The following is a 65,481-nucleotide window of genomic DNA, read 5'->3' as shown; positions in this document are numbered from 1 at the left end:
AGCTCCCTGGCCGGGTTGTCCCCTGGGTAGGTGCCCCTCGGACATGCGTTGCCCGGGCTTCAGCCCAGCCCTGTGCCCCAATGACCCTCGAACAGCCTCAAAAGGCCAGTCCCCTGCAGCTGCTCACAGTGGCCAGTCGAGGACTGGGGACCTGCGGGACCGTTGGGCAACCCATCCTGGGCTTTCTGGGGTCTCTGGTGTGGGGGCTCTGGTGTTGTGGGGTGGGCCTGGCTGTGCTGGGCCGGGTGTACAGTGGTGTCCGGGCAGTGTGCCATAGCGGTGCTGCTCTCTAATGGCCATGAGGAGGACACGTCTCTCTGTCACCCGAAGCAGGCCATGGAAGAATGCCAGGCATCTCTCCCTCCCCATAGGCGTGGGATCTTGCAGAAGTGGCCGCAGTCCCACGGCCCCCCATGAGCCTGGAGCAGCAGCATTGAGAGAGCCCCTCCAAAGCAGATCCTCCTGCCCTTCCCCTGCTCCGTACTGCACACAGGGTGACTGTGTGCATGTCCCTTGCTCTGTGCCTCAGTTTCCCCACTCTGCACTCCACCTCTTCTTCCCTGGGGCAGCTCAGGGCTCTGGTCACTGATGGTCGATTTGCTCCTGAACATGCTGAGGGTTTTGCAGGAGTACTCCTAGACCCGTGCTTCACAGTGCATCCCCTGTGGGGGGAATTAACCCCCTTCTGCTGCAGGAGAGCTGAGCAAACCTGCCTGCAGGGAGCAAGAATACAAGCCGGATCTGTCTGCTTTTTTTTCTCGGGTTTCCAGCTCTTGCAGAGGAAATACGTGCAAACCCACCACCCGGCAGCAAACGCGCTCCAGCAGCAGGCAGGGAGGCTGCTGCCCCTCGGGGGAACGCTGCCTGGTTCCACCAGGGCCCCAGGGCTCTCCCCGGGGCGTGGGCGCGTCACGGGGCAGTGCCGGTTTTCCGATGGAAGCCTCAGCTCGGGGCTGCTGGGAGCTCCCCGGGGCAGAGCTGAGTCATGTCTGGAGGTAGCTCGTGGGTTGAGGCACCCAGGGGTGCAGGGAGGCCACAGGGGACCTGTCCGAGGGGGGGGGGTGTGGGGTGGCGTGGCAGGCCGACCTATGTGGGTCTTGCCCCGGGGTCCCCTGCAGAGGCAGAGTGGACCAGCAAAGGGCCAAGAGCTGCAGGCTCTGCTCCTGCTCCCTGCTGGCTCCAGGCAGGGTCTTGGGCTGGGTTTGGGGGCATGGACAGACCCCACAACCCATGTCCCACCAGGGCTGAGACACCTTCTCTCCAAGAGGGATGGAGCCCGGGAGCAGCCACCCCTCCACCTGCAGCTCGAGTCCACGATGATGCAGAGCATCGCAGTTAGGGGTTCTCCCATCATCGAGCTGGGGTGGTGGGAGAAAGCATGTTTCAACATCAACAACCTGCCCAGCGTGGGGAAGGGGAGGCTCTGGGGCAATCTCCCGGCTGCCTGCAGCTGTTTAGGTGGAATTACAGGAAAAGAGAGCCAGGGTCTTTGGGGAGGTGTACAGTGAAACCAGGACAGGCACCCGGTGCGAGTTGCATCAAGGGAAATTCCGTTTACATACTAGGAAATTTTTTTCCCCTGTGAGAATGGTAAAATATTACAGAAACCCAGAGAGGCTGTGGGGTCTCTGTCCTCCACAATACCCAGACCTGGCCTGGCCCCAGCCTGGTCCCCTGCGAGGTCCCCCCATCCTAACAGGTGCAGGGGAGCTCTCCAGGATGGAGGTGACAGCCCTGACCCCCTCAGGAGCAGGGTTTTGCCCTCCCTCAGCACTCTCGCTCAGTGAGCTCCTGCAAAGCACAGGGCTGCAGCTGTCGAGGAGGAGGAGAGAGAAGGTGGCTGGTCCCTGGGACGAGCTGGGGAAGGAAGCACCAGCTCCAGCACCAGCACTAGCAGAGGCCAAACCGCCCCAGGGCCTGGCGGGGGATCTTGCAAAGCTGCCTGGATGGAGAGATAAAAAGACCCGGATCCCTCTGGATTGAGGAAGCACTTGGATCTGGGGTGGTATGTAAAATGCCAGTGCTGGAAGGTACCCCCTGGGAGGCACGATCCGGCTCACGGAGACTCAGGAAGCCCTTTGAAATCTCCTGCAACAGTACTCTTGGCTCAGCTGCTGCCCTGGACCGAGGGGAGTGGAGGAGGCTTTGCCCCAAGCAGGGTGTTAGCAGGCTCTGGCCCGTGGGTGCCAGCTCGGTGCTGCGTGGCTGTGTCCAGGGGACCCCGGGAGGTCGGTAACTCTCACCCCCCCCAGGCCAGTGCACTGCCGGCACCTCCCTTCCAGCAAGGGCTCGAATGGCCGTTTCCTGTGTCCCACCCCAGCAGCCAGGGCTCAGCCGGCCCCGCTCTCCTCCCTGTCCTGTCCCATCCCTGCTGCCCAGGAGAAATCCCTGGTGCAGGGTTCGTTGCTGCGGCATTTGCTGCACAGCGCGAGGTGCCAGCATCCCATGAGGCAATAACCTCGTGAGGCAATGCCCACAGCAGGCTGGGGGCAGGTCCTGCTGCCAGAAACCCTACCCCTCTGCTGGGGTTTGTGGGGCTGGGAGACACCCGAGCAGGGTGCCCGGGAAGTGGGTGATGGGCTTGCACCAAGGGGAGCACCGGCTTCCCCGCTGGGGGCTGGAGCGTCCCTGAGCTGAGATGCAAGAGCAGCACCCGAGGTGCCAGTTTTGAGCCATGAGCAAGGGGTGAAATCAAGGAAGGAAACTCCTGAAGCCTGGTGCCTTCTCAAACTCATCAGGAAAGCATGAGTAGCCCAGGGAAACCTGGAACAACCCAGTGCTGTTATTAGTGATGGCTGAGCTTGCCAGGCCTCAGAGGTACCCCAGATATGCAGCACATAGTTTGTCCCAGCACTCTGTCCCCTGAGCCAGGCTGAAGAGCAGCGGCCAGAGCCCTGTCCTGTTGCAGTCACCCCATGGGGCTCCAGCACCACAGCACTGCACATGTAGTCAGGCCAGGTCCCATCTCACCCACCTCCCACCAGTACCGAAGCAAAGTGCTCTCGGTACCAAGCCATGCGCCTCAGTTTACCCAGTTCACACCATGGTGAGCGCACATGCACTTTCAGGGTATGGAAACACAGCTCCCCGCTCCAGCACTGCTTTGCCTGTGGGCTGTTAGTGTCTGACTCTGCTCCTCCTTCCCAGCCTGGGACTTGTGCAGGATAGAAGGAAGTTGTAAAGGGTTCAGTGATGGAGAGAGGAGTTAGCCCCTTTGGTCCCCATCCTGCAAGCATGTCCACCCTGTGCCCTCTCCCCAGTGGGGCCGTGAGTCGCGCTGTGCATGGAGGTGAGGACCAGCCAAGCAGAGCCCGCTCCCCATCCCAGGAGGGAGGGGAATGCAGCGGAGCCCAGCCTGGCACCTCTCTACGGGCCGGGGGGGCTAATGCTGGAGTATGAAGGGGGCTGGAGGGACATATGGCTGGGGGGGGGGGCGGGGGGCGGCAGAGCAGGGTTGAGATTGGGAGAAGCTGGGAAGGAACACTGCTTCTGGGAGATGGAGAGAAGAGGGATGGGGGGCTGTGGTGTATAGTGGGGGGGCGGAGGAAGGGGGGCCATGGGGCGGATTGACTGTAGGGGGTCGGAGTCAAACATATTTTGGGGGGTGCCACCGCACAGTGAGGCTGGAGGGTCCATGGCTGGTGGGAGCCTAGCGAGGGGACGGGGCAAAGGGGGCTGAAAGGAGACCACGGCCCGCGGAGAGAGCAGCTGGCGCGGGGGTGAGGCGGAACCGGCCGGGGCGGGCGGGCGGGATGCGACGGGGCCGCCCCACGGCGAGGCGGAGCCGAGGGCCGCGCCCGGCGGGGAGCGCGGCGGGGCGCGGAGCGGCCCCGGAGGATGGGACGTGTGGCGGCAGGTGAGGCCGGGCCGGGCACCCCGGGGAAGGGGGGCGAGCACAGCCCCGCAGGTCGCTCGCTGCCCACGGGCACCCGGCGGGAGCAGCGAGACGTCGGGTGTGAGACAGCCCCGGGCTGGCGGGGGGCGGTAGTTCTGGGAGGTGTCTCTGGGGGGGCTGCGGGGACCCGGGTGCCATCCCTAGTAGGGTGGAGAAACGGGCTTCACCCCCCCGCCGTGGCGGGCGGGCACAAGGGGGAGAGCCGGTCCCGCCAGGGGGTCACCCGTCCCCTCTGCTCTCCCTTTCAGGCGCTGGGCTGGGGACCGTGTCCCTCTGGGGCAGCCTCCTGCTCGCTGCCGGCCTTGCCCTCGACCCAGCACCGCAGAGCTGCAACTGCACAGAGCCCATGGACTTCCAGGCTTTCCGGGAGGCTCCGCTCCACGAGAGCTGCTGCCTCAACTTTACCGGCTCCAACATCACCCACCTGGACTGGGCCACACTGGTAGGGGTGCAGGGGCTGCGGGAGCTCTACCTCTCACACTGCAGCATCACAGATATCAGCAACGCGCAGGGAGTCCTCCCTGCCTTGGAGATCTTGCACTTAAGTCATAACCTGCTGGAAAGTCTCCCTGGAAACTTTCTGGAAGATGCCCCTAATTTGAGGGTCCTTTATCTGGACAGCAACCAGCTCCAGGAGCTGCCCATGTCCTTCCTGAAAGCATCGACCCAGGTCCAGGAGGTCTACCTGGGCTTCAATGCCCTGACCTTCCTTCCTGCCAGCCTACTGAAGCTGCCTCTGCTCCATCTCCAGCTCTCCAACAACAGCTGGGACTGCAGCTGCGCTTTGCTCAGCAGCCTGGAGGGTTGGCCTAGCCTTGCTGCTGAGGTTATCTGCCATACACCAGAGCGGTACCACGGCGTGGACCTCCAGAGCATCCCCCAGGATGAGCTGTGCCACTCGCACAGCCTCACTGCTCTCTTCATCTGCCTGCCCCCTCTTCTCATCTTCGCTAGCATCACCTGGTGCTTCTGCAGGTGGAAGAGAAAGACCAACTACAGCCTTCAGAGCAGGTCCCAGAGCCACCCAGCCATGGCAGAGAGGGGCAACATGCCGGTGCTTGTGGAGCCCTACCACTACATCCCCTACGAAGTGCCTGCTGCCCCCTCCAAGGCTGAGAAGAAGGTGTTGCTGGGGCACCAGGTCCTGCTCCAGCCCTCTGCAGACCCACTGGAGAGTGGCAGAGACCTCTATGAGGAGGTGGAGATCCAGGTGGGATCCCCTAGCAGTTCCCAGGTGCCAGCCCATGAAGGTCAGCGGGGCATGGGGCTGGGCAGGCAGCAGGACACCCCAGCACTGAGGGCAGAGGAGCTGGGCAGCAGTGAGCCAGAGATGGACAGCATTAGTGTAAGTGAAGTCCTGAAGGACTCTGCCAACCGGGAGAAGATCTACATGAGTCAGTCGACCAACTATTACAACCTGGTACCCGGCATTGAGCTGGAGGATTTGGACAACCTGGAGTATGAGAACATCGACCTGAACTGATGCCAGGACTTGGGCTGTGTCTGGGACACGCCAGAAGGGTGGCAGGGGCTGGGCAGTAGTGAAAGCCAGCAGAGCAGGAGAGGCGCAAGCTGTCCTGCTGTGGATTACAGTGGCTGTTTGCAAAGCTCTACCCCCCCAAATTCCTATCCCTTCCCCTGTGCTACCACATGCACTCCTCGCTTGCCATGTGCTGCAGCTGGACGGGGGCTGTGAGGGGACCCTGCTGCAGGCTGGCGGTGTTTGGGGACACTTGGGCTAGCAGTGCCCAAGGAAGGATGTGGAGAGGTGGGGACTTGTTTTGGGGACCAGGTGACAATACTGTGTGTGCCAGACCCACTGACCGGGGCTTCCATCTTCTCTTGCTGGAGCCAGATGGCATCTGGCATGGACCTGCTGCTCCTCAATCTGCAGAGAACAGGGTCTGGGGATATGAAACAGGACTGGCTCTGCCTACGAGGTCTGCTGGGGGTGTCATGTGTAGACTGGGTGCCTTAGGCTTGGCAGGGGGAGCCTGGGGTGGCCCTGCCTGCTGCCCACCTCACATCCCACTGTCCCATCACGTGGCATGGTGGCTCAAAACAGCTGGTGAACGTGTGCTGCTGCATGCATGAGTGTGTGTGCACATGTGTGGGCAGGGACTGTGCATGGGTGGGTGTGAGAGGGTGTGCGAGGTGCACACGCACACAGGGAAGCCCCAGAGGGGGCCCCTTGCAGCCTCCCCTGCTGATGTGCTGCCAAGCCCTGTAGGATCCAGCTCTCAACAAGAAATAAATACTTTAATTCCTGGCAGTGCAGCTCCATCCCCGTGTCTGCGTGGTTTAGGATGGTGGGGAGCCAACCGACAGGATGTGGGGGAGTGCAGGGATGGGGGGCTTCGCTCCTACCCCATCTCCCCTCCTATGCCCTGGGTGATGCCCTAGCATGGGTCTTGTCCAGCTTTGCCACCCTAGCAGAGCAGAGCTGAGTACTGGCTGAGGGTGAGTGGAGGCTCTCCCTTGCACTGTGATTTACAGCCCAGCCAGGGAAGGTGTCAGCCTGCTGTAAATGCTGTGGTTCCAGCTGGGGCAGCGACTTGCAGGGCTCCTGGGAATGGGGCAAAGGCTGGGGGTGCTGTAAATCACCCCCCTGCACAGGCACCTCCCTGACGATTCTCACCTATGGATGCTCCATCCCTTTTCGGGGGATGGGGAGATGCAAGACACTCTTGAGCCCTGTCCCCCCTGCCCAGGGGGACATTTTGCAGGCTGGAAGGCCCGGCAGACGCCCCGCTCCACACTGGAGCCGGCCTGGGCCTGGGCCAGGCGCTGCGCCTAGGCAGGAAGGGAGGGAGCCAGGCAGGGCAGGACATGGTGCTCCGGCCGGCAAGGGAAGCCACGTTTCCTGCAGAGTGTGGCGTGGCCTCTGGTAGCCTATAGTGGGACAAGCCATGGGCCTCAGCAGTGCTCAGCCCCAGTCCCAGCCCCAGCGTGGGTTGGGGACGAGGACAGGATGGTTTCATGCATGTTTCACTGTCACTCCCAGATGTTTCCCACTGTTTTATGTCCTGCTGGAATTTTTCCCTTCCTGCTCCCTTCCAGGTTCTGGGAAAGTGGCCCAGTGCCTCCATCACCCCCTGCCAGGTAGTGCAGACAGGGGACACCCAGGAGATCCCAGTGTGCCCCAGCTCATGCGATCCCCAAGTCCCCACTGGGGACACAGAGGGACCAGGAGTTGCCACAGTGTGGAGGCAGGACAGGCAGGGGTCAGCCAGCTGTCCCCAGGGGCTGCAGCCCAATCCAAGGCCGCAGGCCGTGCCTGTTGCTGGCAGCAAGGATGCAGGCAGCGATGGGTGCATTTTTCACCTGTGTTCCAGAAATACCCCTGCAGCCCTTCCTGGGTGCCGGCTCTGCCTGCGCACCATGGGGTCCCATTCCCAGGGCTACCAGGAGCCATGAAACCCTCCGTCCTTTCCCCTCCTTCTCATGGAGCCTAAATTCTGTGACCGTGGCTGTGAAGGGGAACAACCCAAACCACCTTGCTGAGTCCTGCACAGCCCTGGCTCCAGCACCCACAGCCCCCCCCAAAATCACCAGCCGTGGCTGGTGGCAGGGAGGTGTAACCGTCCTGAGTTCCCTGTTCCCTGCCTCTGACAGCCCTAATCCATCACGGGGAGGGCTCAGCCGTGCGGGCCCACACAGGGGTATTTAGGTGGAAGAGGCACCAGCAGGACAGGAGGGTGCAAGCAGGGAGTGGTGAGCGGCTGCAGCAGGCGTGGGAAGGGCAGGGCAGCTGCATGGGGGATCCTGCTGGTAGGCCATAGTGCTTGGTGTGGGAGCGAGCGTGCGTCCCCAGGTCCTGCAACCTGGACGGCAGTGGGAACCCCAGTTCTCCCCAGTTTAGCCAGCAGCCAGTGAGAGAAGGATTTTTCCACTGAGGCGTGGGGCTGAGCCACGATGACCATCTCCTACACGCTGAAAGTTGCCAACTCACGGTTTGGGGGTTTCTCCAAGCTGCTTTTCCGCTGGAAAGGCAGCATCTACAAGCTGCTGTACAAGGAATTCATCGTCTTCGTGGTGCTGTATGCCCTGCTCAGCATTGTCTACCGGTGAGTGGGGTTGGTGTGTTGCCACCAGTTGTGTCCCTCCCTGCTGACCCACTGGGATGTGCAGAGATGCCTCATTCATTGGTTATGGACTGGGGTCCCTGCAGGGAGTGGAGAAGCCCAGGGGACTCCCCCAGGGAGGGTGGGAGTGGGCAGGGAAGAGCAGAGGAGGGCAGGGAGAAGAGGAATCAGGCAACGGCTTTTTGTGGAGGTCCAAGGCAGCACGCCAGCCCCACTGCTTGCCCCTGACCCCGCTGCATGTCCCTGACCCCACCGTGTGTCCCTGACCCTGCTGCAGGCAGCTGCTGAATGAGGAGCAGAAGCGCCTTTATACCAAAGTGGCTCAATACTGCAACCGCTCCACGGACCTCATCCCCATGTCATTCGTATTAGGTATGGGTCCCTCCCCTGAACCCAGGAGTTGGGGTCCCCTGCTCCTCCCGGCGCCGGTGGCTTGAGGATGTCCCCACTGCCCATCCTGACCCGATGCCAACCCCCCTTTGAACACTATCAGATGGGGGATGGAGGGGCCCAGTGCCCCAGGGGTGGCACTCAGATCCTGAACCCATTAAGCACAGCTCCCTGGCCCTGGGGATGCCAGTAGATGGGTGTGATTTCCCCTGGCCCACCTTCTTCCCCATGCCCAGGAAAGGGGCACCTTATCTACAAAAGATGGCTATTCTGCCGCGTGCCACCTGCACGCAGGACAGGGAGGAGCCAGGGATGTCACCAACTCCATCCCTGGGGAGGGCAGCCCAATGGGAAGCACGATGTGCACTTTATATCCTGGCCACAGAGAAATCTGTCACCCCTGGAAATGTGGCAACTCTCCTGGCATGGGGCCATCCTCGCCTCGACCGACCTCCTGGCCACCCCCCACACACTGTGTCTTGGTGTAGGTTTTTACGTCACCCTGATTGTGAACCGGTGGTGGGCCCAGTACACCAGCATCCCCCTGCCTGACCAGCTCATGTGCGTCATCTCCAGCAACGTCCATGGCAAGGATGAGAGGGGCCGGATCCTGCGGCGCACCCTCATCCGCTATGCCAACCTGTCGGCAGTCCTCATCCTGCGCTCTGTCAGCACTAGGGTGCTCAAGCGCTTCCCCACCATGGACCATGTGGTGGAAGCAGGTGAGGAGCTAAGCCCTGGGGGGTGACAGCTTGCAGTGTGGGGTGAGACCTGGGGGCCACAGACATGTCCCCATCACCAGGAGGGTGTGCTGGGGGGTGGGGATTCTTACAAGCATCGCTCCCCCAAACTGCCCTGCACACCGGGTGGCATCCTTGCACAGAACTTCACCCCCAAAGAGCCCCATGTCCCCTCTGCCCAAAGCCCATGTCCTAGGGCTGTAGTTTCACCTGGAAAACCTGGCATTCCCACTGGGAACAGTCCTCAAAAGGGCTCTCCCCCACTGACATGGGGGCCGTGCTGCTAAGCCTCTGCCCTGCCACAGGCTTCATGACACAGGACGAGCACAAGAAGTTTGAGAGCCTCCACTCTGACTTCAACAAGTACTGGATCCCCTGCGTGTGGTTCACCAACCTGGCGGCCCAGGCTAGGCAGGACGGCCACATCCGCGATGATGTGGCCCTCCGCCTGCTCATGGACGTGAGTTGGTGCTGGGTGCCCAGGGGGGACCAGGCGCTGCAGGGGGGTTCGCACAAAGTCGGGGTCACCCACTGTTGTCCTCTCTGCCCAGGAGCTGAACCTCTACCGGGCCAAGTGCAGCATGTTGTTCCATTATGACTGGATCAGCATCCCCCTGGTGTACACGCAGGTGGGTACTCACACACCCCATGGGCCACATGAGCCCAGATCCCAGCTCCTTCCACCCCACAATGGCGGAAGAGCCCTACAGCCTCCTCCCTGCACTCCAATGGGGAGCACTTTGTCGCCCTTCCTAAAGTCACTTTACTCCCTCATTGAATCTGGTGCCGGAGCTGGCAGGGCTGCTCGTTCACAGCCCCACAGGGATGTGCAGAAGCCCAGGCAGTGGGGCAGTAGGGTTTAGCCTTAAGCCCAGGAGAACATCCATTATCAGCTGAGCCTCTCGCATCCTCACTGCTCCTGTGCTGAGTGTCCCCCTCAGCTGCCACCCTTGCCGCCGGCTGACCCGTGCTCCCGGCAGGTGGTCACCATCGCCGTCTACTCCTTCTTCGCCTTCTGCCTCATTGGGCGGCAGTTCCTGGAACCGCTGGAGCCAGGGAAGGAGTGGGATCTGGACATGTACATCCCCCTTTCCACCCTCCTCCAATTTTTCTTCTACGCTGGTTGGCTGAAGGTGAGACATAGCCAGGCAGCTGGGCTTTGCTTTATAGGCTGGGGGTGGCCAGGTGGCCCTGAACAACCCCCTGGGCTGTAGGGGTGGCTGGCCTAGGGCATGGCACCAGCCACACCACTGCTAGCTGCCCCGGGGACACATCGTCTGGGCCCAGCCATCACACTGGGGCACCATGGAGCTCCACATGCATGTTTCATGTGCCCCATGGGTGGACTGAGGGATGAAGAACACATTGGGAAGGTCTTCCTGTCCCTGCTCCTCTATCTCACCTGGCCCCCTCCCTCCCCAGGTTGCAGAGCAGATCATCAACCCCTTTGGAGAAGATGATGATGACTTTGAGACCAACAAGCTGATAGACAGGAACCTGCAGGTGGGTCCTGCCCCAGGCTGACATTGTGCGGGGCTGCTGCAACTGGGGCACAGGGACATCCCTGCCCCCTGGCAGTGGGACCTGTGTCCTGCTGGCCCCCAGCCCTGCTCCTGGCCATGCATGTCCTTGTCCAAAATACATTCCCAAGCAAAGAAGCAGGGCTGCATCTTGTCCCTCCAACCTTGTCCTTCTGTGTGTTTGCTCCCCATGGCAGGGTCAGCCCGCCGCCCCCCCCCCCCCCCCCCCCCCCAAAAAAAAAAGGGACACTCAGCAGCCTGGCACCGCTACTCAGCCCCTCACCACTGAGAAAAACGTTCAAAAGGGGAAAACCCCAAATGTAGCCGGGAGACGGGCCTGGAGCCTCCCTGGCCCCTTGTAGAGCCCAGCCCTACCCTGCCATGATGGCACCGGGAGCAGCATCTGCAGCTACCGGTGCTGCTCACGTTGTTGCAAAGCCACCCCTGTCCCCTGCCTTTGCTGTGCCCAGGTGTCCCTGCTCTCTGTGGATGACATGTACCAGAACCTGCCCCCTGCTGTGAAGGACAAATACTGGAACGAGTCCACGGCTCAGCCCCCCTACACCACAGCCACAGCTGCCGAGACCTTGAAACCCTCGTTCCTGGGCTCCACCTTCGACATGCGGTGAGTGCACAGTGTGGCCCTGGGGTTGGAGAAAAAGAGGGCAAGTGCTTCAGGGTAGCAATAGCACAACCGAGCTTATCCTCCTGGGCCAAATTACAGCAAGCAAACAACAAATCCCCCTGTGAGTGCGCTGCCCAGCCCCTGTGGGGCTTGGGGGCTGCACTGAGTGATGGATGAGATGCTGGGGCAGGGACATGCCCACCCAGAGTGGCTCCCTGCTTGTGCGCACACTGGGATGGAGGTGGTGAGTGGTGCTGGGCATCCCTGTGGAGGATGGCAACCTGTCCCCATTACCCTCCTGTGCTCCCCCAGCGTGTGCGAGGATGTGGAGCAGAGCCAGCTGATGGAGGCCTCGCCAAGTGTGCCACGAACCCAGACACCTCTTCTCAGCCGCTTCTTCACTGCCACATCCCCTGCCATCAGCATCAAAAATTTTGGCCGGGGCAGCCGAGGTCACCCCCACCTGTGGCATCCCCGGGTGGACAGTGGCTTCCCCTCTCCTTACCCCAACCGCTCCGAGGACCCTGAGTCAGTGGCCCGCATTGAGGAGGAGGAGACAGAGGATGAGGATAGCTGGGCCAGCAAGCCAACCACACCTGGTGGACGCCTGGAGGGGACCTGGCTGCCAGAGGCCTCCAAAACAGAGAAAGGAGCTGCCCCTGATCCAGCTGAAGGCACCATCCACTGACAGCATTGAGGTTGACCAGCCAGAGGCCTGGAAGCCCTGAGGCTGCCCTGAAAGCTCCCCTTTCCTGGGGCCAGAATATCTGCCCCCACCCCAAGGCACTGCCACTGCCAGCCACAAAGCTCCTTGTCCCCAGACACCCCTTCAGATCACCTGTCCAGAAGCAAGACATTGCCAGGTCTTCTGCCACCCAGCCCTGAGCCAAGAAGGGTCCCCACATTGATGTGAAGATCCTGGTGGGTTTGGGACTTGGCAGACAGCCTTCAACACTAGCTGTTAGTCCCAAAACTCTAGGATTCAGCCCATCTGTGTGACGGCCAGGCCCACTCCCAGCACAAGGGAACATGGGACAGCCCAGACCCCAAGCAAGGGACGGGACGAGGGCATTAGTCTTGCAGAAAACAAACACCATGATGGAGATGCACCTTCAATACTAATAAAGCTATCACCAACCTCAGCTTTAAGGTTCTTTCTTGTTGGTGCAAATCATCCCCAGCAGTGAGACAGCAGGGACATCTCATTTATCCAAAAAGCGTGTGAGTTTGGATTTTGTCAAGGAGCGTGCATGTTCTCCCAGCGCAAAAAGGGCACAGCTGCAAGGGCTGACACCAGTGATGGTTGTGGGGTATCAGATCATGTGATACAGCCAGAAAAAAAAACCTGGTACTTTCAGCCCCTGTGGCAGGATTCATGCATTCAGACATGTGTGTTTCCCCTGGAAATATTAGCAGAGCTGTTAAAAAGATTCCCTTTCCTGCATGCCCCCCTTTCCCAAAGCCACCTTTCCTTTAAAGCTCCCACGTCCCCCCAGCAAGCCATCCCTGCTCCTCCACTACCCTCCAGGCCACTGCTGGACCTGTTAAAGCATAACCACGAGGTCATTTTCTGGATTGGACAATGTCCCTTGAAAATACCCCAAAGTTAATACAGTGTGCAGCTGAGTGCACCACTCAACAGCCAGGAGCAGCACTCAGGGTGACAAGTGACCTCACTTGGGTTTTGCTGCCAGCTGCTTATCGTTTGAAAAGTAGCTTTTTTTTTACGTTCAGCCCTTGCACCTATCTGCAGAAGCAGGTAAGGTCCTTAGACCAGGCTTTGGCACCTCATAAACCTAGACAGACTAAAGCTGTGCTTAAACCCAGTCCCTGCCTGTCTCTTTCTGGCTCAGTGCATGGCAGGCTTGCCTCCCCCTCCCAGGCAGGTAAATCCCAGTGCATGTCCACAAGGCTATGCCATGGCCAGACCAGGAACCATGCATCCTGTTGCCAAGCCACACAAGGTCCCACAGCCTGTGCCACCGTGGGAGCCAAGTGCCACACACCCCTGGCCAGCTGCCACCATGCCGTTCCCACGTCACACCTACAGCGTGGCTCTGACAGACGATAGGCGCTGTTTTCATTTCCCACGGGCTGTTGCCCATGGCAGCTGCATTTTTCAGAGCAATAACTTTATAGGCAGCGTGCCTTGATGAACTAGCCATAAACCCGCTCATCAGGGGCCAGGTTTACAGCTCCTGCTCTGACACCAAGTTGGCACTTGCTCCATAAGCCTGTTTCTCCATCAGTACAAAGGTCCCCCCAAAACGCCCCGAATCCTGTTTGCACTGCCTGTGGAGGGCGAAGGGAGAGAAAAAATGCACTCAGAGGAAGCAGCCGTGACGCATCCCTCCGAAGTGCCCTTTATCACCTCAAAGTGGGCGTCACTGGAGAGCAGGGAAAGTTTACCCGAGATCACTATGGAGAACGAATGTGCTTGTGCAAACGTCCTGCCCAGCCCAGGCACCACTGATGGGGACTCCAGCAGTGTAGCCAGTTGCACCCAGCTGGGGACGTGTTCACAGCACCCACTGGTGTGCACACTCACGCTGCAAGGCAATGCCACCACATGCCCACCACAACATAACTGTGCTGCTGTGTCCATCCAGGTAACAGGTACCATTCTCTGATGGGGTTGGTGTCTATCTGCGGCACAGACCCCCCCTTGAATCCCTGCCGAGGCAGGATGAACGCACACGGCCCAGGACACCTGAGCCCACCAGCCACTCCTGCTGCCACCCATGGCAGAGCGCCACAGGAAAAACTTAATAAAAATACCAAGCACAAGCAATTTGTGGGGCAGACAGTCTGCACTTTTAAGGCACTAGAGACACAGGCCTCACCACAGCTCTGCTTGGTGCAAGGTGATCAGACCATTTCCTCCAGGTCAGAGCCAAAAATTGTGAAGCTGGTAGCCTGCCTCACACCAGAGTGGTCCCATGGGTAAATGAGGTTTTTGTAACAACATGGAAGTGTGGCAAAGCCTGCAGTGTGTCCACTTGGCAGGGATGAGATGCGGGAGTCTAGCCTGCTCCCATGGCCCCAGGATCGGCCCTTAGATGGGCTCCCAGCTTTACCCCAATACCTGCACAAAGCATTTGGCCGCTAGATGTGGAGATCCACCACGCTGGCTTTCTAAGGAATGACATCACATGTCCCAAAACATCCAGAAATGCTTTTGCTCACTGCAACTTTCCAACCCCACCACAAGTGACAGGGCAGGAAGCTGGAGTTTGTACCCAGCTTTCGAAAGGGACAGACCATGATGAGAGCCTGGCCCTTCTGCTAGAAGGAATTTATCTTGCACTGGAATGAGACCAAGGAGGTCAGGGAAGACCAGCTGGTCACTGAGCAGTGCAGCCAAGTTAGATTAAAACAAGATGCTGGACCCTGAAGGCAATCGTACAACCAGGCAGGAAACACCAGGCAATGGCAAAAGGGGCTGCTGGCCTGAAGCAGAGGATGCGAGTGTGTGAGATCTCGGAAGTGGAGGCAGAAGGTACCAGCGGCAGAGGCCAAAGGTATGAGACACCAAAGTTTTCAGGAAGACTTGGCACAAATGCAGTCAAAAACCAAAGTGCTGCAGCTGCACTGATGGCCCCTGGACAGCCCTCTCCTGAGGCAGTGGGGCCCCTTTCCCCACCGACCGCATTCCAAGACCCCAAATGCGGCATGTCCTGACCTAACACACCACAGGAAAAGGGGAACGCGTGCCCAGCCAGACCACAGCAGCTCCCAGAAAGGCAGAACTCTTAATGGGGGTGGACATTCGCACATTCCTTCTGCATGCAGGTTTCCAGTACTGGAAATTCTCTACTTCAGCCAAGCCTGACAACACTTTCCCGCACCCTCTTGGTCCATTAAGTCACTGTCCTAGAACCCAGGGAGACGTTTCAGTTGAGACCATGCAGGGTCAGAGCTTGCCTGAAGACACAAAAGCACTCAGGGGTTCCAGGAGAGATCCTTCTTCCTTCACACTTTACAGGCAGGAGGAGCTATGCAAGCCCCCTCCACCCTGCACACACAAATGAGCACACAACCCCTTTACTGTAGTAGACTCTTGGGTTTATTAATTCTTTCAGCAGAGTAGTTTCTATTCATTTGCCTTTTCTGGCCTTGATCTTCCTCAAGTAGAACTCCAGTTCCTTGCCTTCCAACACGTAACCATCCGCTCGGCCACACTGTCCAGGTCTGGAGGCAATGCAGGCTGCAAGGAGAAGTCATCCAGTCAAAGAAGTTTAACAATTCACCACCCCAGCATACACACCAACTGAAATAAACCCTGCGGGCAGTCTCCAAGCAAAAGCACGGACGAGCAAGTTATCAGTAACGCACGCACCAGTTTATGTGCTGGCTTCAGTACCTCCTCTGAGGTACTGTGCTCTTGAACCTGCTCTGCTGGACTGAGTCCCTAATGAAGTCCTCTTCAGATCTCCAAACTGTCATCGCTCAAATTCAGTAGCAGAACTGGACAAAGGTCTCATCACCAGAAGACTTCAGAACACTGAACTATCTACCAGAACTTGAAAACCAATCAAAACTGTCAGGTGTTCACATGACATTATGTTAACACATAGGGAAGCCCACAGGTCTTTGCTCCTTTTACAAGCCTTGGGACCCATTATTTTTCCTCAAAGGCCAACCAGGAATAATCAGCTCCAGAAGCCTGGCTGGAACATGTAGCAATTCAAGTTCCAGAAACAGATCTCCCCTTCCTGACACAAGTGGGGTATCTCCAGCAAGAGTAAGAGAACAAGTTACGCTTAAGGCCCAGAAGATACTCCTGCAGATATGGAGAACACTCCACCGCTTTCACCCTGCCGTTAGCTTCATCACAGCAAACAGAACTTTAAATGATCCCCAGACCAAGAGTAAGATCTGCTGTCACCCTGTCTGTGCCCTGACTCCCTTATTCACACCCACATTAATGCTGCCAGGGACTCACCAAGTAGCTTTCCTTGCTGGAACTGCTCCTCAAGAATACTTGCTATCTTGGCATTCTTCTTTCGTTCATCATATTTTTTCTGGATCTTCTTTGAACGTTTCTTGTTCAAGATTTCCTCCTCCTCAGGAGTCTAAAAACAAGACCACAAGCAAAGACAAAGTTAAGCATACAGCTCTGCTGGAACAGGTGGTCTCCACTAACACCAAGGAGACCCCCGTACTCTCAGCACTGCGCTGTGTTTCCCAAGTCACACCTACCAGATGTACAAATACTTCAATCTCACAGATCCAGGCAGTTTCACTTCTGAGGCCAAGAAACACAATGTTGCTAACTAGAGTCACTGCTGATAACAAAGCACAGTGCCCTAGGGAGGGCTGCTCTTAGACAAATGAAACTGCAAACGTTTCCTTGATGAATTAATCCTCCTCCAAAAAAAGTGAATACTCTTCCCAGGCATAAAGAGAGCGCTTGGGTGTGGTACAAGTCCTGGCAGACAGGTTACAAGCTCTCCCTGTGCTTCTGAGCTGTGCAGTGCTCAGCTAGAAGTGCTTTGTTTTTCACGCAAGGAGAAAACCTTAAACACCCATGTGTACTGCTCAGCTTAAGTACCTTCTAGCAGCCTGGGATTTGGATCTTAAAATTAAAGGAAATGGGTCTGGATAGTTTCAAGACACTTAAAACAAACAAACTGTAGTTTATTTAGCAATCCACAAGCTTCTCAAAGCACAAGGACCTGACCCACAAAGTCTTCTTCAGCATCATAAAAAGTCATCGCTCTCCCTTCAGTAGCAGAACTGGACAGAGGTCTCATCATTAGAAGACCAAAGAGATCGACAAGCAGGTCCTTGCCCACAAACAGGCGCAGCACCTGCTCCGTGGTACTGAACGCTCCGTTAGCAGAGCCAGGCTTACCCCGGGGACTGATGGGAACACAGCCCAGATAACCCACGCCATCACTGATGGGTACCCAACCCTGTTCTGGCAGGCACTGTCCACTCAAGACACCTAGCTGCCTCTAGCAGGGCAGACTCCACTCTGCAATTAGTCAAAAGACAGTGACAACCTGACCTACCAGTTTGGCGCCCTTCTTGCGTCCAAGGGGCAAGGCATAGTGGGCTTCATACCACTGTCGGTACGGGGTGCTGTCAATGAGAACGATGCAGTTCTTCACCAGGGTCTTTGTCCGCACCAGTTCGTTGTTGGAAGCATTGTAGACTACATCGATGATTCTGGTCTTGCGAGTACAGCCTTTCAAAAGAAGAGCACGAATTCAAACCTACAGGGATCAGACAACTGACAACAGTCCACAGCACTTCACACATACCCTTAAACCACCTCACACTCATCACTCCATCAAACATCCCCCAGCTTCCCTGCACTGAATTAAAGAAACGCATCTATTTTTTTTATCAGCCCAACCTTCTGTTGCTAGGACAGAAGCCTACACCTGGAAGTCGATTCAACCCAGGTGAGAAACTGGGATCTGTGGCCTTGCTGGAACTCATCTCAAGTAAGACCCAAGCAATACTAAAAAACAAATTTCCAGATTGGAAGATATCTCAGCAGATGGCAACTAACATCACGCACAGGGCTCAATCCCATACGTACTTCCTAGAGTTACTGAACTAAGCCGTGTTGAACAGGACTGTTCTGCAATACCAGAAACCACTTCTACAGGATAAGGGTTTATCAGTAAACTGAGAGGGGAAGCTGTGCTTTCACCCTTCAAGACTCACCCAAGACACTAAATCTTAGCTACTTAGATCTGACTGTTCAGCCCTGGAGACACAGCCCTGCACACATGCAAAGGCCAGCCACAAGATGGGTTTTCTCCTCTTCACTCACGTACCTCATCCTTGTTCTGCAAAATACCCTCAGTCTTTTCACTTCTGTAATACAGCCTACAAATAATGGCACATTTCACAGTATGGGCAACACTGTTCAGGCTGAGGAGAAAGTGTGTCCTTTCCCCTCACACCACGCTGGCCACTGAACCACCACCTCCTTCACTGCTGGTTTTGCCACCACACTGAGTAACACCAACTGGGCCCAGGCTCAAGTTATATGGTTTTCACTTTGAAATTCAAACAAAACTCACCTTGCTCAAGGAAACCCTATAGACTCCCCTCTTGCTTCTTCGCTTCCTGCTTTTGTTTAGCAAAGCAGGAGTACAAAGCAAATGGCAAGTGCCAACATAACGTTGTCCTAGGGCCACGCCTTCTCAGAAAACCCTCAACACCTTTCTCCCTCGTACAGGATTGCCTAAGTTCTACTAAATGACCATCTATAAACAAAAGAAGTTGCATTTATTTAGAATCATCCACATCCAGGTTTTTTGCCCCTCTGTAGTTCCCCCTACCCCAGTGGAGAGGTAAGCCAGCATGTCACTTAGTGTAACTATGGTGCTCCACTCACTGTGAGCTCAGCAGACATCCAAGCCTCCTACAGCCATGTAAGGTCCAAGTTACCATCACTACACATGCTGCTTCAGACCCAGTACTGCAGCCTCCACAATGTCCAAACCCAGTCTATAAATCCATGTCTGCAACCCTCAGCAGCAGTACCAGGGACCAGCACAGCTGTAGAAGACTTTTCCCTTCCAACACTTACGATGTACTTACATTCCGATCCCCAGGAGAAGTTGCCAACATCCAGCCGAAGGGCACGGTACTTCTTATTTCCACCACGGACCCTCACTGTATGAATTCGGCGTGGGCCAATCTACGGTCAGAAACAAATACCAGGGTATCGTTGGTGCTGGAATGCTGCACCCCTCAGGCAGGAGCCCAGCCAAGTCCTAAGCTCAAAGGCAATGTGGTCAGTGTAACTATGACAAAACCCAGCATCGGCAGATATGGAAGTGACCAAAACGGCCTGTTATATCTACCTAAGGTGAAAACTTCATCACTCCAATTGCCTCTTATTTCAAACATGTATCACTGCTTTCTGCAGGCACAGAGGAAAATACCACCTTTTAAAGAAGCAGTGACAGATATTTAACCACTCACAAAACATAGCACACAGCACACACTTAAACCTCTAACAGCACATGACCAGCAACCAGAGTCTGAAAACACAACTACTGACCACCCTCCCCAAATCACCCACCTTAGTGTTGGCAGGAGGTCGCCCCAACTCATACTTCCTCTTCTTGTGGTAGGGCTTCCTCTTGCCTCCAGTCTTGCGACGCTTGTGCCAGTTGTCCCTGGAGATACCTGAATGGAGAGCAGTGTGGTCACAGGATGGCATGGAGTGCGCCTGGCCATGGCACGGCACGGTTCTGAGTCCTCAGCTCTCCAAGGTTGGTATCCGCATAGTGCACTCAGCCTTATGCAGCAGTCAGAAAAGCTTCATCATTGATACTCAGATCCATCTCCACCTCCTCCCTTCCCGTAGAGCTGCACAAAGCAGACAAGACTCCCTCCACCGTGTCTGATGGGTGTCCTGCCTGGGAAGCAGCCTCTCAACCTACCTCATGTGCCAGGCATCCCATGGGAAATGCCCAACCCCAAGCTACTAGGCACCCCATAGGCAACACCCTATGTTAGCCTCTGGGTCTGGTAGATCACCCATGGAAAAGAACCTCCACCCCACCCATCTCCTGGGCCCCGATGAGAGACACCTCAACACAAAGCCCCTTCCCCTGCCCAGCCGCCTGGGTACCCCACCAGGACTATCTCCCCATCGCTCCCCATCTCCTGTTTTCCCTCCAATCTCCCGCTAACCACCTAGGTACAGGGCCACCCCCCACCCCACCTGCTGCGTCTCCTACGAAATACCTCCCACCTCATCCGCAGGGGTCGCCGCAGGAAACGCTCCCTTCACAGCCCCAGCACCGCCGAGAGCCAGCCCAGCGCTCGGGGTCTGCAGCAAGGCAAGGCGAGGCGAGGCGAGGCCCGTGCGCACCCTCCCCCACCCCCGCCCGCCGCCATGTTGGGCCTGGGCACCCTCCCGCTGCCAGCAGCTCGGCGCCGTCGCGGCCACCGCCAATAGCGGGCGGTGCGGGTTGGCGGCATCCCCTGCTGTCGCCCGGTAAGAGACGGTGGCGGGCAGCAGCGGCGTGGCAAGCGGATGGCGGCAGATGACGACCCGGCCCGGCACTATCCCCACTCACCCATGGTGGAGCACTGGCGCAAAGAGAAGGGGGCGGAGCCTCACGGGGCGGTTTGGCGGGGCAAGCTCTCGCGAGACCGTGACGGCACGGCGCCGCCAGCGCGGGGCGCGCGCCGTTGCCTGGCGACGCGGCGGCGCTGAGTAGAGGCGGCGGCCGGTGCCGCCGGGGCCGAGTCTCAGCGTGTGTTAGCGCTGGGGCGGCTGGACGGCACCAGCGGGCCCGGCAGAGAGGGGAGCATTGTCGGGAGCTTGCCTGTCACGGGTCCGGCCTTCCTGCCCCGCGGGGTGCCTCACCAACGCCTCCGGGCAGGTCTCAGGGCCCGGCACGCCGCGACGAGGCCGCAGCAGCCCTCGCGCCCCGCCCCAGGTCCGTGCTCGGCGCTGCGGGCCCTGAGCGCCTCATTTGCATGGGGCTCATTAGTTTTTCGGCTGATTTGCATACCCAGGGTGCACCGCGGACCGGCGGCGCGGCCCCGGAGACACTTTTTGCAGGTCCCGCGGGGCCGCTGGGGTCCCGGCGCGGGGCCGTGCCCGTGTGCGCCGCCGTGGGTCGGGCCGGGATGGCGGGAACCGGGCGAAGGAGTGGCAGGGGTCGCCATGTGCTCCGGAGGGACAGCCGGGGGACGGTGTGCGCACGGGGAACGTGTTAATCGTACTCCGGTTTCTCTTCAAAGCGTATAAATCTTTCGCCTTTTACTAAAGATTTCCGTGGAGAGAAACAAGCACGAGTGTCGATAAATTTTTTGAGGCTTCGCTTCGGTGAAGCTCCAACTGTTTTGGTCAAAAGTAGAACTGTTCGGGGCGCAGCACGGGAAGGGGGGGCACTGCGGGGTGCCGGGAGGATGCGCTGGGTGTGGCGGCTGTAATAGGTAACATTGTGCCTTGTTTATTAAACCTGTATGGGAGGGTACGGACGATTTATGTATGGAAAAATTATGTATGGAAGATTTATGTGCTCGCAAGGCTTGATAGCTTAACCGAAGGACATTCGGCAAAATAAACAAGACCCGTAGCTGAGGGGAGTTGAGTCATCACATTTTTGCAAAAGTTCACTCACAGGGCAACGAGGAAGACCTTCAGCCTTCATCCTTACGACTACCAGGAGGCAGAGAAAGACCCCCTAGCAACACAATGCACAGGCGCAGGAAGCAGCAGAAGCATACGTGGTACAAGGAAGTAGAAGAGTATAAAACCCAAGGACTCCAGGGGGGAAGGCGCGAGCCGTTGGTGGAGCGAGGACTCCCCGGCCGCCCAGCGCTGTTTGCTTGCTATCGCTTGCTTGAATTTAATAAAAGTTGAATTGGATTTTAGCTAACTCTGTCCAGTCAATTATTCGGACAGGCTAACACATAACAACGGCGAGCGGGTTACATGTCGTCAGCAACCCCGGACAGCCGATCCCGACAGACCGCGGGGATATCCCGTGCTGTGTGACGTCATGCTCAGCAAGATAAACTAGGGGGGAGGTTGGCGGGGGGGAGGGCCGCTGCCCGGGGTCTGGCTGGGCATCCGTCGGACGCTTGCTGCTGAGTAACGTCTTGATTTGCATCAGTTGTCTTGGGGTTTATTTTCTTCTCTGTTATTTTTTTCTCTTTTCATTGTAAGTCTTAAAAAGTTACTATTTTTAAATTATCATTATTCCGTTTTCATCGTTAAAATACACCTCAGCCCACGGGTTTCTCACCTTCACCCGTCCGGTTCTTCCCCTATGCCACCGCAGGGCTACCTGGTGCTGGGGTCGAACCACAGCACGGAGCCACAAGCCCCGTTCGCACTGAGGGAGCACGCATCTGCCGCGGGACGGGGACCGGCCCCAGTGCGCACGGCGGAGCTCGGCACCGCCGCCCCGTGCCGCCGCCTCATTAGCATGCATCCGTTACACTCCGGCTGTTTTGCATACCCAGGGTGCACCGCGGCTCCGCCGCGCCGCTCCGGCCCCGACGATGTCCGCCGCCGCGGCCGGTCCGAGCCGTTCGGGTCTGCGCGGCTTGTGCTTCTCGGCGAGGACGGGCCCAGCGGAATCCGCGGGGCCGGGGGCGGGCGGGCGTCCGTCGCCCTGACTTATGGGTCACGGGGCGGGCGGGCGGCGTGCCGGGGCGGCAGGGAGAGGCATACTCCGGTTTCTCTTCAGATCGCATAAATCTTTCGCCTTTTACTAAAGATTTCCGTGGAGAGGAACAAGCACGAGTGTCGATAAATTTTTTGAGGCTTCACTTCGGTGAAGCTGCCCTTACCCGGTTAAAAGTTAGAAGTTGTCGTCAGGGAAAAAGAGCTCCGGACAGCTCCGTGTTGTAGCCCGCTACCTCCCGTCCGCCCCCCAGCCGTACTGCAATGGCGGGCGTGCGGCCTGCTCCTCCCCAGGCCCCACCGCAGCTGAGGTCCCCTCCAGCCCCCCCCATGAGCGGGACCGCCGCTGCCCTGCTCTCCCCTGCCTCGGCGGCCGCCCCGCCGCGGGCCTCTTCTGCCTCCTGGGAGCCGCAGCCTCAGCCCACGCCCTGGGGCATGCCGGGAGTTGCAGTCCCCCGCCGGTGTTTCCCGGCAGGCCCCGCGGCACGCCGGCGCGCGGGGTTTAAACCGGCGGCGGTTGCCCAGGACGGGTGGTGACGCTGCTGCTGAGGGGCTGCGCGCTCTCCTCGTGTTTGGGCCATGGACTCCCGCCTCTACCGCCATGTGTGCCCCGGCCTGGTCATTAGCATCCAGCGGAGCAACGGTGAGGGGAGGGGGGCGGGGGGGAGCGGGGCGTCTGCGGGCGTCCCGGCCTCGCGGGGCAGCACCCGGCGGCGCGGGGCGGCCGAGCCGAGACTCAACGCCGGTCTCTTCCAGGCTTAGTCCACAAGGCGACGGTGAAGACGGTGAACGTGGAGCGGTCCTGCGTGTCCGTGGAGTGGCGGGAGGGCGGCGCCGTTAAGGGCAAGGAGGTGAGTAGCGACTCCGGCCCCGGCGCTCCCAGCGCTCCCGCAGGCCACGGCGAGGGGGGTCGGGGCCCCGGGCCAGGCAGGCCCCGGTGCTGCCGGCCGGAGCCTTGGCCGGGCACTCGCCACCTGAAGCCGGGGTGCGGCCGCAGCCGGCTCCTCCGGGCGAGCGGCGTGTTCTCCGCGCCGTCGCAGCTTATTTTAACGTCGTGCGTAATTAAAGCGTGGCGGTCGGTGCGGGCAGGTAAGCAGTTGCAGTGGAGCAGTACCAAAACGGGGCTCTTAAGGTTTCAGCGCAAGCAGGGGGACGTTGGGCCTCTCCCTTTCTGCCCTGAAGTCCCCGTTTCCCCAGCTCGGGGGCCCGTCTGTCGGCTCTTTCTGCCTCTAACACTGGCCTTCAGGCTTTCCTTAAGGCTTAGTGTGCCACTGATCGAGTGTCATGTTGAGAGGGCTGAGTTTGAGTCCCTGAATCCCTTTACTGGTGTAAAATACACAGTGTGAGATGGGATGGGATGGGGGAGTGGTCTGGGGTATTTGAGGTTAGTATTGCCGAAATCCTGGCACTTAGCAAAATCTTCTTTGGTAACTGAGCAAACATGCTGGTTTCTCTGGAAACGTATATGCTCTAGAGTTTAGTTAAAATCTTGAAGTGGTCATTGGCTCGTTCTTTAAAGCTGGATTTTATACTGTCTGTGCAGGCTGCATTCAAATGTGAGTGTTTAGATATAATTGCTGGCTAGATTGCATTTATGTGTTTTGATCTTAAGTCTTTATGAAGGTGTTTCAAAATCCAGCAATTTTCTTATACACTTATATACACTGTGTGTATGCACTTACATATTATGCTGTCCACATGGATGTGTTTCTGAGCGAATTCACTTTCCAATCAGATATTTACAGATTCCATATAAAACACATTTGATATATTTCTTCTGTTAGTATGTGGTATCTCCACATTTTACAGAAGTTCGCCTGGGTTTTGCTCTTTTTGTGGACTCTTATGTAAGTAATATAAAAGTTAGTTGAGAACTCAAGCACTTCTTGGAGTGGTGCTTGTGTTGCTTTATTAGGTGAATTCCAGTGCAAGCTGCAACGATACCAGAGTTTTTGTGTAAGTGTGCTTTCAACCTCTTCTGCAAGGTTACGTTTGAAAAACTGAACCAAGAGCATTGTTGCCTTTTGTGCTCAAACCTGCCCTTGGCTGCCTGCTCCCTGTTGCTCCCCCCCTGTTCTTGCGGCTGCCTGCACCAGGGTGCTGCAGAATGTGTTGAAGGCAGGATTTTGACCTCGCTTGGAGGGTCAGGCAGGAGGTGGTAGCTGGCCTAGGTGAAATCACTTGCAAGTGAAAATGCAGATGAATTGACTTGTGGATTAAATGCTGGATCCTTCACTTCCCAAGGTCTAAGCAGCTCTTTAAAGTTTATTCCAGTAAGTGCAGTCGCACACTAAACACTTAATGCTCTCCTAGCACAGAAGTCCCAGAGCAGCTGAGATTTACTAAGATTAGCAGTAAGAGATTAAAGCAGTTGATGCTATATGTGCTTTGCCTGTCTCTTCAGAAGTGCTCTATGGCATCTGCGGAGCTGTGTGGTGTTTGGCAGATGAGGGTAAATGGCTTAACTAGCACATTTCTTCTAGCATATTTGGACATATGAGACTACTCAAATGGAACATTAACTTCTGTCTTGCCCTTCCAGGCAACTTTAACTTAACATTTGTCAGGCACGGGTCACATTTGCCTGTACTGAAAGTCAAGGTTTTAAAAAAACCAAAATGCTGTAAGTGGTAGCAGCAATATTCTTTGCTGTAAAATCCTGCCTTTGCTCTTGTAGGTTGACCTTGATGATGTGATAACAATAAATCCTGAGTTATCAGAAGAACTGCCTGTTGCAGATGTGAAAGAGAACCTTCCTTTGCAAGAGAATGTAACGGCACAGGTAAGTGCTTAAAAGTAATTTAGGCTCTCCTAAGGTACTAAAGTGTCAACAGCATAGGTCTTGTTATAAATAATACCCTCAGTCTTAAGGTTTGAGGTCTCTAATTTATCTTTTCTTGTCTCGTAGTTAGACTTTGTTCAGAAATTCTTGTTTTATCGATGTTATCTTGAAGGTGCTGTGCTAGGTGTTTGCAGCTTATTCTGACTGCTTACAGCATTTATTGTTTTTCAGAAGCAGAAGCGCAGAACAACCCTTTCAAAAATTCCTGCTCCACGGGAAGGTGAGAAAATGTGAAACAGTGGTGATCTTTCATTGTAGCCATAATATTCTACTTTAGTGCATCATAAGGCTGCTCATTCAGACAATGATAATAAAGAGCATACTGTTTCATACCAACATTTTGGACTCCTGAGAGCAGAAACTTTGCTGACAGACTGCTGTCCTGTTCCTGTGAGCTGGGGTTTGTTGATGTGTTGCCTTTATCTGCAGCATTGCTGTAGCTATTCCTTGATAGTGCTTTAAATGTCAGTAGGCAGTTGCTGTTGCAGTGAGTTTTAAAGCTTCATATGGAGTTTTGCAAAAGCCACAAACAACAGAAGGTTAGTGGGAGTTATTGAGATTAAAAGTGTCAAAATGAGAGTGGAAAGGGCAAGAAAGAAATAGTGGTGACAAATGGATGTATCCTCTTAAATAGTCCCACTAGACAGTGACTACCTAGAGCTTGGAGACATTTGTCCTTGGAGATGTTTTGGACCAGGCAGACAAAGTGCCAGCTGGTGTGCCATAGCTCAGTGATTGTATGTCAGTACAATGTTTTGAGCAAAGCCAGAAGATAAGATAGAGATGTCAGAGTGTGGGATTGCTAAAGAATTGTTTTTCCTGAGGTGTCAGGAGTTACTCTCATGTTTTCTACCTTCTTTTAACTTATTAGTTGGCTCTTTTGGCTTTCTGAATTGCAAGTGGCAGCAATACAGGTCTATTTGTAATACACTTGCCTGATGCTGAGGTTGAATGATTGCTAATTTAATGATTCTCTTGAAATGCATAGTCAGACAAAACTTGTGCTTTTCCATGCAATTGGGCTGTAAACAAAACATCTGGGCTTGTCTGTCCTCTTTTGTTGTATGCGATGCCAGACAGGGAAGCTGGTACCAGGAGAGAACAGTACAGACACCCTTGCATTGGAGAGGCAGCAGTAGTTCAGGAAGCTTAATGTGTCAAAAGTTGTTCTGTACTAGAGCATCCTAATCATCCTCAAACCCAGAGAACTCTCCATAAATTTTGTGAACTGGCAAGAAAATGATGCAGTAGAGTCGTGACTGTCTCTAGACAGGTCAGTTAATGGAGTTGGATAGCCAGCTGGAAAAATAAAGGTGTGTTTATCCAGTCACTTATTGATGGAAAAAGTCCTTGCAGAGGTCACGGCTTTCCTGAAGTATAGAATCTAATTGCAAATCTGAAATACCTGTTGCCCTTCCTACCGGCACAGTCTTGCCCCTGCAGACCTGCTCAGAGTACAACAGAGAAGCAGTGTTTTTGGTATTCCTCAAATGTTATTGTCTGTTCTTATAACTAACTAACCCCCACGAGTGTCAGTGAGTATCTGTCCTGTTGCCAACTCTGCACTGCACCGATTAGAAAGTTAACCCTGGCTTCAGGTTTTGGTTCTTAGACTAGACAAAGAAGATTAGGAGGTGTCTGTCTCCATCTTGTTCAGGGAAGTGAGAGAAGTAGAAGCAGTGCTTTCAGAGTGAATTAAGAAACAGATATTGCCTCAGTCCTCTCAATCAACAAGAATTTTGGAGGATGCTGAATAGCCTCATGTACAAGAATCACTTGAATCAAACGCATTTAGATGCAGCAAATCTTCCAGTTGGTATGCCAGTCTGGGAGCACTAGGATTTACAGAAAAAGTGCTGCTGAGTTTGTGATGAGATCAGGTCTGGGCATGTGTGACAAAAGCAAATAATAAAATGCCATCTCTGAGTATAATGAAACTGATGCTTTTTGTTCCTGAAGCTGCAGCAGTAACACCTAATGTCTCTGCACCTGAGCAGAAGATTCCAGGTAAAGTGCTAACAGATGGGACCACTGAATTTCATGGGCACTCTTCTAAGGAATTTGATCCAGAATTGAAATTAACCCAAAGAACACTTGATCTGAAACAGATCTGGCATCCTTTGAAATGCTAGTGATTAATTCTGGATAAATTCTTGTGATTGCTAGAGGTGAAGGTAGCTCTAGCTTGCATATCAGACTTCTATTTTTTTCATATCAGATTTGCTTTCTTTACAAATCTATTAAGGTGTGTGTTCCAATCCCTTCCCTAGGAAGCTTTGCAGTGGACTTAGTCTCAGTGAAAGAAACACCTTGCTGTGTGACAATGGAGACTGCCTACAAAAAGACCTTTTCCAAAGATTTCTGCTGTGATAATGTAGAGTCTTTTATCTGAATTTAGTGTTATCAAGTTACCACACACTCTGTCTGTGCATGTGTGCTGTGATGGTGGGCATGCTGCTGCCCATGACCAGCTGCCGGATTGCTGCAGTACTGCTGTCACCATCAAACAGTTAATTCGCACAGCCCTGCGAGTGTGAAGTTTCAGAGGATTTCCCAGTTCCCTGACTTGTAACTTCTTCCTTCCAAGGTGTTCGGGTTCTGGAACTGCTGTATTGGTGAATCCTTAGCAGTATCCAAAAGAAATTCACAGGAATTGCAGATCTGGAATGAACTGTTTGGTTTTCTGTAGTGGTGTATTTCATGATCACTTTTCACTCACCTGCATTGCTTTGTCCTGGGCTTTGTTAATGCATTAGAGATCTCAAAAAGGTCTTTTTAACCAGACCTTGTTCCCCACTGTTCTGCCCTTTGTGAGCACTTGACTATTTGCAAATGTCTGAGTGTCTGAGGCATGATGCTGACCTTGAATTCCTGTTTCCAAAGCTGTGCGTGGCCGTTCCAGGATGTCTGTTATCACAGAATCTCAGTGCAGCCTCCAGGAAAATGAGATGGGGGTGGATCCCTGCAGTTCTACACAAACCAGAAACAATTTGTCAGTTCCTGGTGAGTGGAGAAAGAACCCCATGAATTCTCACTGTGAAGCAAGATACTTTGTATGCATTCAATTAGCTAAACTGCAAATCCCAGGGGGGTGGGCAACCTCTACTCCCTCATACATAAAAAAGAGACCTAGAGGTCTGCCACTGTGTAAATATCCAGGGCTCTCACCTGAAGGGGTTCTCAAAGGGCTTTGGAAACAATATTGTTGAATAATGAAGTGCTTTATTACCCAGAGAGCTGTGGTTGTGTGGGGGGGTGGATGTGTTATCTGCTCAACAGCATAAAGTGGTGTTCACAGGGCTAGAGTGGGAAGAGAAGTGCCTTAGTATGGCTGGCAACACTCTAACTAGACTGGTAGTAGTTTTACCTATATTGATTGAGTAAAGCAAGAACTTGAGCCTACTTGAATTATGAAATAGTTAGTTATCTTTACCAGACCTACCCCATGAATAGCTGAGGGCATGCCTTGTGTATTAAGCGCTGCAAAGACATTGAAATAAGAGGCTTGATAGTAAATTCTTGTCTAGTCAGTGTGGCCTTGATTTGTAGCTTTGAATAAAAACTGGTCATCAGCAAAGGATTCAAAATTATTTGCCCACTTACCACAAGTTTTAGCTAGTTCTCTCTCCTAATCCAGAATCAGAGTTGAGAAATGCCTATGGTCTGTGAGGCTTTACAAATTACAGAATTATTGATCTTTGGGGTCTAATCATTAGCTTTGGTCTGGCTTCTTTCTGTAGCTGGCCAAACCAAGACTAGCAGACTGAGCTGTGCTCCACAAGCCTCACTGACAAATGTAAATGGAAATACAGAGGATCATCTGCCTGCTGCTAGAACGAGCTCTTCAGTGAACCCAGGTACCAGGGAGAAGTGGGTGAGAACTGCCTTAGCAGTCAGCAATGCATAGCTATGCGACTTCTGCTTTGTATACTCTGAAACTAAAGCTTTGAAAAGGTGGCTTTGGCAGTTAGATGGAATATCTTGGGTATTTTTTTGCCACAAATCTCTAATTCTGTTATAGCAGTATTGCCTCAGAAGTGCTGCCTTACAGTGGTCGTGTGACTTCCTAGGCAGTTTCTGTGGCAGGTAGATCTGGTTTGGGAAGGAAGTGCTGCAAAATTAATGACCGTCCCTCTGAAGATGATTATTTCCTATTCAAGTTAGTCTATTGGCAACCTGTAAGAGTTGAAATATTTGTATTGTGCTTAAAACCTAGTATGACAATTTAATCCAAGGCAATGTTTTTATCTTGCGTAGTTCGGAGAAGATCTAATGTTGTGAAAGAGATGGAGAAAATGAAAAACAAGAGAGAAGAAAAGAGAGCTCAAATTAGTGAAATCAGGACAAAACGTGCACAGGTGGAGTACTCTACAATACACCAGTAAGGGGAAATTCTATAGGACACCGTATCACAGTAGTTGAAAAAAAATATATTTTGGACAAGCTTTGTTCTTGTGAAGCTGTAGATAAGGATGGATTGGTTCTAGTTTCAGAAAGTTCTAAATCTTGTGAAATATTTCTAGCTGTATACAGCTGACTGTTTAATGTGTTCTGGGGCTATTTTGGTGTCATAGTTAATGACCTTGACATCTATGGTATTTCCATGCAGGAATTTGACAGCAGCTGTCCAAATTGGGAGTTTGCACGGATGATCAAGGAATTCAGAGCAACTTTAGACTGCCAGCCAGTATCTATAACTGACCCAGTAAGTAAATACTGAGGCTACTAACTGCAGTCTGTAGACAGACTTCTTTATTTTCTACTGAAGATTTTAGTATATGAGCGGTTTAGTGCATCATTGCACCTTGGGAATCCTCTGAGCATATTATGATCTTGAGGCACCTGGTGGTATATGTGAAGTCACTTACCTCCCCTATTTAAGGCTAAGCTGCTTGCATTACTTTGCATGTGTCACTAGTGAAGAGCTTGCACTTTGACAATTATCATGCAATGATTTGTGTGGTAACATCAGTGTTTTTCAGAGCTTGTAAATGTCAGAGTCTGTTATGTAATAGCTTATCTTGTTCTAGGTATAGGTATAATTTAATACGGACTATTGCCTTGTATACAGAAAGTGGTTTTGTAATTTTAAACTAGGTCAAAAAGCAGAGGAGCAAAAGTAGAGGTCAAAATCTAGAAAAACCAGGTTTGGTCAACATCTTCGGCAATTATGGAACTACCATTGTTTGATACCTGAGAACAAGTAGTCCTTGTCTAGCAAAAGCCTTGTTATGGACAGTGGAAAATGACAGCAATTAAGTTCAAACAAAAAAGTAGGTGTGGGCTACCTTAGAACAGTAGGTAGTTTGTGTGCCTGTATCCTGTGGGGCTGAGATCCAGCTGTTTGTGTACATGTTGCTCCATGACAGAGGAAGAGTTTGTCATCTGCTTTTTGCCTTGCTAATATGCACTTTCCCAAACTCAACTGATGTGTAGCTGTGCTGCACAAATAGCTAAACTTACAGCATCAGTAAAGAACTCCGGGTCAAAAAATACCTCTGGGGTAAAGAAAAATAATAACTTGCCTGAATTTGACTGTAGTTGCAGTATTGGTATCACAGATTTTGCTGGAAAGCTGGTCAAGGGCTAAACTTTTTACTGATTCTGATACAGAATATTTGTGGCACTTGCTATAGCATAGGAGCATTTCCACCTGACATGTAACATGCTATGCAAAGGTCATTTTTTGGTAGCTTCTTTTGCACTGAACAGACTCTAAGACTTGCGTTCTTCCATGACTGGGTCTGATCAGTAGCAGAAGAAACTCTGATCAGCATACAGAAAAGCAGATGTGAGGGAGCATTGGATCTTGCTCTCTGTAATACTAAGTAGATATGTGTGTAATTGGGAAATAAATAATTACTTGTTTGGTTTTTTTTTTAGATAGAAGAACACAGGATTTGTGTCTGTGTGAGGAAGCGCCCTCTCAATAAACAAGGTGAGAGTACTGACTAAGCAGCTCTGTCTTGGAGCAGTTTGACATTGCTTATTCTGTTAAAACTGAGGGTATTTTCTGTCAACAGAACTTCAAAAAAAGGAATGTGATGTCATTACTGTTCTGAGCAAGAGTGTCCTGCTGGTGCATGAGCCAAAGCAGAAAGTGGACCTAACAAAATACCTTGAAACCCAAGCATTTAGATTTGACTTTTCATTTGATGAATCCTCTTCTAATGAAATGGTATACAGGTAATGTATTCTGTTCATTGGGAATGACTTGCAAGGTAAAAGCATGGAGCTATGGCTAGACGGCATCCTGGCTTAAAGAAACTGCTACCTGACATAAATACTAAAATCCTTTTCGGAGGAAACCAAAGGACTGAAAAGTCTAAAGCTTATTTTTGGCGTGGCCTTATCGATTTCCTAAGGATTTGCTTTTATTTGCCTTTTTTTCTTTTTAGGAAAACTGATGAAAGAGAGTGTGAAATGCTTGCCTTAACTGTCTTTTGCCTTCTGAATATCCAGGTTCACTGCCAGACCTCTTGTAGAGACCATCTTTGAGGGTGGGAAGGCGACATGCTTTGCATATGGCCAGACAGGCAGTGGCAAGACACATGTAAGTGTTTCTCCAAGGTCTCAAATTTTCTAACTTTATGTAAAGTGTTTTAAAGCTCCTCGATGTTGATAAGAAGGATTGTATAAGGAGTCTGGATTTTGGTTTTGTTGTCTTAAAGCTAATACTTTGTCAGTTGTTAATCCCCCTTTTTATGGTTTTACCTATTAGTGGGTTTCCTTTGAGGTAGTGAGGAAAATTGTCCTAAAATCCCTCCATAGCTGGCTTTTTAAAGACTTAGGATGTTCTGACATGTTTGTGTTAGTCATGGTTATTCCTTGCCTCAAATGGCTGTTGCTGCCTAACTCCAGTCTGCAAAGTGGGACTATTAGCCTACATCTGAGACAAAGGCTATTGTCTGTACAGTGTTTTGAGCTCGGATGCATTCCAAAAACTTTTTGTTTATATAAGAATAAACCTCTTGTTGCACATAAACATTTAAGTGATTTGGTATTGTTTGTAAAGTAGGCAAATTAGTGTGTTCACTTTTGAACCACTCCTTCCAGTCTACCAGTTGCAGTTTCAAAAGAACTGAAGATTGTGTTTTCTGCCTCAGTGGTGATCTGCTCTAAATTTTCAACAACTGTGGTGTCTTTTTAACTTTCTTCTTCTGGAAACTATAGCGAAGGGAAGTGGGAAGCTCTCTTCCCTCACAGCATGATAGTGAAGTCAAATCTGCTGTCTTGTTCTGCAGGAAGCCATTACCTCAAACCACAGTGATCTGGACTGGACTAGGCTGGCCTGCCAGTTAGAGTAATCAGACAGTTGCTGTCATTGCAGCAAGTTAGAGACAAGTTTTAGGCTAGGATCTCCTATCATTAGTGCTATGTAGCGAGCTGTAGATCTTCCAGTAATCCAGAAGAAAATGTGGAAGTTTATAGAAGTTTGGACATAGGCTGCCTCTGTTGCACTGTAATGGGCAGACAAACATGCTTATCTGAGCATTGGTACAGGAATACAACTGTGAGGCACTAGAAATCACAGGCCATGAAGTTACTTTTCCCCTCCTGATCCTAGGGTGCAGAACTAGTGCAAGGACAATAGCTGTACCTTGAGACTGGAGAGCTGCACATTAAACTCTGGTAGATTGAGGATGTGTCATGGGATTGACTGTTACATATGAAAGTGGTAGAGCAAGTCACCAGGATAGCACCAACAGAAAATTTTGTTGGGATCAAAAGGCACCCTGGTTAAAGGAGTTAAAGGTATTGTCCGCTCTAGAAGTTTGAAGCATTTTGATGTCACACGTGAGCTTTTGCGTGTAGCAGTGAAAATGTTGCTCAGCCTACATCCTAAAAAATGAGGCTTTGTTTCTTCTGACCAGAGGCTATTTGGTTGTACTGTCAAGCCTATGCATTTCCCCTTGGAGGAACAACTGCTTTGACTCTGCACCCCAGAGCCTTACAGGCAGTCAGGTGTTGCTTTGCATTGTCCAGATCTTTCTGAACTGATAGGGAAGCAGCAAAATAATTTTATCCTGAATTGCACTGTGTTCTAATCATCTTGCTGACATTGGAGTATATACGGTAACTTCCTAGTATGTTCTGGGGACTAAAACCGGATAGCCTGGCTTGTTTGTACTGCACCTTACCTCTGGCCTTTTCTCTTCACAGACTATGGGTGGAGACTTCTCTGGGAGAGCACAGAATGCTTCAAAGGGCATATATGCTTTTGCGTGTAAGTTGTTTTTTCTTTAGATACAAAAATCAAATCTGTGCTTGTTGAGTTATGACTGGCCCTGAAGGAAAGTCTTTACTTTTCAGTTCAATTTCAAAGTCTGAAGCCTGATTGTGAATAGCTTGCACTAGATCCCGCCAAAGGGTCAACTAATCTGGTATATTGTCTCCAAAGTGCAGTGATGCAGATGCTCAGGGAGGCTTGTCTTCTAGGCTTTCAGCAAGAAGTGCTTGAAACACAAATACCTGACTGTTTCAGGCCTGTGCAAAACAATAGCAGATCCCAGTGTTCCCCCAGATCAGTAAGGACTGCTGTCTGGGGGTGGCAATAGCAGTAGAAACTTCTGTATTTCTGTATCCCCCTGTGTTTCCAGTCCCAGGATGAGGATGCTGCTGGAACTTTTCTCTAGATAGTAGCACAGCACTAATTGTTTTGCTAGCATGTGTTTAGGATGACTGTCGTTCAGCTGCTAGACACTGCCTTATGTCCATGCAATATTTGAAAGTAGATCAAGTAACAACTAAAATGTGTTTTAAACTATTTAACTAAACTTCTGCCTTTCCTCACCAGCGCAAGATGTTTTCCTTCTCCTAAACCAGCCCAGGTACAGGAGTCAGGACCTGGAAGTCTATGTGACTTTCTTTGAAATATACAATGGAAAGGTAAGACTTGGGTTTTTGTTGTGGGTGGTTTTTGTTTTTTTTTTAAATCTTGACCTGACTTCTTTGGTTGAATGTTTCCTAAGCTGAGCAAAGCTCACTAGTTCCTATAGTTCTATATAGTCTATTGTTCTTGGAATTGAGTTGGAAGGCTATGTTAAAGGTGCTGTTTCTATATAGCTTTCTATAAAGACAGTGCAAAATACTTACAAGGATACTTTGTTCAGATTTGCCTCAATCTTGTTGTCTGAATATAGGTGTTTGACCTCTTGAATAAGAAGGCAAAACTTCGAGTCCTGGAGGATGGCAAGCAGCAGATCCAGGTTGTTGGTCTCCAAGAACGAAGAGTTGGCTGTGCTGAGGATGTCATCAGAATGATTGAGATGGGCAGTGCCTGCAGGTTTGATGCTTTAAAACCAATAAGAAAAGTCATGTCCTGTTGTGTTTCCACATCTAGGAAAAAATATATAATGTCTGCAGCTGGTGCTTTGAGACTTAAAGCGAAGCTGCTTGTTCCCAGTAATAGGCAGGCACTGAGCAGCACCTCTGCATAAACACAAGAATATGGTTACAGAATAAAGGGCTAGCAGGGATGGGTTTAGCCTGCCTTCCATAGAGGAGGTCAGAGTTCCTGGTTCATATGTCCTTGTGTAACTCCAAGAAGAGAGAAAGTATTCACATGAGGAGATGGCTGCCCTGGTGCCACAGCTAAGCTGAGCAGTCTAGCTGCTTTCTAGAATCATTAGCCAGTTTACAGGAGCATGAGTAGCCCTGTGAGCTTGCAAGATCAAGGAAGAGCAGCTGGTATTGACCTACTATTGCAAAAATTCTTTGGCTTAACTGCAGGCCAGATGAGCTATTCCAATGGCAACACAAATGCTGCATGTTGTTCAGGGATCTTAACTAAAGAATCCTTGAGAGCACGTGCCAAGTGATGGCTGTAGGCTTGGCTCTTCATCCTGATAGGAAGGCTGTGGTTGAGACAACTCTACCATTGTACTGATGTCTTGAATCAGGACTTAAATTCTGTATCAAGCCTTACCTGTCTCACTTAAGTTGCAACTGCTATGGAAACATTACTAGGCAAATGAGAACTCGTTGACTTCTATGTTACACTGCTCTGCATGCTTTCTTGGCTGACAATTCAGTCAAGAACTGTTTAACATTTCAGACTCCTGCCTCATTTCAGGACAACCTCCCTCCTTTCCCCCCCATCCCCCAGCAGTGGGGTCACAGGTGGGACAGTGAACCTGCCAGCCTTCTCAGACAATAAATGACAGTGAAGGTCACAGGGTGGTTTATGGTGACTTACAAGACTCCAGTCTGTGTCTTGCAGTGATGGGGCAGGTGCACAGCAGAGATAAAGCGCCAAACCAGCTTGGCTGGAGAAGGGGATTTGCCACAACTGTAATGTGCTAGCACAGCTGAAGCTGTTTAATGGCTGAGCTTGCTGTGTAATGGCAGATGCATTAGGAAAATGACATGTGGCCTGCTCTGAGGCAGGGAGATAGGGCTGAAGGTGTGTCTTCCACCTCCAAATGAATGTAAGGCATTAGCAGTCAGAAAGGCATTCCAGTGTAGGCTGGCTGAGTTGAGCCCAGGCAGCTTAAATCACTGCAGCTGGGGTGCAGGTTCCTACTTCTCACAGCAGTCCTTCTGTGCTCTTATATTGGAAATAATTCCATAATTCATGCAAACCAGAAGTATTAATGTGTGGAATAAAACCTGGGAGGTTAAACAACTTAATTGAATGGCTGCAGGTCTTGTCTAGTGCTGTCAGGACCTGTTGTGTCTTCTGTGACACAGTTCTGATGCTTGTTTGCATCTTTGCTGTAGGACATCTGGGCAGACTTTTGCAAATGCTAGCTCCTCGCGGTCACACGCATGCTTCCAAATCATACTACGCCGAAAGGGGAAACTGCTTGGCAAATTTTCCTTGGTGGATCTGGCAGGAAACGAAAGGGGTGCAGACACATCTAGTGCTGATCGGCAGACACGAATGGAAGGTGCAGAAATCAACAAGAGCTTGCTGGCTTTGAAGGTGAGCTATATCTTGGGGAGCAAATGGTGCTGATCAATGCATGGATTCTGCTCAGCTCTGGGGTTATCTGTTCTGTTTCTTTTCAGTGCAAGGGAAAAGAACAGCCAAATGGATCCTAGTTTAGTATGTTAACAACACTGGAAATGGTGTATACTTCCATTTAGAATGTTTCCAGGAAAGCAGTGCAGTCTTGTTAGGCCAGATACCGCTACAGCCGTTTCAAGCTTCATTCCAGTTGTCTTTTTTTTTTTTGCACATATGATGGATATACCAGCTGTCCTGTGAAGGTCAAATACCTGGAGTATATTTAAAAGGCTATGAAGCACTTACAGAGCATTAGAGATGACCATTCTCCAGCCTATTTGGTTTAACCAGCAACTGGTGGTTGATAGCTTGTAGAGCTGTTTGAGAAGAGATGCAGATAGTGCATTCACAAGACTTGTCTTTTCTTAGGAATGTATCCGAGCTTTAGGGCAGAACAAATCTCACACCCCTTTTCGGGAGAGCAAGCTGACCCAGGTGCTAAGAGACTCTTTCATAGGAACAAACTCAAGGACCTGTATGGTGAGTACATGCATGGCACAAACACGCTGCTTATGGGTTCTACAATTGGACCAAATAGCTGCATGCTCTTCTAGAGTGAGGGGACTTTGAAGTCAGAAAGTTTCAGTTCTCTGCAAAAAAAGTCATACAGTTTCCTCTTGCACTCACCCATGGTGACTGAGATCAAAAACTGGCGAGATATGCTCAGCCCCAGTAGAAGCAGGGCTGCAGAAGTCACTTTCACAGAGTGAATCTGTAGTAGAGCCTGGTGTGCTCTCAAAGGGCTTTGCTTCCTGTGGAGGGTGCAGCACAGTGGGTGTACACAAAGCCAGTGGAAAGCTGGATACAGGGCTGCTGGTATGTCCCACAGAAACTAAAGAAAAAATGGACTTGACACAATGTCTGAATCTAACCTTTGCCCTAATATGTCCCAGCTGCCTGGTAAGATCTGTAGGACCACTAACGTGAGCAGGAGTCAGATATGAGAGCATTGAGGTCTTCTGTTCTGTTTGCAGATAGCAATGATTTCTCCAGGCATGAGCTCGTGTGAGTACACCTTAAACACACTGAGATACGCGGACAGGTAATGGCCTTTCTGACTTGGGAATTCTGCTCTTGTTGCAGAAGGTGTTTTGATTGCTTTTACTGTGACCTTGTAATGGCAATTTAGGGCTTGTTTGTTAGGACCAAATTATCTTAGAGCTGTCTGATGAAATGAACCTGAGTGTTCTCTGTGTGGGACATAACAGAGAATGTATAAAACCATGACTAATGTCTCCTTTCCTCGGAGGAGTCGTCTCATGCTAGACTTCAGACTGCCCTGTGTTTTGTAGGGAGTTTACCCTGTCCTGAATGGTTACCTCCATGCCCTTTACTTTTTGTAGTGCTTTGGGTCCCGTCTATAGGGATGGGCTAAGAATGTGTCCCTGACACAGCCCTAGAGATGGCAAAAAACACTATGTTCTTGATGGACTTTGATATGAACTAATGGAGGATGGCACCTTGGAGATTTTGGATGAAATCTGAAGGACCTGCAGAACTCTAATGCCTCTAAGCAGATGGCAGGGGTGTGTTTTGAGTGCCCCATGCTGGACCTTGGGTCCTGGTCTGGACGGCTTGCAGGGACTGAGTCCCAGGTTTCCCTGGAGGTCTTGCTGACACCTGGAACCCCTGTGACAGAGCAGCAAGTGCCTCCCAGTCTCTGCTTTGCATGCCTCTACACCTCTCTGGTGAGATGACAAGTAAAAAGATGACTGACTTTTGTCATGTATTAACAAGATGACACTAGCGCTCTTCAGGCTCGGTAGCTTTCATTGTTTAGTTCCCAAAAGGCTGCTTGATTCCTTCCTGGAAAGCATTGCACTCTATGAAAGGATGTGTGATACTTCTTGTCATAAGCATTCAGGAACACTGTGTATCTTGACAGATTCCCAGATTTGGTTCTGGATTTAAGTTGCATTTTTTTTCTTCTGGTGAACAGTCATTCCTGCTCACCTGAAAGTACAGGACAAAGTGCAATATCTAACTTGGTGTGCTTCAGTAGGATTCTAGTCTTGAGTTGGGCCCCTTGGATTCTTAGCAAATGTGCAAGGCAAGTTTGAGTTATAAGAAAGGGGGTATTAGGCAGAAACTCAGTGGAAACAGGAAGCTGATGCTAGTAACTGGAATGAAATTCCCAGCTGGTGTCTGCTATCTACCTCTAGTACCATCTCATCAACCATGATTTTCAGCCTTATAGACCTGTTCTGGCGCAGTGGCTCTCTGGGAAAAATCAACCTTATTATTTTTCTTTCTGTACTAAGTTCTCTTGGTCATGACAGACCAAGCTGACACATGGAAGACACCTTCTGTGAAAGGCTTTGCTGCCAATTAGCATCATGTACTTGGTCATTTCTCTCCCTCTAGGAGAGGTCCTAGATTTGGCATGGAAACAAACATCTCTGCTTTCCTTCCCACAGCACTTGGGTTTCTGCCTGTGTGAGCTTGTTCTGGGGGTGGTAATGTGCAACTTTAAGTGCAGCTGTGTTTCTTGCTGAGCAGTGATCGATTGCAGTAGCTGTCTTGTGATGCTGTAGCCCAGAAACTGCTGGAAGAATAGTTGGAGTGACAAATCTTCTTGTTGCAGAGTGAAAGAACTCAGCCCTTACAATGGAGATGGTGAAACACAGAATCAGATGGAGACTGAGGAAACAGAGACTGCTGGAGAAGGCTTAGGTCATCAACACAATGTATGTGTGTGCAGTGGGCTGAACAGCTCTCAAAGCTGGGAACAACTTGCTGTTCTTACTTGGGCTGTTTCTTGCAGCTTTCCAAGGATGAGGAGGAAGATATCTCTCCCCACATGGTCAACTTCTGTGAGGCAATGACTCAAATTAGTGAACGGGAGGAGAACGTTGTAGAACAGCTTAGAGAACTGAGACAGGTACGTGGAAGAGGCAAGCTCAGCCCAGGCTGCCTTCTGCATGTTGGTAGCACCTTGCCTTGTCTGAGCCAAGTGCTGCTGGGTAGGCTGTGGGCTGTACTGCAAGACGCCATCAGTGGTGATACTTTTTCCTCACTGCCAACTTTTCTTGTTTCCTGCCCAACTGGCTAAACTGGGGTGTTTCAGTGCTTGTGGCCAGCTGGTCCTCCTTCCCCTTCAACTAGCAACCTCTACTTGCTGCTAAGAAGCACTGACTAGTACTGGTCTGTAGAAGCTCAGCTCTGTGTGCCAGATTTAAAGAAACTATTTGGATTTCCAGAAAGCCAATTTCTCATTACTGTTATCCTTGTAAATATAGAGAATGACAACTGAACTTGACTACCTCTTGGGAATCACGGAGCAACCAGACTATGATCTCGAGACATTTGTGAGCAGAGCTAAGCACTTTGTAGAGGAGAGCTCAAGAAACTTCCTTAATGTCAGAGGTATGTTAGTGCCTGTCTCTGACTATCGCTGTCACTTTTTTTTTCCCAAAGACTGAAAGTAACACCAGCATACCTGTGGGGGCTCGAGCACCCAGTCCTTCTGCATCGCTTACTGTTTAGATCACTTTCCTCAGTGATCATAGGGACAGATCTGAAATGCACTCTCCAAAGTAAAATTTTGGCTAGTAACTTGCTTTGTACTGGCATATAAAACTGCCTTCCCTTGAGCAGAACACAATACCCGCCCAAGGGCAGGTGAGCTGAAGTCTATTTGGCCTGTTGGTTATATAGATTACCTTTTTGCCTTGGCCAAAGAACAGACTTTAAGAAATAGGTCTCAATGCTATGTTCTAGGGGTTCATGGGGGTATGCCCACTGTTTCCACTCCTATTTTCATGGATATCGGGCCTTAATATCCATTCACTTATTACAAGTGTCTGCCAGGCATATACTGAGATGCCATGTCTGCTGGCACCTGTGTTTGGCATTTCTTTGCCTTAATATAGAGCATTAATCAATGTGCAACGAAATCCCTCTGACTGTTCAGCGCTCTGCTGTAGTTTGGAGACCTCCTAGCTCTGTGCAGGAGGATGTCAGCTGCCCGTTCCCTGAGCACTGCCTGCCTTTGGACCACTCTAGTTGAAGCAATGGTAGAGAGGCAGCAAGGCAGATGTGTGAGCTTGGCTGACACACGGTAACAGAGTGCCAGGTATATAGACTGCCTGACTAAGACAGGGGAAGCTAACACTGGTAACTGCTACTTTTCTGCCACTGTTGCAATAACTTGGGCTTTGATTGCTGCTTCAGCCCTTACAGCTTGCATAGTCTTTGCCTCTAAAACAGGGCTGTGAGGGTTTTATTTTGTGTTTTGTGGGGTTTTTTTTAAATGAAGCTGAAAATTGCGGCATCAAAGTGAACTGTTAACCTGAAGTAGCAAGCTTTTCTTGAACAGCCCTCCCATCTCAAATGCAGCCCGATAGCTGTATCCCTCCATTCACCATGGACGGGTGGTGATGAGATTAACAAAAGTAAATGCCCTGCTACCTCCTCTGCATTATATGCCAAGGAAAATCTGGCCCTCTGGGATGGTTTGATTAGTGGCATCTAGTTTGAACTGCAAACTGCAGGCTTGAAACTGATGAGCAGAATGAACAAGTATAGCTGAAGAACTTTGTGGGACCAGGCAGGATTTGATGTTGATGGAGCAGTTCCTGCCCAATTCACTCCCCTCTGGCCCTTGCAGAGCCCTGCTGAGGTGGACAGCCAGGCTGGGGAGTTCAGCTTCCAGGTCAGTCACCCTGTCACTCCTGTCTTCCCTCACAGAAACGTTGGATGCCCTGGGAGCTGCCATGCAACTGGAGGAGCAAGCCAGCAAGCAGATGAGCCAGCAGAGGCTTTAGTAAACAGAGCAAAACCTGGTTCACAAGCAGTCTTCTGTATGTCTTGCATGTTTGTCAGTCATTTGTGTAACTCCTATTTTAAATGTGGTGAGTGTCTTTGGGTCACGCGTGCCTGAGGGTGGCAGCCTCTCTCTCTTTGTGGCCAGGTGTCAGGGTACTCAGCAGAGTGCTAGAAACCACCCCTGCAAGGCTTGGGGGGTGGGGCCTGGGAGTCTGCCAGATGTGTCTAACATCTGGCCCTTTGCTAGTGATGATGGTGGTCTAATAGAACTAGATACACATGTATAGCTTCCTAGTGTACATATAGCCTTTCCAGACGTGCTTGAAACATTGCAAAACTATTGCAAGTCTGGCTTTTCTAGAGACTATATGTAATTGTGGAAAAAAAAAAACACTAAAACCAAAATGAAAACAGTATTTTAAGAAGTTTGATAAATAAATGATCCTGGATTTAATTATCATCTATCTTATATATTTCTTGCTGGTTTTGGTGAAGTCTAACAGTCCCGAAAGACTGGCTGGTGTTGTAGAGGAGCTGATTTCTTGGATGAAGATTCTTTTAAAAATCTTTACACTTGTAATGTTTACATAAAAATCACTCAAAATAAATTTTATCTCTTGATTTTGAGATCCTGCTGGGTAGAACTTGCCCAGCAAGGGGGAAGCTGGTTTAGAGGGCACCTATCCTGCACCTGAGCAAAGCTCAGCATGTAGTGAGTGGCTCAGCTTTTTTGACTTCAGGTAAGTAGGACAGGCCCTGTGGGACTCCATCGTACCACTGGAGTTTACTTAGGCTTTGAAGACAGCCCCAGGACGTTACTTCACTTTTTTTATATGTATTTCCTATGGCTAACATGCCACATAAAATACACATGTTTGGTAACCCACCAAAATCTGTATTTGAAGGTAGAAGTGTAAAGCTGGCCCCTGGCTCAGGTGCAGCGAGTTGCTGCCATGGCCCTTGTGTGCAACCTGGGGCCAAGTGGCCTCACAACCTGTCCTCTGGGCAGGAGCCGGCAGAAGGGCAGGGTAGGGAAGGAGAGATGGGAGGCATGTGCCGCTGCCCTCTGTTTCCTGTTTGTTCAGCTCATTCCAGGGATAAATGAAAGGACAAAACATCCCTGTGTGCTCTGGGTCCAGCAACACAGAATGCAGCTATACAAACACTGAATTACAAAGGGATCCTTCTGCTGTTACTCCCTTTTTCCCTAGATGCCCACACTGGTTTCCTGCTTCCTGAGCTGCCTTCTCCCTCTGAAAGTAAAGGGTGTAATTTGACTGACAGTGCCCCCAGCTCTACACACACCTGTGGACTGTAGCCTTGCCCTGTCTCTGGGGATGCCTATGATATTGGAGGCCACTTCTTCAGCCTGGACTGGATCCAGTTTTGTGTACCACATCTCAGGACTGTCCTGGAAAAAGCAGCAAAAGATGATCTTAATGGGATGTGGGCAAGCAGCTAGAGAAGGGATACTTCAACCCAAACAGCATCGTCCCCCATAGCTTGGGCACTTTGTGATCAACAGTTAAGTTACTGGAAGCAGTGTAGGGCTGAGCACTTTCGGGGCCTCTGAACTGTCAAAGCTGACTTGCACCTGGGCTCTGCCTATATCATCTTAACATGGCATAGCCAGAGTAAAAGGGCTGTTATGCCCTACTGAGTTTGGACTAAAGCAAAATAGTCCTGTTCTGCTTCAGATGTTACTATACCTGGATTATCCCGCCTTCCCCCATGATGGCTTGGGGTAAGTAAAGATGGGCGCAAGGAACAAAATGTTGCCCCTTGTTTGTTCCACCTTCCTTTGGATCTAACATTACTTACTAATCTCTATATCCAAACCAGGAGCTAGAGTCAGAAGGGACCTGATTTGGAGGAGCTCAGGTCACCTCTTGCCTCACTGTCACAGAAGTAGCAGGGGTCTGGGATCCCTCCTTGCCTTGTCTTGGGGCTGAATCAGAGTGATTACCTTCCTGAACACTGAGACTGAAGGTGGACAATTCTCAAAAGGTGGCTTGGTTTGTTTATTTCTGGGTTGTCATGCAAGACTTGATTTATTGTGGAAAGAAATCCAGTCCCTACATCCCTGTAAAACAGACCAAGGTCCTAGGGCTGCTAATAAACCCCGTAAGGGAGGCATGTTTACCATAAAGCACTAGAACAGTGTGTGCCCAAGTGCCTTTACGCACTCCTCCACAAAGGGAAACGTGGGGACAAAATACTGCAACAGAACAGAGAGCTGATGTGTAGGGAGAAGAGATCTGAATTGGGTATAGAGGGTAGAGCTGCATGGATGGTGTGGTGCCAGATAACCTGTCACAGGATATCGGGTCCCTGACCCACCTCCTTCAGCACTGGTGCTACTGATGGCACTTCACGAACACACCAAGAGGAACTTGTGGGTCTCTGCTCAAGCCTCATCTTATTCCCCCCTGCCCTTCCCCAGTGCCAGTTCCCCCCTTCATTGACAAGAGGAGGGAGGGTGTTTCAGTGAAATGACAGCAGCGCAGCAGTTGCCAGGGAGTTCATCCTGCCCTCTGTTGGTGCCTGATCAGAGGAAGGGTGCACTCACCCTCTGCATTAAAGGGTAGGTTTGTAAAACCTCTTTCATCCTGAGCAGCCTAGTTCTCAGCCATCATTCATTCAGCCCTTCCCATCTACTGAAGGCATGGTCTTTCCCTGTGGCTGTTATACAGGCGGAGCTGTGCTGAGGCAGGCCAAAAGGCTTTACGCAGCACCAGCAGGAGAAAAGTAGCCTGCTTACAATTCTGTGCTAGTGTCTTGCTCCGGGCAAACTGTCTTGGTTAGGTTAGCCCCTTGGCTCTGTCTGTGCTTGCTACCCAAAGCAAGCCTGGGGTAGAACAGAGGTGTGAGAGCCAACATTGGCTTCCCAGCACCCTGTGTGAGGTGGGTGGCAGGAGGGAGGCAGACAAGAAGGGAAATACAGCTCTTTCCCAAAGGAAGTGTCACTCTTGCCTTTGTGAATAAGCCTGTGTCTGCTTTGCTTAGGAAAAAAAACCCCACAGCATAGGGAGACTTTCTACTCAGGTGCTCTGGGAGCAGACTCTGTGCTAGGGTGTCTGCTGCCACATACCACCATGCTCACCTCCAGGGAGATGCTGGCGTGTCTCTGGCTGGCCATGTGATCCAGGTTCCCCACAGCAGCCATCAGGCCACGTACCACTTTCAGCTGGATCAGCTTTTCATCTGCTTCTGCTGACTCCTTGGCTAATATGCTGCAATGAGAGAGGCCATCAGCCCCTACTGTGTATGGGGGAAGAAGCGTCCAACAGCTTGAGTCTGCGCCTCTTGGTGCAACCTCAATGGAAGATATGTTCCTACCCTGCCCTAGGGGCATCAACAAACACAAGAGTCTCAAAATAAACATGAAATGTTTGGCTGTGCATAGATTAGCCAATCACTTAACGTGGGCTTCCTAAGAATCAATTGTTTAATGATTAGCAGGAGCTTCCTGGTGTGTATTAAAGTCTAGCAAGTTTCTTGTGTGATCATAAAGAACCCAGGACTTGAACACCACCATTACACTTGCGAGCATGTCCCTGGAAGACACTCCAGTATGTCTCCTGACCCACCAAGGGCTTTTCTGCCATCTGCTTTTGCAGGAAAATTGTTCTGATAGTACTATCATCTTGTGGACACTGCAGGAAATTCATACTGAATGAACCAATTTTAGCACAAATGCTTGAATTTCCTTAAGGATTCTGCAGTCAATCATAGGCACTAGATTCTTCCATTGGGTGACTGATGTTAAAGAAGGGTGTTTCACTGCTTGCTGTGGCTCCCAGCTATGTGGAGAACACAATGGCCTTGAGCAATACAGCACTCTTCAGCTCTGTGTTGTGGCAGGACACACATATTGCTTCCAGGTCCAGCCATAAAGGGGACACTGTGACAGAACACAGGGCCGGAGCAGATGGGATTCCACATCTCCTTATAAATAAAACTTCAAGCCAGCTCTGGTGTCAGTAGCAGGGAGGGTTTGAGCACTGCCCTATTCCTGAACATGCCCCATCTCCGAAGAGCCTAGAACAGGAGTCTTAGCAGAGCTGGGGTACTCACCCAGAGAGCAGTGCCAGGGGTGAATGCTCCCTGGGAGGAAGAAGTCCCAGTTCTTTCCCACCTGAAGGAAGCCACTTCTCTAAAGTCCCTTTTATGCTCTTGTAGATTCTACTTCACAGTTCTTACCCAATGGCTTTTGCAGCAGCTGCCTGCTGAATGGACACTGGCACGGGCTCCCTCAGGCACAGTGCAGTTTGCCCTGCATTGAGGAACATCAGGAAAGTGAGAACAATGCTTTGAAACGTTCTAAGATGTTAGGAGGGAGGGTAGGTGGAGTTATACACTGCTAGCATGAAAGGAGGATACCGTTTTTGAGGAAACATGCCTCAGGTAAACCCAGTGGCTATGTACCATAGGTAGTACCCTGCCTGCAAGGATCTAAGTACAGGATGCCCACGGCAGCACAGCCACAGCTCAGAGAGCCTGGGCCACCGCGCCCTGCTCTGCTGAGGCAGGGGAGGGAACGCCTGGGGCTGGAACTGCTCAGTATCCCGGCCCAGCAGGCAGCAGAACGCAGCAGGTCTCTGGAGGCCTGCAAGCTAGCAGCGGTGCTGCAGGCAAGCACTGCCGCGATGCGGGCAGGCCCTGCCGGAGTGCCCCTTGCCGTAGGGGCAGCACCCTGCATCTCCTCCAGTACGAGCCAGGGCAACCGCTGGGCCCTGCAGAAGGAGGCGATGGAGCTTGGGAGAAACACCCCCTGGTCACCCTGACAGGCCACGGCCTGCTGTGTACTCGGGGGCTATGGTCGGCTCTTTTACCTTTGGCGGTCTCCTCACAGAAGGTAAGAGCTTTCTTCCTGGGGGGCATCAGTAGCGCAACCAGGCCTTTCAGCCGGGCCGGCTGGACCTCAGGGGCCACGAGGGCCTTCATCAGCTGGATGGCTGGAGGAGAAGGGAGCTGCTGACAGCGCGGCACCTGTGTTCGGGAAGTGTTTGTGGGGAGCAGGAGGGATCTGGGGACGCCTGTCCGGGGTCACTCCGCAAGCAACAGGAACCACCCCACGATGAGAGGGTTGAAAACAAGCTTGAAACCTCAAGTACCACCACTCAGTTCAATCTGTTTTTAACCAAAATATTGGGAGCTCCACTAAAGTGGAGCCTCAAAAAATTTATCGACACTCGTGCTTGTTCCTCTCCACGGAAATCTTTAGTAAAAGGCGAAAGATTTATGCGATCTGAAGAGAAACCGGAGTATACCTCTCCCTGCCGCCCCGGCACGCCGCCCGCCCGCCCCGTGACCCATAAGTCAGGGCGACGGACGCCCGCCCGCCCCCGGCCCCGCGGATTCCGCTGGGCCCGTCCTCGCCGAGAAGCACAAGCCGCGCAGACCCGAACGGCTCGGACCGGCCGCGGCGGCGGACATCGTCGGGGCCGGAGCGGCGCGGCGGAGCCGCGGTGCACCCTGGGTATGCAAAACAGCCGGAGTGTAACGGATGCATGCTAATGAGGCGGCGGCACGGGGCGGCGCGGAGGTGCAAAGTTGCGGGGTCAGCTCTGCCGCCGGTGGGGCCGGTCGCGCGGCAGAGCTCTGCTTCCGCCGCACACTGCGCGAAGGCTCCCGTTTTCCCACGCGGGCAGCCTCCTCCGCGCGGTATTGCATTGAAACTCAACAGAAACACCCTCTGGTGGTTTTGTTCTGTTTTTAACCAAACGAGATCAGCTCCCCCAAACAGGAGCCTCAAAAAATTTGTCGACACTCGCGCCTGTTCCTCTCCACGGAAATCTTTAGTAAAAGGCGAAAGATTTATGCGATTTGAAGAGAAACCAGCGTATAACCATTGTCTCCCCCCTCACACGCCCCCACCCCCAGTTGCCGTCGCAGAGAACACGGCGACCCTCCTTCCGCACACGCCTCCACCTCCGCCGCCCCACCCGGCCCGACACCGGCTCGCCGTGCGCTGACACCCCCGGCTCGGCCCGAACCCACCAGCCACGCTGGCCCGGGGCGGCGGTGACCAGTGGGGCTCTGCCCGCACTGCACCCTGGGTATGCTAATCAGAGCCGTGCTGAGGCGGGACATGCTAGCGAGGGTCCCGCCCCGCCCCCGGCACGGGGGGAGGCGGGGCCGCGCGGGGCCCGGTAGGGGACCGGATGGGCGGGGCAGGGCCGGAGCGAAGGGCGGGGGTGGCGGAGCTGGACAGCCGGGGCCAGCGAGCGGAAGTGGGCAAGGACCACGCCGCGCCCGGGTTGGGTCGCATCGTCCCCGCGGGCAACGCCGCGCAGAGGCGAAATCGGCTCAGGGAGAGGCCTCCGTACTTCCCCGCCGCCGTTTTCGCCGCTACGGACCGGAGCTCGGCGGCGACGGGGGAGGCGGCCGGGCCCCGCGCGCGGCGCGGAGGCCCGAGCAGTGACGGCTGTGCCTGCCCAGGAGCTCCGCGGCGCCAGCAGCACCAGAGCGGCGGCCCGGGCGGGGCTGGAGCGCCCGGAACAGCGTTGCGGTGTCGGGCAGGTCCCCCGCTAACCGCTTCTGCCGGAGCACGAACCGCCGGCAGGCAGAGGCCGGGAGAAGGGGCCGCCCAAGCCCCGCCCGATCGCTCGCTCATCTTTTGACCGGGCAAGGGTGGGGAGGCGGCCGCTGTGCTGACGGGGTGGGGACGGTACAAAAACGCCCAACTAGCAGAGCGAGCTTTATCGTGCACTGCACTGTTTCTGTTTTTAACTAAAAGAAAGGATAGCTCCACCTGAAGCGGAGCCTCAAAAAATTTATCGACACTCGTGCTTGTTCCTCTCCACGGAAATCTTTAGTAAAAGGCGAAAGATTTATGCGATCTGAAGAGAAACCGGAGTATGTGCCCTTGTTCCCTCGCACACGTACCCACCCTCGGCTGTCTCTCCGCAGGACATGGTGACTCCCGCCGCTCCCGCTCGGTCCCCGGCCCGGCCCCCGCGGCGCACAGCGCAGGGCTCCGCGCCCGAACTCCAGCTACCCGCGGGAGCGGCGGCGGACAGGATTACCGGGGCTGCGCCGACTGGCCGCGGTGCACCCTGGGTATGCAAATCAGAGGAATACTAATGAGATCCATGCTAATGAGGCGCCCACGGCCTCAGCGCCGAGCACGGCCGCAGATCCCACCGACAGTCGGCCAGGCCCAGCCTCCCCCAGACCTCCTCGGCCACCGCCCCGGGGGTGCTTAGACGGATCCTACCTTCGTACTGGACCTCCAGGTGCACCGAGCACAGCACGCGCAGCACGGGCTCCATGGGGACAGAGAGTGCCTCCTCCACTACATCCTGGGGGGAAAAGGGCAGAGTGACAGGCACGGTCTTGACACAGTAGTCCAGGTTGTTCTCTTCCAGGCAGAGGGGCTGCCTGGTGCAGCCCCCAATGCCAAAAAGAGTGGCACAGCTCCTGCCAGGGCAGGAAAGACAGACAAGGAAGCAAACACTGCTTTTCACCCTGAGCCCGCCTGCATGACTCTGAGCATCTGCAGAGCCAGTTGCTGAGCTCGAGGGGAGGCGTACAGCAGCACAGTGATGAGGCATTTGCAGACTTGGTTCTGGTACTTGGAATTGCTGTGGCCGAAAGAGTCCAGCAGAACCTGCAGCTCTTCCTGAGCCTCTGCTGAGTTGGAAGTGGTCACGAATTTGGCAAGGGATCGCACACCTGAACAGAGAAAGAGACACCGAGTTGTGTGCCTTGATGAGCCTGGGTCACCCATCTCAGCTGTTTTATGTCACCCCCAAGGGAACATAGCACCACATCCCACTTGAAGTGTGGCTTGAAGAACTGAAGCTAGGAAGAAGTTCTTTGCACATGTCAGGAGCCGCACCACCAACTGGGAAAACAGTTGGCAAAATTCCCAGCTGAAGTAGGTGGCCAAGGCCCTTCTGCGGGTGTTTACACAAGCAGAGAGTCTGGCGCTGGGATGCCAACAGTGCTGCCAAGGATCCCTCTGCTGATCCTGCCACTTTGTCTCTCTTGGAGGAAGCTGTGTGGTGGCAGGTGGCATCCCGTGGCCTCTGACAACGTAATCCGAACAAGTCACTGCAGAGCAAATAACAGGGGTTGGCTTCCACTGCCCAGCAGAAAGAAACAGGAAAAAACCTGCCATTGTAAGGTTCTTTCAAAAGATACAAGCTGCAAAACCTTCGCATCCCCAGAGGGGAAGTCTGGGAAAGTTTGCAGTAGGTGAACGCTGCAGGTAAGACTGGAAACTGTTTTGTGGTTTTAACTGGAGCAGTTGAAAACAGCAGGGCAGCAATATCGCATCAAAAGAAATGTCTGCAAAGAAAGCGAGCTCACTAAAAGCTGGGAGGGGGGATGAAATGCAACAGCTCAACAATAGCCGGGCCTCTGAACTCCTTCCAGCCAGAGACAGGCTGCAGCCATCTGCCGTCCAGCAGTGGAGGGAAGGGAGTGGCTCAGCGTGGCAAGCAGCCCTGGGGGCCAGAGGTCAGGGAGATCATCCTCGCCTACATGAAGAAAAAGCACGGATGGAATGCCACCTACTGTATCTTTCACAAATGAGCTCCTTATACTTCCTGCCAGCGTCTGCAATGAGCTGCAGCAGCTTCACAGATTCCCTTTTGTCCTCTTCTTTCAGGTGGTTCAGCCCTAGTATTTCCAGGAGAATCAAGACACCTCCGATCTCCAGAAATTCAGTAAGGTATCTGCGTCTGCAAGGATAGGGGGGAATAAAGCCCAAAGTGTCACCTTCCTCCGTCAGCATGCAGTGCTCCTGGGAACTGTCACCTTCTGCCTCGCTGCAGTGGGTGCCTGGCGCCCGGGTGGTGAGCACAAGGAGGCTCAGCCCAGAGCGCAGAGACGGATGCTCGCCAGCAGCACGCTTTGCTGCCAACAGGTCACCAGCTCCCATTTTACCCTGTGCTCATTTCAGATACCTAACCACAGGCACAGAAAGCCTAGTCTCTGCACTCAGACCCTCACCACACTCCTGCCACATCATGTCAGTGAGATGGTGGCTCTGGAGACACGCACAAGCAGTGGATTTGTTTCTGAGAGCATTTGAAATTCCTACCACAAGCCTCACTGGGGCCTGCCTTGCCTGAAATGCTTTCACAGCCCTCCCAAAAGATGGACAAGGACTTGTTATTTTGCTTATCCACTCACTCCCTCACCCTTGTGTGTCTTCCCCACGGCACCTCTCACACATCACACAGTGACATTCTGTACTCACCCACTTGCAGCAGACAGGAAGATGCCAACGGACTCGAGCAGCTTGTCGAGGCATGTGCTCTGCACGTAGCTGTTTGACAAGGCTAAGGAGAGATTTACAGACCATCATGGTGACCCCCAGGCTGCCTGTGACAACGCAGAGGTCTGAACTGGGTACTGTCTCTGTGAGAGTGCAAGGACCTTCCTCTCATAGGCGGGCAGAGGCAGCATGCTCATCCCAATATGAGAAAAACTAAATCTAGGTCCCCGACAGGTTACATGGCTTCCCCTTCAGTTCCGTCTTTATATAGCCAGGTTTTTTTAACCCTGCGGAATGTGGCTGGATATGTACGTCTCCATACAGAAGTTTATTCTTTTAAAAATTTTTTGATAGAGAACTTTCTCCTCCTCTCCATCCCACTACCACATGCCACCTCCAGCTGTCCAAGGAAACAGACACGTCATCCTGAGCCACACTGTTAGGCAAGCCAGAAACAAGCTGGCTCCCTAAGAGAACTCCAGCTCCAGCTCTTGTTCTGTCTTGCTGTCATTGCTTTTAAAGAAGTTGTCCAGGATGTGGCTTTGAGCAACTTTGTGGGCACTATCCCATTCCTGCCAGAAAACCATGAGCTTCCTGATGGCTTCCTGCTCTTTGACAGAACTCGTGATCTCTTTTGCCTAGAGAAAAGTGAGAAAGAAATTAAAAAAGGGCTTGAGGACAGAAAAGGTCTGTACTAAGGAATTGACACCAGAATTACATTTTAAATCTCTGTCAAATAGTATTAAAGTGCTTACTAGCCATTAATTCAATCTCATTTTCCTTTATACTCCTTTCATAGATGGGAAACTGAGGTAAAAGGAGAGTTCCTGGTATGTCTGAAGCTTCGCAATGAATCTGTGACAGACCTGAGATTGTATTCCAGGGCAGGTGGCTTCAGCACAGGACTTCTCTGCTCTGCTAATAAAGTCATTTTGATGTTATCCATCACCCCAGCCTTGGTTTCTCGCTAGCCTCATGATATGAACACTGCATCTCATATCTGACCTGCCAGAGAACAAATAGGGTGAAATGAGAGCAGAAATAGGTATGGATTTATGGGGAGTGACAGGGTCAAGGGGGCGGTGAATGCCTGTTCGCCCAGCAGTGCAGCGTGCCCTCACTCACATGATGGAGCGACAGTCATTTGGACTGGGCCTACATCCACTCCAAGGAAGATGTGCTTGGCCTTGGCAGTGGCAGAGCATTTTGGGACCTCTTGGCATGGCAGACATGTGCTCTGTTTTATTCTTATCTAATTTCTATAGCATGTTTTTAAACAATCTAAGAAAACCTGAAATTATAAGAGCTATAGGCAAGAAGACAGAAGCTCCAGAAACATCCCTTGCCTGCACTTCCTTCCATCCCTTCACACAGATGTTAAATAAAGCAATCCATATTTTGCCAAATTTTGGCGCACTTTTGGCTCAGTATGCTATCCCCTACTCCAGCTTGTCAAATATGAAGGTGCACTTAGCAGGGGGATGACATGTCAGAAGCTCTCTGTTCATTCAGGTAGGTGAGAATTCCACTGGCACGTATGTGTTTGGCTTTCAGACACTGACCAACCTCAAGGAGCCTCTCAGCTAAACATCAGTGTCTGTGTGTGTATGCAGACGCAGAAAGAGGGACAAGGTCACAGACCACTGCATTAACACAGGTGTGATGTCCTCCACCAAGCTGTATCAACATGCCTGAGGATAAGAAAGGAATTCACACCTTGTCTATTATGGTTCTTGGGCTTCCTATGTAAGAAAAGCACCATTTTAGGTTTTATTTAAAGTGTGGTTTAAGAGAAAAGAAGTTAAAACGATGCAAAATCTTTGGGTTTCGGAATAAGAAGTTTCTTTCAATGTAATACAAGTTGCCAAGATTAACAGTTTCTTATCTACAAAGTTCTTAAGTCTTTTCTCCTAGAATCTGGAGCGAAATCCCAAATCAGTTCCAGAATATCCCCAAGATGCCTGCTCAAAAGTAACTTTCTATTGCTATTATCTGAACCAGATGGAAAACAATGACGAAGAGGTGAACAGGTACCTCAGCGCCTGAAAACAAAGTCTTCAAAAAGCTGGCTAAGAAACAACGTTTGAGAATTAAGATGAGATGAAATTTCATGTGGGAATTAACGGTCTGTGCTCTCTAAGGAGTCTGTGTCCTTGGCAGGGCATTTTGAGGATCTTCTTTGCAGGGAAGCAGGTTTAAAATAAATCCATTTTCCCAAAATAGTTGTGATTGAAAATGTTATTAGCCATAACAAATGTTAGTGCTGACAGGAGAATGGCCTGTTAGGGGCCTCTGGTGAACCAGTCAAGTGAAAGTCATATTTCACATTATTGCCAGCATTTTCCTGTGATTTACAGAATATTTGTGAAATGTTACTTGCAAGGCATATGATTGATATTGAGAGAACAGCTAGTATGTAGGGGGAATCTGTATTTCACAGAGACTGTTTGCATGAAATTTACAGTCCCATAAAGTGCTCCCCTGTCCTCAACAGAGATCTAGTTAAAAGAACTTTACTGTCTGAAACATCCCAAAATTGATTCTAAATTAACATTTCCATATTTATGTTTAAGGTGCTGGTGGTGTAATGCTATCCTATTTTTATTATAAAGCTGCAGTAATGCCCCACTATTCAGAAATACCAGCACCAGCCTCTGGATGTGAGGATTTTACTGATACAAAGGGCTTGTCTTTGAATCGATGTCAAAAAAAGGAAGAGTTTGAAACAAGGATCACATGAGGCTTCTGAGGATACAGTGGTATCTCTCCCTGTCTACTGTAACAGCATCTGCTGACATGGTACTATTTAGGCCGACATTGCAAAGTACCCTGAAAATGTGACTATTTTTATTATGACCAGATTACATATGGGAACATACAGACCCAGGGAAGTTAAATGGCTTGCCTGAGTCGTTTGTCAGTGCTAGCATCAGCACATAACTCCTGTTTGTTGGCTTCAAACTCTGCTCTCAGCAGTGCTGGGCTGGCACCCCTGTCCATTTGACCTAATAATCAAAACAAGGCTGGGTCAGAGCAGTGCTTTATATCTGCCAAGAAAAACACAAGTGATTTAGGAACTGGCTCTGGCAATTCAGCAGGTCTTTACATCCAGAGAGCTGCTAAATCATCAGATTGAGATCAAAAGGCAGACTGGTGCTGCATCAGCCACAGTCCAAGTGTGAGGTGCCAGGGACTGACAGCCTTGGACTCGTGGAAGGACAGTGATTTTCTGTTACCTTTGCAACATCAAGGTTGTGCCCAGCCTCAAGCAGAACTTACAGCTTGTTTCCCTAGCAAGTTTCACCCTCTCCTGGCATGCCCCAAGTCCCCCACAACCCTCCTCACACACAATGCACCTTTGTCAGTGTACCCCGATGCCTTCTACCCAGCCCCTATCAACCCACAGTCCCACTGGCTCCTCTCTCACCTACATGTCCTGCCTCCCAGCCCCGCTGTTAACCCCAGGCAGAACTCCAAACCTCGCCCCTGCACTCCCCTCACCCCCAGCCAGGCCCTGCACTGACCCCTACAGGCATCTCAGCCCCTACCCTCCCTAATACACCGCGGCCTCGACATTCCCCGCCCCAGCCCCGACCGTCCCACCAGGCCTGATCCAGCCCGACCGCAGGCCATGTGCTCCCCTCCACCCCAGGCCCTACAGTCCGTCACGCGCTCCCCGACCCCAGTGCCCACCCCAGCCCCCGTGTCCGCCCGCCCTGACCCAACGCCCAGCTCAGGACCGACAACCCCCTCAGCCCCCACGCCTACCCTACCCCCCAGCCCCCCATGTCTGCGGCCCCTACTCCAGGTCCTACAGTTCCCCTCATCCCGCATCGCCCCCTCAGGCCCTACAACCTCCCAACCGCAGCGCCCGCCTCAGCCTCTCACTCCCTGCCACCTTCTCCGAGGGGGCGGATACCCCTCAGCATGACTGACACCGCAGCGAACCAATCGCGACCCACCTTTGCACCTCTGGCCCAATGGGTGGGCCAGTTTCCGCCACCAGGTGGGTGGGGCGCCCAGCCCGGGCCGGGTGCTAAGGGCGCGTTGCTAAGGAAGTAGGGAGGCCGGGAGGGGAGGGGACAGAAGTGAGGCGGGGTGGGAGCGCGCTCTCCCATTGGTTGCGGGTGGGGCGGGGGCGGAGCTTCCGGTGGGGAGAACGGAAGCGCCGGCGGGGTGTGAGGCAGGAGTGCACGGCCATGGGGGCCCGCGGGCTGGAGGCTGCGGTGGAGCTGGCGGTGGGGGCGGCCCGCGGTGCGGGGGAACCCGGAGTGAAGGAGGGGCGTGGCGGGCCGTCCTGGAGGACCCCAATGACAGGAACCCCTGGGGGACCCCCGAGGGTGGAGAGGGGTTACCGGGCCTGGGAGGACACCGGGCCTGGGGGACCCATCAGGACATGGGAGGAGGGAACCGTGGAGACGCTTGTGACGTACCAGATGTCCGGTAGTTCCCGGAGGGCAGGGCAGGACGCTTCCCTTTTCCCCCGGAGGTGGGCAGCAGTCGCTGATGCCTCCCCAGCTCCCGGGGGGCGTGAGGGGGGTGTCTGCCCCCCGTCGTGATCTGGACACTGCTGTCTTTGCGTCAGTGGAGAGCTTCGGGAAGCTGCAGGGGTTGAAACTGTGCTGTCCTTCTGAGCACGCTCACATAGGGACTGGGATGAGGCAGTATTCATAACTGACTGAGAAATGAAGCTAATACCTGCTTCACCTTTACCTTTAAGCTTTATTAACCAGGCAAGTTGCTGTAAGTTCTATTTCTGATAGACTGGAGGACAATTACTTTAAATCTTGTGATTTGTTTCAGAGAGCAGTACAGAGAGAGGGTATGCAGACGGTCAGCCTGTGGTGATCCTTCTAGGTTGGGCAGGCTGTCAGGACAAATACCTGGCCAAATACAGTGCAATCTACAGTCAGAAGGTGAGTAGCTTATTTATGTTTTCATGGCACAGTCATACAGCTTTCTGAGAAACTGCCTGTTTTCTGTGTGTTGGTAAAATCACTCTTAAAGCCCTTCTCAGTCTGAAGACTCGTTGGGACTGAGTGGTGGGTTCTCTTGTCATTGAAAGCTCCTTGTCTCTTGGAGCCCAGGCAGTGTTATCTAACAGTTGCTCATGTCATCTTTGTGTGTGCAGCTGAGACAAAACTACTTCCTTGGAGAAACTTTCTACTGTTCTGTGAATCACTGGAGTATTTTAAGGCTTTTAAAGTTGTGAGATTATTCAGGAATGACATGAACTGCGTTAGCTTTCCAAACGAATAAACATGCAGGGAAAGATTATGCGTTTACAGCTTGCTGATAGGCCACAACATAGACTTGGCGAGGTCAGGCTGAGGACTGACAGAGCGCATCAGCATCTGCCGTTCCTTTGGCTTTTCCTTCCTGTGAAGATGATTCATTCAGATGTTGTAATCCAAATTCATTTTATCCTGCCTGTGAAACAGGCACCCTATGACAGTCGTACCTGCTCACTAGGAACTCCTTGTGTTTGAAATAGAGAGGTCTGTCCGATCACTAGTTCCCCAAGTTATGATATTTTCCTTTCTAATACTGTATCTTACTGGAATGACCCCAGCTCATAGTATGGGGACCCAGTGAAACATGAGCCTTTTTTTTTTTTTTTTTTTTTTTGTCATCATACAAGGGTCTTGTATTTATCTAAATCTGTTTCAGCTATAGGTGGCAAAGTTTGTACGTTAACAAGTCTATTGTTAATGTGTAATCCAGTGCAAGAGTCATGAATTGGCTTGTTCTAGTGAAGAATTCATTGTTAAGTGACTGTTGTGCCTAAGGGATGCTGCTGAGCAGATGAGGAACGCATTACATGGCAGCGTGCTGATGTTTTTGAAAATACTTTTCTAGAGAAAGATGATAGCAATGGGAAAGGAGAGAAAGGGTTTTCTTAGCTCCTTAATGAGCAAATGGCTGCAACTGTGGCAAGATGGTATACAGGACTTTGGTTTAAGAACTTGATATCCTCTTCTTCCTCATTCACCGTTTAGGGAGCTCTAGGCGGGAGGCCTGTATTGGTGGCTTTGCCTTGTGTTGTCCGTGTGTAACGTCAGTGAGTTTAGATGACAGAAAAGACTTAGAGCTACATTTATAAATGCTTTATCTGCTCTGTTTAGAAATTCCTCCAAGATCCTGTTTCCCAGTCTACAGCTAAATGTAAGGCCTTAACTGTAAAGGCAATTGTTCAGACTTCTGAGTTCTGAACCAGTGCTCTTCATTTGCACAGCTGGAGTGTTTCAGAAAAGCTTATGAAAACCATGTCAGTGTTGACTCTGGGTGAGTCTTAGAGACAGCTGTAAACGAGTACTACCCAAGGACAGGAAGATCAATGTTGTGAATTAGATATGTACCAGAGCAGGCCCTTCTTACCAAAATGGCTGACACTGAAGGTTTGTGAATTGGGGAGGTGGTTTTCTCTTCCTGGGTGAAGACTAACACCCGTAAAAGCTTGGGTGGCAATGTCCCCAGGGGCTGTGCCAGTTAGCACAAGATTTGAAAGGATCTCGACTTTCATCAGGTCCAGGTCTCTGCTACTGCAGAAGCCTTTTCATAATACCGTGTGCTGTTATGATTAATATAATCTTATTTATACCTGTGCCTTGCTACTGACACTAAAGACTTTCTTCTGGTCCTGTGGTTTCCGTTTGAAACCTGTCCCAAATTTTCACGTTCTTTGTACTGATGCTTGCCTACTCCATGTAATTTACAGCACAGCCTAAATGTGTGTGGGGTCTCTTTCTTTTCTTCTTAGGGGTGCACCGTTATCCGCTACACGGCTCCATGGAGGATGATATTCTTCTCTGAGACCTTTGGCATCAGATCTCTCCAGACCCTAGCCAGGCGACTCCTGGAGCTGCTCTTTGACTACAGCATTGAAAACAGACCAGTTCTTTTTCATGTTTTTAGCAATGGTGGTGTCATGCTGTACCGTTACATCATTGAGGTGCTCCATGCTCACAAGCCATTTAAGAACCTCAAAGTAGCAGGCACCATTTTTGATAGTGCCCCTGGCAGGAGAAACTTGAGAGGAGGCCTCCGTGCCTTGGCAGCTGTCTTGGTATCAACAAATGTGCTGCTCAAGTATTTCCTCTTATTCGCTTTTGCTACTACAGCTGTCGTGCTGCGGATCTTGCTGTACCCATTGACTCGCTTCATCCATGAAAGCCATTATGATGCCCTGCTGAAAGCGCCCTCGCGCTGGCCGGAGCTTTACCTCTATTCCCAAGCCGATGCCATCATCAAGGCCAGCGATGTTAAGCACATGGCTGATGCCCGGGAGCAGCTTGGTGTCTCCGTGAAAGCTGTAGACTTCTCAGATTCGTCTCACGTCAGCCATATGCGGGCGTATCCCACCTATTACAGCAATCTCTGTACGACTTTCCTGTCTGACTGTGTCGGGGGCTCGCTTCATTAGTGGTGTAACGACCTCCAATGTTTGTCTCTGCTTTGCTCAGCTTGTATGGGAAATGTCACCCCCTTTGCCTTTGTGTCTTTGAAGGGAGGAAAGTAGAAACTTCTTAGCTTTTTTTGGTTTGGTTTGGTTTTGTTACTACCTACAAGTCTGAAAGCCTCCAGGGTGGCCTTTGGGCTGGCCATGTTACAGCAGAAAGTAGAAATGGATTGATTTAAAGTACTGAAGGTGAAATCCTAGCGTGGTTGAAGTTGATGTGCTTTACCAAGGTGTCACAGACCAGAACTTCACATGGAATGTTATTTGTTTCTTCCTGTCTCCTAGTGTTCTCTGGTTTCCATGTTGTCTCCTTGTCCCTGATGTCCAATGTGTGTGTTCTGTTGCCTCGTACTGATTTTACAATACGGCCCTTCCACGTCTTTGTTGGTTTTTTTCCACTCTGCCATCTTTTATCTTGCCGTGAGCGAACAGAAGCAGCTCTGCAGGACTTTTCTCTCAGTGCATCCTAGCTCTTGTTACACACCTTGCTGAAGATCAGGCCCAGAAACCAAGTATGAGACCTGGAAAAGGTGTGTACAGGGCAGTATGACGAGACTGTCATCTAGTTCCATTAAATAGCTGAGATAGAGCAGTCAAAGCCCTGATCCTTGGTGGGAGCTCAAATGTTTGTGATAATTTGTGTTCTTCAACCAAACCATTTAAGTTAACCTTTTTCAATGTGTTTTGTTTCTTTTCCCTTCGGTCTGTTGTATTCTCCCAAGTAGTTTTGCTTTCTTGGAGAACGACTCATTTGTTATTGCGTGTCTTTGAGCAGCCTATATTGTGCATCTGGAAATGCAGGGGAACTGGCACAGCTGTAACCCGAAAGACCTCAGAAACAGAAAGGTGGAACTGCAGAGAAAAATGTAACTGTCTCATGGAGCTATGATTTATACTGGGTATTTCTTAAATTGCTTCCAGCCTACAAATGACCATGAAATTCAATGTTTTTCCCCATAATGTTCTCTTCAGACAATCAGTCTCTGCTGTCTGTGCAGTATGTACAAGAAATTAATTTCTTCCACCTGGTGAAAAAGTAGCTCATTGGACTTCAGCCTTGTTTGGTTTTGGGTTTAGTTGTTTATTTGGGGGAGAAGCAGGAACTAAGACAGAGGAGAGCCTGCTAATATGTTTATGCTATGTCACAGCATTGCAGGCTAATTAATGATGTGGTGGACAGGATTAGCCAGCTGTTAATTCCCAGTCAAAGATTGCCAGGAACAGAGTCTGGAGGGCTGTGATATGGGCCTGTTTGAACAAGGGGGCTGCCCACGAGAGGTGGGAACAGGAAAAGCATGAGGATTTTTACTGATATTTGCTGCCTGTGGGCTGCTGTGCTTGTCTTGCCCACCCTTGGGGTGCTGTCATCCACAATTACAAAGCACTTGGTGTTCTGAATTGAAATGCAGAGAGGGAGGTCTCTTGGGAAGCACTAAAATAATTTGGAAGCTTAAAACAAGAACCATAACACCTCACAGAAGTGGAAGCACAGAGTGAGGTGTGGTCAGTCCAACTGTTTTTAGCAGGGTAGCGGCCAACGCTTATTTAAAGCAAAGAATAATGCCATGTTGGGCATGGTTTTAAAGGGTGGACTGGGCTGTATAGGATAGGTGAGAATTAACTGAAAAGGGGCTGATGGCCTGGTTTGTCTTCAGTTTTTTTAAAGCGAAAACTGGCTCCAGGCACAGGAGCCCTTGTTCAGGGTCCAGTTTTCTGTAGGTGTGATCCCAGTCTCAGTTTCCACTGTGAAGGTGAGCTGTGAGGGCTACCCTGTGGTAAGATAGCCTTCAGCCTGCCACTTTTCATGAAGAAATTCTTGTTCCAGGGTTTGGACCTGTAAAATCCGGGCATGGTCCCCTATCCCCAGAAAGGCCGTCAGAGATCTCCTGGCTTTTTAAAGCAGGCCCCTGGTTTGTGCTGTCTGTGCCATAACTCCTGAGCTGTGATTGGTTTGCCTGCCTTGCCGGAGAGCTGGGCTGTGTCTTCCGAGCATCCAGCCTGTCTGTGGCACTGTGAAAACTCTTAGGCAGCAGAGGTGATAAAGGTTATTTAACTAGCACTTGCCCTTGTGCTGATTTCTACGGGTTCAGTGTTTACAGAACAGTTAAACACTCCATAATATACACCTCTGAATTAATACAGTTGTACTGGGCTGGGAATCTGCTGTTCCTGTTTATTGCCTTGGGCATTGAACTTCTCCTATTTAAGGACTTGGGCTGTTGCAGAGTGTGGCTGGCAGGAGCTGGAGCTAAACCCTTTGTCCCTGTGTGATGGGACGGTGAAGCTCCCTCTGTGAAGAGCCTTATGTGTGTCGGCTACGTGTTCCATCCCCACCTTCACCTCCTTACCACAGGATTGCTGCTCTGCAACACAGTCCCACTGTACTCTGCCTCCCTACTTTCCACGGCAGCAGGCAGGGAGCGCGTGCTGCCTGCTGGAGCTCCCCAGCTGGAGGTGCCCTGTGTTTCACAAATGGGAACCAGCTCACAGGCATTTCCACTGCTGCAAAACTGACTTGAAATTCAGGGCCAATTTGCATACACACCTCTCTAAGAGCAGGGGGGATCTCGAGCAAGCCAGTGGTTTATGGAGGAAATCATCACCAGTCTTCTGGGTGGGTTTTGTTTTCTGTGTCCCAGTGAGTTTTAATGATTATGATGAGCAGTGTGTTAAAGGTATTGTGTGATATATTGCCCTCTTTCCTGTACAGCATGTATCCTTGCTTTCCCCTTTCTGCCCTCTCTTTATTTCTGTTGCTTGTTACTTGAAACAGAAGATTAATAACTTGGAGTCTGAGGGCAGATGGCCAAGAACTGGCCCAGCACTACTGGATTTAAAAAAACCTCGGCCTCAAACCCTTAATCCTTGCTCAGCCGTCACAGTTTGGTGCAGCCTGTGTTCCTAAAGAGCTTCAGCCTGAATGCTGAAAGCCAAAGGTTGGGATATCTTGTCAAATCCAAGTAAATCTGTGAAACAAGCTATGGGAGGGGTATTGCAGATCTGCTCTTTGGGAGGGGAAAACAGTGTCCCTGGGCTTGCCTTGTGGGTGGGGAGCAGGATGTGGCACCGGCGATCTCTGCCCGGGGAGCCCAGAGCTTGTTTTGGTACGGTCCAGCCCTGTGCAGACAGTGGAGCAGCGGTGGTGGGAGAGGAGGATGCCCAGGGGCCAGCTGCTGCCATTGCGTATTTCCGAGCTAGGTTCATTTTGCAAGAGCGCAAATTAACCTTTCCTCAGCAACAAAAGCTGTTTGTGATTGTTTCCTCTGAGGGAGCTGGCTGCTGGCTCGGTCCCCGGTGCTGCCTTCTCTCCCCAGGCAGCGGTGGTGCTACAGGAAGGTTTTAAAAAAAAGGAAAGAAGCCGTTTAAATAGTGGTCATGGTGGTCGTATACCTGGGCTGGAGGGTGCTTTGCTGCTGGGCAGTAGGAGGGTGTCCGTGCAGCCAAGGTGCCCTGCGGCACTAGGAGAGGCTGTGGTGGGGACCTGAGCAGAGCAGGGGAATGATCCAGCCCAGCCAGGGATCACATTTTGGAGCAGGGGGAGCATCTTGCAGCGTGAGTAATTTGAACCAAGCCCCTAGGTGAAGACTGACCTGTGTCCACGCCTAAAGGTGGTCTAAGACAAGTCTGCTGTTGCCCTTTGTGTGCTGGGGCAGCAAATTGTGTATGGGCCGAGGGCCTGTTTTTGTACGTGTTGGCAAGTCGCAGGCATACGTGTGAAGCTCTGCCACTGATGGAAGAGCATGGACGGCTTGAGATGGAAATGAGCACCCCGAATCTATGTGCTGTTTCCTAGAAAGGGAAGGGGGGAGGCGTGAGGCTGGTCCCCATCGCCCCGTGGAGGTGATGGAGGAGGGAGCTGGCAGAGGGCGGCTGTGGCAACCTCCCTGAGCGTGAGATGCTCCGGCCCGGGAGGGAACAGTGTTCCACGAGGTGGCAGCAGGTCCCGTCTTTCCTGTGTGGAGACGTTCCTAGTTTAGGAGACAGCAGAACAGATCCTGAAGACCCCAACAGCGCGGGTCAACCCAGTGCTTCTGCGTGCCTGAGAGCATCATCTCCTGCAAGAAGTCCCCTCTCGCAGCAAGGAAAAAGACCATCAGGAACAAACTCTGACGAGAAGTAGAGATTGTGTGTTAATATAGAGCAGTATCTAGCCCTAGAGCTGCCTGCCCCTGGAGGTTGTACTAGATTCTGTTTCTCAGCTTTAACTGACATTAAAACCAAAAGTCTAACGGCAGGAACAGCTTTACTGCCATTCCTGTGCAATATTGCAGTTAGACAGATCATGATTCAACTTCTGTAAATCCCACAAAGTGGGACTGTGTAGATCACTGGGGTTCCCTGCAGCCCCCAGCCCTGGGGAGGGAGCTGAGCTTAGCGCTGCTCTCCATAAAGGCTGGCAGGACACCCCCAGCACACAGGGTTGGGGGCTTGGGGAGCAGGTAGGAAACAGAATAGCGCAAATGGGGGCCACAGCCGCTATCTCACCCCTGCCACCGCACCCACCCAGCATACTCCACGCACAGCTCATGCATCCAGTACGGGGCACGGGCAAGGGGTTCACTGAGCAGCTGCTTGCTCTGCCTGCTTGGCATCCCCCCCATCCCCTTCCCTTTGAACTTGAGCCCCCATCCCCTCATCTCTGCATCTTTACATGATTGCAAGGCCACCCCAGCATCACTGGCTGGAGATGGGCTGCCCGGACAGGGCTGGGGTGGGCAGAGATGTGCACAGCATCCTTCAGTCACCTTCCCAAACCCATAGGGGCTGGGGCAGGGAGAGCTTGGGCAGTCCCTGCCCTCCCCGGGTGATGAATGAGCTGACAATAGGGTATTGATAAGGAATTAACCTTGAGCCTTTCTTGCTTCAGTGTCAATAGAGCAGGAGCCAAGTACACGCATTTGATTGGAAATCTGTGTTTGGCCTCTGCCGCCTCTCGCCTATCGACATTCCGAAGAGACTAGAGGGGGATCTGAGCTGCCCCCTCCCCGGCCGGGGACACCGGCCCCCCACCCCCACCCGGTAGGTCCCTTTCAGCTCCCCCAGCCCACTGCTGCTGGGGTCGACCATGAGCACTGGGCTTTACGGGGCTGCACTAGCTTCTGTGCCGCCCCACCTGGCATGTGTGTGGGGGGTGGGTACCAAGGCCCCCAGTCCCCCAAAGGGCTTGTGCCCGTCCTGCTCTGGCCTCCACTACGAGCAGTTTGTTTAATTAAGTGTTTTGCCTAATGGGATTGCCTCATTTCCATAACAAACTGGCGGGCTGTCATTAGGTGGGCTCCCTCATTTATTACTGTTAATTAGATATGGATCCCCCAGAAGGCGGCTCGGGGTGATGAACGAGGCCCCTGACACACGCTCTTACACATTAGCATTTTCTCAATACATCCGATACATCACAGCCCTCCGCTTCCTAAAGATATTTTAAATAAAATATTAGCAGCCTGCTGCGGGGTGGGTGGAGAGGAAGGGAGGGAGGGTTCCTGCCCCTCTCCCTGGCCTCAGGCCTCCTCTGGGCTGAAAGTGAACTGCAGAGCAGCTGAGATGCTCTGCTGCTCCCCCAAAAAATGGCCAAATCCACCCCTTTCCCCATCCTTGCCACCACAGATGGAAAGAGGTCCCTGACATCCCTGCAGCGCCCCCCCCACCCCCCAGCCTGGGGACCCCCCAGCACCCCACCCCCAGGGGACACAGCCATGGGGAGGGGTTTGAAAACACCCCATCGACCCATCTGCAGAATGTTTGTAAACCAAAAGCGTTGGCGCCAGCCCCATGCTGGGGGGAACCTGACCTCTATCCCTCCCAACCCAGCAGCCTTCCAGTCCCTGTTGTCAGGGGTAACCCTATACAGTGCCGGTGGCCCCTAATGCAGGACGTATAGATCTGTTGGGGCTGGGCACCTTCTGCCCCCAACTAATGCAGCCGATGAGACTTCATTATGGGGGTGTCCCCTGAGGTTTGCCCTTTGTCCTGCCCTCCTGGCTCTATTGGGGGGGGGATAAGTTGGGGGACCCCATCCGTGGTGGGGCAGAGATGCATCTGTCCCTGCATCTGTCCCTGCACCCCAAATAGGACTGAGGCTCCCCTTTGGGACATTACCCGCATCCAGAGGTTGTGGCGTGTGTGTGGGGGTGTCTGCTCCACTGCCTCTTGCCTGCAAAGGGAAATACAGAAAGCGCCCCAGAAGATTTATACTTGTTTAATTAATGTCAAATGTAGTTTACAAACGGGAGTGACAAGTACCTCTTTGTATAATATACACCGACACACAATCATCGACACACCGGAATATCGCTTTGTGCAACTGGGATTCTTTGGGCAAAGATAGGTAACTCCGATATTTCTTTTTTTTTTTCTTTTTTTCTTTTTTTTTTTTTTTTTTTTTTTTTTTAAATCGTTTAAACTAATTACAGAAGAGGGGAAGTGGCGGATACGTGTAACAAACCGGAATGCCTCTTTCCCCAGCCTGCCCCCTGCAGCCCCCTCCTTGGAAAAACGGGATGGCTTTACAATTAAAACAAAAAATAACAAAAAATAAACCCCAAACCAAAGAACCAATAAGTAGTTACATATGGTTTTACACATATGTACATAGAGCACACGGTTGGTCCACAGCACCCACCGGAAAACCTGGCTCCCTCCTGGGGCCTATTTCCAGGGAAGGGCTGGGGTGGGGGTGTCCTGCTTTCTACCCCTTTCCAGCTGCTTCTCAAACCCACCCACTGCGCCCTTGCCAAATCCATCTCTGAGACCCCAGCACTGGCAACCAGGCACCGCAGCCCCAGCTGAGTGGCACTTGCAGCCCAGCCATGCTACCTCCCCACTTTTTCCCCCTCTACAAACCCAGACCCCAGTTCTGTGTGCCTGCCCTTCCCCTGGCCGAGTGCTGCTGGCCAGAGGGTTACCCAGCAGTGACAGCTCATTGCTGTGGCCCGTCCCCTGCCTGCAGCCTCTCTTGGGAGGTAGGACTCTCCCAGGGTGCTTCAGCTTCCTCTGGTCCTCATGAGCTCTGCAGGGATGTGCCCCTGAGCAGAGGAGGCTGCAGTTCCCTTGTCTCAGAGGCCACCACACTGCTATGAGCTTGGAGACCTGGGAAACTCCCAATTAGGAATGGCCATCTTTTGCCAAGATGTTTATAAAATACAGCTCCTTCAACTTGTTTTTTTTTTGGGTGCAGTGGGATCCTTCTGAAATCACTTGGGAGATGCTGAGGACAGCAGCTAATCTGTGCAAAACACCATCAAGCTCAGGGCAGAGAAGTGGTGATGGGACCATCAGCCCTAAGGTATCCTGCCTCCCCAGCCCTTCCCTCTCTGGAAACATCTCAGCAGCCCAGCAGCACTGGGGCCCCAGCTCCAAACCCCTCATCCACTGCTGTTTCCAGATGTCTTAAAATACCCCAGCCACGTTGTGCTGCCAGGCGGGATCTGCTTGAAAGACCCTGCAGGAGCAGGGTAGATGAGCTTCCCCATCTCCCTTTCTTCTGGCTTCGGGGAGCTGGCACCCCACAACTGCCCGGGGCAGGCCTGGGAGAAGTCAGCACACAGGGCACACGTTTGCCTTGGGAAATGGATCAATATCTGTTTCTTGGGTCCTGAAAATAAAGGAAAAATCACAGAAAACCAAGCCAGATGGCACCTTTGGTTAAGGCTGAGGATACGGGAGACAGGGACAAGCAGGAGGGACTGTGCCGAAGAAGCTGCTGGAACTGCGGGGAACCTCTGGCTCAGGCTGGAAGCATCTCCGCTCACCACAGCCTCCAGGCAAGCCCTGGCGTTGGCTGTGGGTTGAGA

At 51.9% G+C, this 65,481-nt stretch overlaps 6 protein-coding genes and 10 non-coding genes across 16 annotated transcripts; 6 read left to right on the top strand and 10 right to left on the bottom strand.

Annotated features, from left to right (window-relative positions):
- Positions 1 to 3,556: 3,556 nt before the first annotated feature.
- On the top strand, positions 3,557 to 5,378 carry LOC147415858 (uncharacterized). Its single transcript, XM_086463011.1, has 2 exons — positions 3,557 to 3,617; positions 4,144 to 5,378. Exons 1-2 carry the CDS (start codon positions 3,557 to 3,559, stop codon positions 5,376 to 5,378), a joined length of 1,296 nt encoding a protein of 431 aa, XP_086319137.1.
- Positions 5,379 to 7,810: 2,432 nt separating this feature from the next.
- On the top strand, positions 7,811 to 11,983 carry BEST4 (bestrophin 4). Its single transcript, XM_086462926.1, has 10 exons — positions 7,811 to 7,962; positions 8,258 to 8,352; positions 8,859 to 9,092; positions 9,416 to 9,570; positions 9,662 to 9,739; positions 10,091 to 10,243; positions 10,533 to 10,613; positions 11,101 to 11,255; positions 11,568 to 11,857; positions 11,892 to 11,983. Exons 1-10 carry the CDS (start codon positions 7,811 to 7,813, stop codon positions 11,981 to 11,983), a joined length of 1,485 nt encoding a protein of 494 aa, XP_086319052.1.
- A 2,503-nt stretch (positions 11,984 to 14,486) lies between these two features.
- LOC147415857 (small nucleolar RNA SNORA35) lies at positions 14,487 to 14,615 on the bottom strand. Its single transcript, XR_015183470.1, has one exon. It is a non-coding gene; the product is annotated as a small nucleolar RNA SNORA35 (small nucleolar RNA).
- A 683-nt stretch (positions 14,616 to 15,298) lies between these two features.
- RPS8 (ribosomal protein S8) lies at positions 15,299 to 20,366 on the bottom strand. The gene is made up of 6 exons (XM_086462114.1): positions 20,315 to 20,366; positions 19,309 to 19,415; positions 18,822 to 18,921; positions 17,273 to 17,448; positions 16,201 to 16,330; positions 15,299 to 15,462 (listed from the first exon to the last, which is right to left on the bottom strand). The coding sequence occupies exons 1-6, from the start codon at positions 20,316 to 20,318 to the stop codon at positions 15,353 to 15,355; spliced, it is 627 nt and encodes a 208-aa protein (XP_086318240.1). The 5' UTR covers positions 20,319 to 20,366; the 3' UTR covers positions 15,299 to 15,352.
- LOC147415856 (small nucleolar RNA SNORD38) lies at positions 15,677 to 15,748 on the bottom strand. The gene has a single exon (XR_015183461.1). It is a non-coding gene; the product is annotated as a small nucleolar RNA SNORD38 (small nucleolar RNA).
- Positions 16,948 to 17,020, bottom strand: LOC147415855 (small nucleolar RNA SNORD38). Its single transcript, XR_015183460.1, has one exon. It is a non-coding gene; the product is annotated as a small nucleolar RNA SNORD38 (small nucleolar RNA).
- LOC147415854 (small nucleolar RNA SNORD46) lies at positions 19,013 to 19,115 on the bottom strand. Its single transcript, XR_015183462.1, has one exon. It is a non-coding gene; the product is annotated as a small nucleolar RNA SNORD46 (small nucleolar RNA).
- Positions 19,482 to 19,566, bottom strand: LOC147415853 (small nucleolar RNA SNORD55/SNORD39). The gene has a single exon (XR_015183459.1). It is a non-coding gene; the product is annotated as a small nucleolar RNA SNORD55/SNORD39 (small nucleolar RNA).
- Positions 20,367 to 20,965: 599 nt separating the features above from the next.
- Positions 20,966 to 21,080, top strand: LOC147415852 (U5 spliceosomal RNA). Its single transcript, XR_015183447.1, has one exon. It is a non-coding gene; the product is annotated as a U5 spliceosomal RNA (small nuclear RNA).
- A 1,344-nt stretch (positions 21,081 to 22,424) lies between these two features.
- On the top strand, positions 22,425 to 22,539 carry LOC147415851 (U5 spliceosomal RNA). The gene has a single exon (XR_015183446.1). It is a non-coding gene; the product is annotated as a U5 spliceosomal RNA (small nuclear RNA).
- A 420-nt stretch (positions 22,540 to 22,959) lies between these two features.
- Positions 22,960 to 41,023, top strand: KIF2C (kinesin family member 2C). Its single transcript, XM_086461971.1, has 22 exons — positions 22,960 to 23,023; positions 23,137 to 23,231; positions 25,058 to 25,162; positions 25,394 to 25,442; positions 27,182 to 27,229; positions 28,106 to 28,225; positions 28,963 to 29,079; positions 29,480 to 29,580; positions 29,832 to 29,927; positions 31,106 to 31,160; positions 31,246 to 31,408; positions 31,685 to 31,775; positions 33,386 to 33,449; positions 34,020 to 34,111; positions 34,366 to 34,508; positions 35,945 to 36,149; positions 36,603 to 36,713; positions 37,208 to 37,275; positions 38,818 to 38,920; positions 38,998 to 39,114; positions 39,473 to 39,599; positions 40,923 to 41,023. The coding sequence occupies exons 1-22, from the start codon at positions 22,960 to 22,962 to the stop codon at positions 40,997 to 40,999; spliced, it is 2,211 nt and encodes a 736-aa protein (XP_086318097.1). The 3' UTR covers positions 41,000 to 41,023.
- Positions 41,024 to 43,833: 2,810 nt separating this feature from the next.
- On the bottom strand, positions 43,834 to 54,433 carry ARMH1 (armadillo like helical domain containing 1). The gene is given in 10 exon segments (XM_086463010.1): positions 43,834 to 43,848; positions 44,104 to 44,233; positions 45,204 to 45,276; positions 45,836 to 45,958; positions 48,223 to 48,307; positions 48,484 to 48,680; positions 49,527 to 49,693; positions 50,215 to 50,283; positions 50,653 to 50,870; positions 54,284 to 54,433. Coding segments are annotated over 10 exon segments (1,227 nt in total).
- On the bottom strand, positions 46,157 to 46,271 carry LOC147415850 (U5 spliceosomal RNA). Its single transcript, XR_015183444.1, has one exon. It is a non-coding gene; the product is annotated as a U5 spliceosomal RNA (small nuclear RNA).
- LOC147415849 (U5 spliceosomal RNA) lies at positions 46,735 to 46,849 on the bottom strand. The gene has a single exon (XR_015183448.1). It is a non-coding gene; the product is annotated as a U5 spliceosomal RNA (small nuclear RNA).
- On the bottom strand, positions 47,750 to 47,865 carry LOC147415848 (U5 spliceosomal RNA). The gene has a single exon (XR_015183445.1). It is a non-coding gene; the product is annotated as a U5 spliceosomal RNA (small nuclear RNA).
- On the top strand, positions 54,432 to 58,550 carry TMEM53 (transmembrane protein 53). Its single transcript, XM_086462895.1, has 3 exons — positions 54,432 to 54,519; positions 55,036 to 55,148; positions 56,993 to 58,550. Exons 1-3 carry the CDS (start codon positions 54,432 to 54,434, stop codon positions 57,653 to 57,655), a joined length of 864 nt encoding a protein of 287 aa, XP_086319021.1. The 3' UTR covers positions 57,656 to 58,550.
- The last annotated feature ends 6,931 nt before the right edge of the window (positions 58,551 to 65,481 follow it).

Source organism: Leptosomus discolor, chromosome 3 (genome assembly GCF_034619465.1).
Source record: "Leptosomus discolor isolate bLepDis1 chromosome 3, bLepDis1.hap2, whole genome shotgun sequence".
Classification (NCBI taxonomy): domain Eukaryota; kingdom Metazoa; phylum Chordata; class Aves; order Leptosomiformes; family Leptosomidae; genus Leptosomus; species Leptosomus discolor.
Note: the sequence above shows the minus strand (reverse complement) of the source record. Positions and strands in the feature narration are given on the sequence as shown.

Coding starts and splice junctions, on each gene's coding strand:
- LOC147415858 (XM_086463011.1), top strand. CDS start 3,557: ATGGGGCGGATTGACTGTAGGGGGTCGGAGTCAAACATATTTTGGGGG. Junction 3,618..4,143: donor TTGGGGGGTGCCACCGCACA/GTGAGGCTGGAG, acceptor TCTCCCTTTCAG/GCGCTGGGCTGGGGACCGTG.
- BEST4 (XM_086462926.1), top strand. CDS start 7,811: ATGACCATCTCCTACACGCTGAAAGTTGCCAACTCACGGTTTGGGGGT. Junction 10,614..11,100: donor TGATAGACAGGAACCTGCAG/GTGGGTCCTGCC, acceptor TGCTGTGCCCAG/GTGTCCCTGCTCTCTGTGGA. Junction 11,858..11,891: donor CAAGCCAACCACACCTGGTG/GACGCCTGGAGG, acceptor GCCAGAGGCCTC/CAAAACAGAGAAAGGAGCTG.
- RPS8 (XM_086462114.1), bottom strand. Junction 17,449..18,821: donor CTTCTCCTGGGGATCGGAAT/GTAAGTACATCG, acceptor TTCTTTTGAAAG/GCTGTACTCGCAAGACCAGA. Junction 16,331..17,272: donor GCAAGAAGGGCGCCAAACTG/GTAGGTCAGGTT, acceptor TCTTGTTTTTAG/ACTCCTGAGGAGGAGGAAAT.
- KIF2C (XM_086461971.1), top strand. CDS start 22,960: ATGGACTCCCGCCTCTACCGCCATGTGTGCCCCGGCCTGGTCATTAGC. Junction 29,080..29,479: donor GAGCTCTTCAGTGAACCCAG/GTACCAGGGAGA, acceptor TATCTTGCGTAG/TTCGGAGAAGATCTAATGTT. Junction 39,600..40,922: donor AAACTTCCTTAATGTCAGAG/GTATGTTAGTGC, acceptor CTTCCCTCACAG/AAACGTTGGATGCCCTGGGA.
- TMEM53 (XM_086462895.1), top strand. CDS start 54,432: ATGGGGGCCCGCGGGCTGGAGGCTGCGGTGGAGCTGGCGGTGGGGGCG. Junction 54,520..55,035: donor CGGAGTGAAGGAGGGGCGTG/GCGGGCCGTCCT, acceptor GATTTGTTTCAG/AGAGCAGTACAGAGAGAGGG. Junction 55,149..56,992: donor GTGCAATCTACAGTCAGAAG/GTGAGTAGCTTA, acceptor TTTTCTTCTTAG/GGGTGCACCGTTATCCGCTA.